The sequence below is a fragment of the Heloderma suspectum genome, chromosome 2 (assembly GCF_057233095.1).
Source record: "Heloderma suspectum isolate Gila_16-S chromosome 2, 16-S_ref, whole genome shotgun sequence".
Lineage (NCBI taxonomy): Eukaryota > Metazoa > Chordata > Lepidosauria > Squamata > Helodermatidae > Heloderma > Heloderma suspectum.
In genome coordinates this window covers 381,782,403-381,854,066 of record NC_139459.1, presented here as the reverse complement: position 1 = coordinate 381,854,066, position 71,664 = coordinate 381,782,403, and the positions used below count along the sequence as shown (strand labels likewise).

Sequence of the window (71,664 nt, the reverse complement as noted above, 5' to 3'; positions counted from 1 at the left end):
GGGATCCGCGGGGGGGTGGGGGGCAGGCCATTCTGCCACGGAATTCGGGGGGGCAAATGCACTGGCATTCAGCCTCACTGAGATCCGTGGAGGAATTCTCTGACATCCCTATAAATAAATAAATACTTCTTAACAATCACTTCATTGTCAAGGATAAGACTTACCATCCCCTGAGTAGTGATCAACATTGGCACAGTGAGTACTGGTCCACTGTAATGGCCCCAGGCCTGTAACCAAGTCACCAGTAGTTTTAGAGGGGCCTAGAGATCCATAATGCTTTCTGCTTTGGTGCAATTCTCTTGCTAGTGGGCCTCCTGGATGGTAAGATGAATCAAAGGCCGATATTGCAGCCTCAGCATATTCCATGCTGACAAGCTCTGTATCTTATCAGGGCCTAGGATGTGTCTGAGAAGTGAGGCTATGTTTATGCTAAGCTACAAGTGTCTGTGCTGGGAAAGTTCTGATTGTTTTCCTTCTGAACAAGCACTGTTAGTCTATGCTGGGAAAGTTGCAGATGAATGCTCATTAATGCTTGCTTCTGACATGCTGCCTCACTGCTAACATGTATGGTATAAAACCCATTTGACCCCTTGGCTCTGCGTTCAGAGAAGCTGTCTGATCCAACCATTGTGTATGCCTGTGCACTGTAAGTACCCAATAAAGTCTCCTTGTAAGCAAACCTGGATCTTGCTTATCACTATCTCGGCACCTCCAAACCTTAGCAGCCCGCAGCCGGGGCAATATATCCACTACCCTGAAGATGAAACTGAACTTCAATCCACCCATCAAGGAATAGGAGTAGAAGTACCATTAGCAGCTGGAAGCCTTGCCCTTGCCCATTTAATTCATTCAGCTCCTTTAAAGAAATCTCAGGAAGGTGGGCTTTCACCCATTGCCTTGCCGCTATGCACACCTGTGCCCCAGTGTCCCATAAAGCCTTCACCATTACACCTTTCAAAAAACACCAAAAAGCTCCTATTCTCTACTGTCTTGGTTAACGTAACATGTTGTGCTGGTGTCAATGAACACTGTCTTATCATGCACTCCTGGATACTCTTATACTTGGCCTCATTTTTACCATAATCATATTTGTTATAATTTAATTTAACACTGTCCTAATCAAATGGAACATACCTGATCGTTTCTCTTGAGTAAAATACGGTGTTTTACTTAATAAAGAATGAGCTCACAATGTAACCATAACAGTTTCAACCTTCAGGTGATTTTCCCAACTGCCACCTTTCCCTTTTATTCAGCCCCCAGACCATTCCATTTCAACCATCACAGTAGAGTTGATAATGGAACATACCATTCCATGGCTCTCAGTCTACACTGGCTTGGCTCAGCTTCCATTAAAGCAAAGCCAAACAGGAGGGACTGGGAGTGTTAGGGGATGGGCCCTTCTATGATGGGGAGTTTAACTGTTAGATTGTGTCCAAACCGAAGCAGTCAGCTATGCTGCTGTTCTAGATTGTTCTTGGCAATGCAGTTGTTGTTCTGTAAGGCAACTACTTTGGCCTGGTTTCTTCACTGAAGGAACCTGACACCTTCTAAGCCAGTGGGCTCCTGACAACTGCCCGATGTTGCTGACCCCTGATGCTGGCCCTCATTATGCCATTTCTCCAGACTTATGTTTTTATGTCCTGGCTCTAATTCCAAAGCACCACCACTGCCATTATTCACCTCCAGTGCACAAACTTCCCCAGTGCTGAGCCAGTTCTCAGCTCCCGTTTCTATGCAGCTGGCATCCTCTCTACTCCCAATTCATACCTGTGGGATTTTGTAGATCCCTGACATGGCTGAAATATGGATGGAGAGGTCAGATTCAGAGCCTTCAAAAACAGCCAGCAGATTATTATTTCTCCCACAGTTGTAATTTGGAAGATTACTTTCCTCACCAGCCAGCAAGTCTAGCATGGCATAGGAAGTGGTTCTTCCATAAAAATGGCTCTCATAGATGTTGTAGCCCAGGGAAATGTTGGGTAAGAGCCTGGGATTCTGGTTGATCTCCTGAATGGCAAACAAGAAAGACAACATGTGCCAGTACCTTGGAGGTAGCAAACTGCAAAACAATAAATACAGTTAGAAATAGATGTGTCACACAACGTCATCCTCCATTCAATGAAAATGAGAATCTCACTTTCATTTACAAATCTGAAGCCCTTTTCAGGGAATATAAATCTCATAAGAGGTGAGCCTCACATAGTGGTTTGTAGGGTAGAGTGAACAAATACTTGTTGCAAAGGAAATACATAATGTTTGGCTGCTTAAAAACTAAGTTGGAGAGATTATGCCTGACTTATTCCTCAGCCTTTAGTCAATAAACACCACATTCAGCAGTTCAGCCATGGACTGCAAGAAACCATCAGGATGCCACCACTCCCTTTTCCTGCCCCTCGCTCGTGCAAGTGAAATCAGCTGAGGTGTACAGTAGTCTGAAAGTCTTAGGGATGTGGAATGATCATCTGGTAGACATTATTTACTTGGGCTTCCAAAATGCTCTTGACAAAGCCCCTCACTAAAGACTCCTGAGCAAACTTGGCATTTGTGGAATAAGAAGAGAGGTTCTCTTATGGATCAGTAATTAAAGAACAGAAAGCAAAGAGTAGGAATTTCATTTCATTCATTCATTTCTATACCACCCAGTAGCCAAAGTTCTCTGGGCAGTTTACAAAGATTGAAAACCTTTAAAATACAATATTGCACTTAATTAATTTTATTTATTTATTATTAAATTTATTAATCGCCCATCTGGCTGGTCACCCAGCCACTCTGGGCGATGTACAACATACAATAAAACAGTTTAAAACAATAAAATTCTACAATAAAAACATTTTCTAAAATACCCTAACCCACCCCAAATGCCTGCCTGAACAGCCATGTTTTTAATGCATGACAGAAGCTCATTAAAGAGGGGGCATGACGGAGTTCCCTAGGGAGGGAGTTCCACAGAGTGGGGGCCACCACAGAAAAGGCCCTCTCCCTCATCCCCACCAGTCTAGCTGTCCTGGCTGATGGGACAGAGAGAAGGCCATCCAAGGCTGATCTTGTTAAGCAGCCTGTCTGGTGTTGCTGGAGGCGCTCCTTAAGACAGGCTGGGCTGGAACCATATAGGGTTTTAAAGGTCAAAACCAACACCTTGAATTTGGCCCAGAAAACAACTGGTAACCAGTGCAACTCCTTCAGCACTGGAGTGATGTGATCTCGCCGGCGGCTGCCTTTAATCAGGCGAGCTGCCATGTTCTGTACCAGCTGCAGTTTCTGAACCGTCTTCAAGGGTAACCCCACGTAGAGCGCATTACAGTAGTCTAAATGAGAGGAGACCAGGGCATGTACTACCGATGGGAGCAGATGGTCGGGAAGGAAGGGGCGCAGCCGCCGTATCAGATGGAGTTGATACAGCGCTGTCTGGCTCACAGCTGACACCTGAGCCTCCATGGACAGCTGAGAGTCCAAAATGACCCCCAGGCTGCAGACCTGGTCTTTCAAGGGTAGCCGTACCCCATTCAACACCAGGTCAACATCCCCCAGCCTCCTCTTGTCTCCCTCGGTCTTGTCAGGGTTCAGCTTCAGCCTATTCCTCCCCATCCAGCCACTCACCGTCTCCAGACATTTGGACAGGGATTCTACAGCCAACCTTGGTGAAGATTTAAACGAGAGGTAGAGCTGCGTGTCATCCGCATATTGATGACACTGCACCCCAAACCTCCTGATGATAGCCCCCAGCAGCTTCACATAGATGTTAAATAGCATCGGGGAGAGGATGGAACCCTGTGGCACCCCACAATTAAAAACAAAACAAAACATTTACACACACATATAAAGAGACAACACACACGCGCACGCACACGCACATGCATACACACAGCTAAACATTTTTAACAATCAACAATAAGAAATCCCAGGACACATTTAAAACTTTATCATATGCTGCCAAATGCCTGAGAGGAAGGTTTTAACCTGGCACTGAAAAGATAACCATGTTGGCACCAGGCAAGCTTCATTGGGGAGATTGTTCCATAATCAGGGGGCCATTACTGAGAAGGCCTTGTTGCCACCTTCCGAGCCTCCCTCAGAGGAAGCACTCAGAGGAAGGCTTCAGATATTGATCATAGTAGGTTCATGCCAGAATAAATGGTCGATTCTTGCAATGAACAGCTGTAAACAGCGTGCACCCACAAGGATCTGTATAGGGACCAGTGCTTTTTAATGTGATTATAAATGATCTGAAATTAGGAGTAAGCAATGAGGTGGACAAGTTTGCTGATGACACTAAATTGTTTGCAGACAAAACAAAAAGGAATTGCAAAATATCTATGCACATTGGAAGAATGGGCATTTAAATGGCAAATGCGGTTCATCATCAGATTTATTAGTTAATTGACCATAGTAAAAAAACAGAACAAACAAAAAGAGCCACATTCAGAGTGTGATTACAGCTCAATTTGCCACCAATTGAGGTCTGATATTAATAGCCATGTTCAAAAATTTAACAGGCATTAAAGTTAGTTTACGATTAGTCACCAAAACAGAAAGCAAGCAGAAATCCATCAGTCTAGGAAATAACACTAGCTTTTGTTCCCTAGTTCCTTTACAGAAACTATTGTAGAACAACGTATGAGAAATAGTCTTAGTTGAGTTGCAGGCAGCAGCATAATCTTAGTCTGCATGGGATTGATTAATCTGATTAGTCTAAGAACTGGCCTTCCAATATACTACAGAATGTAGAGCATTGAACCTTGCCTGAAAAAAGCATTTTCTATGGTTTGGGACCACTAAAAGCCCCCAGATACGGAGTACATTCACTCAAGCAAGGGATACTCAGCCCTTGAGTGAACAGACATACAAAGATGGAAGCTATCAAGCTTTCTACATCTTGGATCCTTTGCTTAATTAGCATTTTGGCACCATCCAAATACAGCATTAGTAACTGGACAGGAGAGAAAGCCAGGAGATTCAATGTAAGCAACTGTAAACACAAATGTGATTCAATTTAACCAACTCTAAAGTGATGCACAATGGAGCAAGAAACCCAACTTCATGAATACACTGATGGAATCTGAGCTAGCAGGGACTGACCAAGAAAGAAATCTTGGAATTGTGGTGGACAGATTGATGAAAATGTAGACTTTCCATGCGGCTGCTGCGAAAGGCAAATACAATGTGGATTACCACTGGAGACTACCAGGGGTCAATCACTGAAGGTGAACAGTAGGGGAGTCAGGACAGATAAAAGGAAGGAGTTCTTCACACAACATATACGTAGTTAAATTATGGGATTTGCTTCCACAAGATGCAGTGATGGCCACCAATTTGCATGGCTTTAAAAAGCAGATGAAACAAATTTATGGAGGATAAGGCTCTCAGTGGCTGTGGTAATGGCTATGCCTACCTGTAGTATCAGAGGCAGTATGCCTGTGTATAACAGTTGCTGGGGAACATGAACAGGATAGTGCTATTTCACTCATGCAAAATGGATTTCATTCTACCTAGTATTGAGCAGCGGCAACTCAGATATATCCAACTACATTTGCTACCTTATAATAGGCAGTTATGCTGAGATGGAGGGGGAAGTTGCACAATGGCATTTGTGTTTAGACCACCACCAATTTATTTATTTATTTATTTATTTATTTATTGCATTTATATCCCGCCTTTTTTCCTCTTGAAAGGAACCCAACGCGGCTTACATTATCCTCCTCCTCTCCATTTTATCCTCACAACAACAACCCTGTGAGGTAGGTTGGGCTGAGAGTGTGTGACTGGCCCATGGAACAGTGAGCTTCCATGACCGAGTGGGGACTAGAACCCGGATCTCCCAGCTCCCAGGCCAGCTCTCTAGCCACTACACCACACTGCCTCTCTGTGTCCTGGGATTAACTAGCACTACACCACCAAGAAAGAACCACCCTGGCTCCAAATCTCTGTCTTATCAAATTGATTAAAAATCAAGAGGGTGGTTGTTCTTTTGGTGCAAACTAGGAAACCCTTATTATCCAATCATATGCAATACCAAACTAAGCATTCTCCTTCAAAAAGTGTGTGTGTGGGGTTGATATGGAGTGTGATTTACCAGGGATGGCCAGAGGTACCAGAAAATATGGATGGTGTCCAATGAATGGGGATAATTGGAGCACTGGTCAGAAAGCATTAAATTAACATTACTTACCGAACAACTCTGGTTAAGGGGGACTCAGAAAACACATATGGCTCTTGAACCCTAAAAAATTGTGAAGCTAGGACTCCACTCATGAGGTAGTCTCCTGGCCTGTAATAATTTGATGCTGCAGTTTGATCTCTGATGAGATCCACGGGACATTTTGTCTTCTGCATATCACAGGCTGCCTGGGGTAGCAGCAGCAGTAGCAGTAGCAATGGTGATGTCATTGATTCTGGGTCTGCCGGCTTTCTAAACCTCCCTTATGACTGCACCTTCTCCATGACCAGCTAATCAGAGGAAGCCAGACAAATATTGCAAGACTGAGGCTATGAATGCTGAACCTCTCTCTCTCTCTCTCTCTCTCTTTCTCTGTGGGGGAGGGGCTATTACACTTCACACAAAAATAGTCCCCCTAGCTGACTGCTATAAATCTCCTCCCAAGCTCTTGATAGCACAGGAGCTTTTATATCCACCAATCACATTTCAGGCATGGTGCAAGAGGTTGCCTCATGTTGCTATTGATTCTGAGGTTGATTTTATTGGTCTCAAAGGCAAACTCTGCAGAAATCTCTTGAGCTTTGGCAAGAATCAGAATACATCATAATGTTTTTGATAGATATAGTGGGGACTGGGGAAGAGTCACATCTGCAACTTCCATTTGGCTCAAAGCGCAAGTGCATTGCTGGAGAAAAACTTATTTGGGAGAACTCACAGACACAGCTCCATCTTCTGTCATGGGTGGGTGAGGGGGGAAACATGAGCTTGGCCTGACCGTTATTAGGGAATGACCAACAAAAGAGCCTGGATCAAGAAAACCATTTAGAATGTATACCAGAGGTGGGAACATGCTGTTATCCAGCTATGGTTGGACAGCAACTCCCATCAGCCCAAGCCAGCTTAGTCAATGGTGAAGGATGATGGGAGTTCAAGTCCAATGTCAGCTGGAAGGCCACATCTTCCCCATCCCTGATGTACACAAAAGTGCATAGAACTTGAGGTAGTTTCCTGACCCTGCTCCCTTTGCTGACCCTCCCAGGTATGAATGTTGGATGTTGGTAATGAGTGGACAAAAGAACAAAAGGCACGTTACAATCTGCAAAATGCAGACAGAACAGGTTTTACAAAATCCATTAATCCTCTTTTCTTTCCTCCATGTTCTCTGACACTCACCTTACATGCTTTCCTTTCTCTCCCAAGAGTGTTAGGGACCCCCATTTTTTAATTAATTAATTAATTATTCCATTCATTCATTACATTTATATCTTGCCTTTTTTCCTCCTTAAGGAACCCAAGCTGGAATACATAGTCTTCCTCCTCCTCTTCCATTTTATCCTCCCAACAACAACCCTGTGAGGTCGGTTGGGCTGAGAGTCTGTGACTGGCCCAAAGTCACCCAGTGAGTTTCCATGGCCGAGTGGGGACTAGAGCTGGGGGTGGACGAAAGTCACTTACCTGTCCTCAAAGGACGTTCGCGGTGGGGGGGAGGCGCTTCGCTGGTCCCCCCGCGAAGTTCAGGCTGGGGGGGGAGGCTTCTTGCCTCGCCCCAGCCGAAATTCAGGCTGGGGAGGAGGCGCCTCGCCTCGCCCGGCCGCGAACGTGAAAGTTAAAAAAAAAAAAAAACGCCCCCTGATAGGCTACGTGACGATTCACGTAGCCTATCACGGCTAGATCTGCAAAGTCAGCCGTGATAGGCTACATCAATCGTCACGTAGCCTGTCATGGGTGACTTTAAAAAAAAGAAAAAGAAAAGCGCGTACGCTAATGGCGGCTAGGGGTGGACAAAAGTCACTTACCTGTCGTCGAAGGCTGTTCGCGGTGGGGGGGAGTGCTTCGCTGCTCCCCCTGCGAAGTTCAGGCCAGGGGGGGAGGCTTCCCACCTCGCCCGGCTGAAATTCAGGCCGGGGGGGAGGCTTCCCGCCTCGCCCGGCCGAAATTCAGGCCGGGGAGGAGGCGCCTCGCCTCGCCCGGCCGCAAACGTGAAAGTAAAAAAAAAAAAAAAAAACTTCCCCTGATAGGCTACGTGACGATTCACGTAGCCTATCACGGCTAGATTTGCAAAGTCAGCCATGATAGGCTACGTGAATCGTCACGTAGCCTATCACGGGTGACTTCAAAAAAAAAGCGCGTACGCGAATGGCAGCCCCCATAGGGAGCCGCCATTCCCGTTCCTTATTTGGTGGCTGTAGTCTACGTAAATGTTTACGTAGACTACGGCGAAAATAAGGGCAACGCAAATAGCGTTGCCCTTATTTTCGCCGTAGTCTACGTAAACATTTACGTAGACTACAGCCACCAAATAAGGAACGGGAATGGCGGCTCCCTATGGGGGCCGCCATTATCCGTACACACTTTTTTTTTTTTTGAAGTCACCCGTGATAGGCTACGTGACGATTCACGTAGCCTATCACGGCTGACTTTGCAAATCTAGCCGTGATAGGCTACGTGAATCGTCACGTAGCCTATCAGGGGAAGTTTTTTTTTTCTTTTATTGCAATGGCGGCGGCGGCAGCCGGTCGAAAGACCGGCTGCCGCTCCCGCCCCACTCGAACACCCGACGAACCGCCAGCCGGACCCGCCGCTGGGAGGGACATTCAGGGAAGGTAAGTCCCATCCCAGGGGGGGCGGGGGGCGGGGGGGCGGAGGATTTCTCCCCGAAACTTGTTCGGGGGGCCGAACACGTTGCCGCTCGGCCCCCCGGAGTTTCGGGGAGAAATTCTCCGCCATCCCTACTGGAGCATGGGAGTTGCCCAGGGTCAACTCTGCTTTTGAGCGTGAGCTCCTTTGTCGAACTGTTTGCAAACAATAAAATCGAGTTGGACCCAGCCTGAAGTTGACTCTCCTCTTTGGGGCAAATTGCACTCACCTCCAGGGGTTGAAACTAGCATTTTGTGCAACAATCTGGCAAGTAGTCAGTAGTCCCCTTGGACCAGCCCGGGGTTGGATGACAGAACCAGCAAAGGTGCCTGTGGGGCATGCCAGACCGCCTTTGAGGTCTGCCACGGCACCAGAGAATGTGAAGTCGGGACACCCAGGAGGTTAAAGGCATGGACTCCATTGATTGAGTCAACCAGTCTGAACTAGGGATGTCAGAGAATTTCTCCATGAATCTCGGGGATGCCGAATGCCAGCACATTCGGCCCCCCGAAATTGGTGGCAAAATGGTCTGCCCCCCCCGGGACAGGACTTACCTTGGGTGAATCCTCCTGGCGGTGGCTTCGGCGGCGGCTTCGGCTGCGGCAGCGGCAGCGGCAGCGGTTCGGTGGCAGTTCGGCAGCAGCGGCCGGTCTTCCAACTGGCCGCCACCACCGCTGCCATTTCCAGTAAAAACAAACAAACAAACAAAAAACCTGATAGGCTACGTAAAGATTTACGTAGCCTATCATGGCTAGATTTTAAAAAAATACTGTGATAGGCTATGTAAATGTTTACGTAGCCTATCATGGCTGAGTAAAAAACAAAAAAAACAAAAACCGCACGTACTCAAATGGCGGCGCCCATGGGTGCTGCCATTTGTATTCCTTATTTTGGCATGTCTAGTCTACGTAAACATTTACATAGACTACAGCGAAAATAAGGGGAACGCAAATAGCGTAGCGACTACGCTATTTGCGTTCCCCTTATTTTCGCCGTATTCTACGTAAATGTTTACGTAGACTAGACATGCCAAAATAAGGAACGCAAATTGCGGAGCCCATGGGTGCCATCATTTGCGTCCCTGCAGTCTGCCGTGATAGGCTACGTAAACATTTATGTAGCCTATCACGGCTGACTGCAAGGACAGTCAGCCTCCACCCCCGGCCGGCCAGGATTCGGGGGTGGAGGGACGGAGCATCTCCCCCCATCCAGAATTTGGGGGGGGGAGGGACGGAGCACCTCCCCTGCCAGAATTTCAGGGGGAGGGATGGAGTGCCTCCCCCCACTGCAAATTAAATTTCGTTTAAGGTAAGTGACTTTCGTACATCCCTAGTCTGAACGGGTCCGAAGGGACAGCACCAGGTTGCTGGGCAGAGTAAGTATTTGATTTCCCTTGTGTCTTTCTGTTTGAGTTGCCTTCAGAGCATCTGAGGTTTGTCAGGCTCTGTGTATGGTTTTGAATAGAGGTAGGCACAATGGGGGTGGGTAGCTACCATTCAGAAAGCCCTGCCACTCCCTTGGGATGCATGCTAAAGAACTTCAGTAAATTCAAAGATAATTATGGCACTTAGATGTCGAAAGGCAAGCTTTCTTTACATTCTGTCAATTGAAATGGCCATTGTTTGGAGTCAACTGGCCAGATATTGGCTCCTTTAATGAGGCCACAATTAGAAAAGTGCACGTTATTGTTGTAAATGATGGGCACTGGGATCAGTATCCCTACATAAACTCATGGCTGAGTTGTGCTTTGAGCAACCCCTCCTGGGTGAAACAATGTAAAGGAGAGATGTGTAAACAAATGCTGGCTGCACACCCTCAGAGAGAGAAAGGGGGGAAGGGAAGGTCAATCTTAGAGGGAGAAGATGAGATAGACTTGGCACAAGGCTTTAGCAGGGAGGATCGTGGTCATGCAGCCCCACCTCAGCCTCCAGTAGACAGCACCCCAATGGTAGCCACAACCTCCCAACCCCGGCCATCCGGGTCCACACCACAGAGTCTCTCTCAGCCACTGCCCTATAATGAAGAATACAACGGGACTCCCTCATGCCCTGCCGACTCCTCCTCTGACCAAGTCCCAAGCCAAGTGGCCCAACCCAACTCACCAAGACCCCTGTGGGATACATCCCAGTTAGCAATACATTTTTCTCCTCCGGCTGAGCCTAGGGCCACCCAAAATCCACACCCCCAATACCAGTGCCTGATGCAAGAGGTGATGACGGGGCAAGGACAGACTGCATTTGTATATGTGCCCTTCAGTACTGCTGATTTGTTCAATTGGAAAAATCAAAATCCTTCCTTTAGGGAAGATCCTGATAAGATGCAAAACTTGTTTTGATCTGTGGGGCAGACGCATCGACCCACATGGGCAGATGTGCAGATGATGTCACAAACCCTGTTAACGTCTGAGGAAAATGCCTAGTGAAAGTCACAGCCGATAGGGTTGCTGAAGAGCAAGTAGCGGGAACTACTAGGGATCCCCATGAATTATGCCCCCAAGTAGACCCTGAATGGCATCCCAATGACCCCAGAGACCTAAAGCAGAGTCAAGAGTATTTGGGAATAATAGTGGAGGCGTTGGGGAAGGCTGTGCCACATTTGACTAACTTTTCCAAACTGTATGAAGTCCGTCAAGAGAAGGATGAAAATCCCTCTTTGTTCCTAGTACGGTTGTTTGATGCATTTAGGAAGTTTAGTGACCTAGATCCTGAGGCCCCAGAAAACCAGCGCATGGTAAATATGATGTTCACAGGGCAGGCAACTCCAGAATAGGGGTGTACAAAAGTCACTTACCTTTTTGAAGGGTGACAATCATGGGGGGGGGGAGGCACGCCGTCCCTCCCCCCGAAATTCTCTCCAGCCGGCTCCACTCCATGGAAATTCTGTGGAGCCGCTGGCCGGTGTTGGCCGCAGCTGGACATCCGGCCTCTGGGCAGCCTGCAGGGACAGAAATGGTGGCTGCTGTAGACACCACCATTTGCATCCCTGTATTTTGCTGTGATAGGCTACATAAATATTAACCTAGCCTATCACAGCAAAACAAAAAACAAAACAGCAAACGCAAATGGCGGCAGCTACAGCGGTCGCCATTTGCGTTCCTTTTTTTTTTGCCATATTAGCCTACTTAAATATACGTAATAGCCTATGTAAAACTGCAAAAAAAAAGAATGCAAATGGCGGCCGCCGTAGCTGCCGCCATTTGTGTTCCCTTAGTTAAGCCGTGATAGGCTACGTAAATATTTATGTAGCCTATCACAGCTTCCACAGGGATGCAAATGGCATCCCTACATTAGCAGTGATAGGCTACATAAGTATTTACGTAGCCTATCACAGCTATATGGAAGAAGCGAATGGCTGCCACAGACGCGGCTGCCATTCGCAAGTCAGCATGGATGGCTGCAGGTAGGTGCTCTGTTCTGGGCCCATTTCATGGGGTGGAGGGACTTCGTTCCACCATGGATTTTAGGGGGAAGAATGCACTGGCATTCGGCCTCACTGAGATCCATGGCAGAATTCTCTGACATCCCTACTCCAGATAGAAAAAAGAAACTACAGAAAGCTGAAGGAGCCATGGGCAAACTACTCTCTGAGCTGGTAGAGATTGCATAGAAAGTGTATGGCAACCAAGAGCAAGAAGCAGAAAAAAGGGGACAAAACACAGTGAAAAGCAGTTGGCAATGCTAGCAGCTGCCTTGAGTGGCAGCGCAGGTCATGTAGTGCCTCAGCAGAGACCAGAGGGGCGGCAGAAGAAGGGAAGAGCCATCCTAAGTTTGATGAGTGTGCATATTGCCGAGAGATGGGACACTGGAAAAAAGACTGCCCACTGGAAAGGCAGAAGGAGAAAAGGCAGTGGGAGGGATGCCAATTGAGAGCAGACTCCTCCGAGGAATGTAGCTGAAGGGGACCGGGATCTAAGGCCATCACCCCTGAGTAAGTGCTCGGCAAGATCCCATGGTGAAGATAAGGGTTGGTGGCAGAGACTATGAGGCTCTGGTAGATACTGAAGCCACCTTTTCCATGATCCCCACAAAAACCTCCCTCACTAAAGAAAGTGGACGGCACGTGACGATAGAAGGAATTGAAGGAAGAAAGGCTAGATTGCCTGTATGTGAGCCCCTCCTCACAAAGATTGGAGATAATAGACTAGAACAAGCCTTTGTGGTTTCGCCCACATGTTTGGTTGCCCTTTTGGGGCTGGACTTGCTAACGAAGCTGCAAGCTGAGATTTTCTTTCGTGAGGAACAGATTGTAGTACAGCTACCAGTAAAACAGAGCTCAAATTACCAGATGGTCCTCCAGGCAACTGAAACTGTGTCAAAGGCCAAGGGGATTGAGCTCTCAGAGAATGTTGACCCGTGTGTATGGGCAGACAAAATCTCAGCCCAGGCAAAGTATGTAACGCCAATCAAAATTCCCCTAAAGGAGGGAGAGCTGCCTGTTTGTGTGAAACAGTATCCTTTGAAGAGAGCTGCTCGTGCAGGCTTAAAACCACTTATTGAAAAGTTTAAGAAGTATGGTTGGCTAGTAGAGGGCTCATCCCCCTTTAACATGCCAATTTTCGGTTGCCCAAGGCAAATAGCGCCTTCTTCAGGCTGGTGCAAGACCTGAGAGCCATAAACAAGAAGGTTTTAGTGGATCATCTCCTGGTTCCGAACCCCCACACCATTTTGACCCAAGTCCCAGCAAATGCAAGAGTGTTTTCCGTCCTAGATTTAAAAGATGCTTTCTTCTCTATCCCACTGCATAAAGACAGCCAGAAGATATTTGCATTTGAATGGGAAGACCCAGATACTTATCATAAAACTCAATTGTTATGGGCCATGTTGCCCCAAGGGCTCGTTTCAGCCCCCAACATTTTTGGATTGGCAATGCAAAAGGATTCGGAGCAGTGAGAGAAAAGCACCATGAGGTGGTGCTGTTGCAATATGTTGATGACCTGTTGAAAGTGAGCCCTAGCATGCAAATGGGGAAGAGGGCAATGGAGTCCTTGCTGAAAACCTTGGGAGAAAGGGGGTATAAAGTATCATGAGAAAAGGCTCAGATATGCCAGCCAAAGGTCACCTTCTTAGGCTATGAGATTGAAATGGGAACAAGAGCCCTGAGCAAAGATGGAATTCAAGCTATACAAAATATGCCTGCTCCTAAAAGCCCAAAGGAGGTACGAGCCTTTCTGGATCTGATGGGGTTTTGCAGAATAATCAGGATCCCTGATTATGGGGGAAAGGCTAAGCCCCTATATGAGTGTCTTATCAAAGAGGGACTTGCAAGTTGGAAATGGACCAAAGAAAACCAGCATGCATTTGAACTATTGAAAACTGCCCTCTCACAACCTCCAGCACTCATGATTCCAAATGGGCACAAGCCCTATAGACTGTACATGCATGAGAACAAGGGAGTTGCCTCAGGAGTCTTAACTCAGTCACTAGGCCCAACATGGAGGCCTGTGGGCTACTACTCCAAGGTCCTGGACCCTGTAGCAAAAGGGTGGCCAGCATGCCTAAGAGCTGTTGCGGCCACTGCCACCCTTGTAGAGTGCTCAAAAGATTGTCATGGGAGCCAACATGGAGATACACACCCCATATGGAGTGCCCAAAATCCTTGGAGCAGAGGGAGGAAAGTTCTTAAACCCTTCCAGACAATCTAGATATGAAATCTTTTTGTTATCCAATCCAGGCCTCACCTACAAGCACACCACTACCCTAAATCCAGCCACCCTTCTGCCAAAACTGGGACCCCCATGTCATGATTGTCTAGAAGTGTTAACTCAAACAGTATTGATTCGACCCAAATTGACAGACGACCTGCTTGAAAATCCAGAAGAAGAGGTCTTCGTAGATGGCTCAAGCAATGTAATCCATGGCACATGACATACAGGATGCACTGTGGTAATGCTGACTATGTGGAAAGAGAAACTAGGGATGTATGAAAGTGACTTATCTTTTGCGGATTATGTTAATGTTGGGGGGAGGTGTTCCATCCCTCCCCCCGGAATAATGGCTGGGGGGGAGGCACTCTGTTCCTCCCCCCGGAATCCTTGAATGGCCGGCTGTGCTCCGTGGCAGCAACGCGGAGCAGCAGGCCCGGCCCGGCACGGCCAGGCCAGAGCCATCCGCAGCCGGATTTCCAGCCGCAGAGGGCTCTGAGTAAAAAAATCAAAACAAAAACACCCGCGTATGCAAATGGCAGCGGCTATGGCCGCCGCCATTTGCGTTCCTTCTTTTTGGCCGTCTTAACCTACGTAAATATTTATGTAGACTATGACGGCAAAAATCAAGGGGGAAGCAAATAGCGTAGCGGGCGCTATTTGCGTCCCTTTTCATTCACCGTTTTAGCCTATGTAAATCTTTACGTAGGCTAAAATGGTGAATCAAAAGGGGATGCAAATAGCGCCCGCTATGCTATTTGCGTTCCCCTTGATTTTTGCCATCATAGTCTACGTAAATATTTACGTAGATTAAGATGGTAAAAAGAAGGAACACAAATGGTGGCAGCTGTAGCTGCCGCCATTTGCGTACACATTTCTTTTTAAAAAAAACCCACCCCCAACCATGATAGGCTACATAAAGATTTACATAGCCTATCACGACTTTTTTTTTTTAACCTGGTCATGATAGGCTACGTAAATCTTTACATAGCTTATCACGTCTTTTTTTTTTTTTCACAAGCCTGGAAATGGTGGCGGTGGCAGCCGGTCGGAAGACTGGCCGCCACTGCTGGAGCTGCCGCTGGAGCCACCGCCAGAGCCGCCACCGGAGCTGCCGCCGCCACCCAGAAGATCCACCCCAGGTAAGTCTTGTCCCAGGGGGGAACCACAGGAGGCGGGGGGTGGCAGGCCGTTCTGCCACAGATTTTGGGGGGCCAAATGCACTGGCATTCAGCCTCACCAAGATCTGTGGTGGAATTCTCTGACATCCCTAAGAGAAACTCCAAGCAAGTTGGTCAGCGCAAGCAGCAGAGCTCACTTCGTTGACACGTGCACTAGAATTGGGGAAAGATAAAAGAGTGAACATCTTTACAGACTCACGCTATTCCTTTGCCATTGTACATGCCCATGGACTACTGTGAAAGAACGTGGGTTCATCATGGCCTCTGAACAGAAGATTGCAAATGGGCCACAAATTGTGGCACTACTGGAAGCTCTTCTACTGCCAAAGAAGGTAGCCGTGGTGCACATAAATGTGCGCCGCAAAGCCACAGACAAGCACCAGAGAAGGGGAAATGCGAAGGCCAACATGGAAGCCAAAGAAGCAGTGCAGATGGGAGGAGAAGCAGTGTTTCAAGGCTCAGCCCATGAGATACCCCTCCACCTGGAAGATTACAAAGCAAAGTATACCCAGGCTGATGACAAAGCTGCCGAAGAAAATAAGACCACTAAACCCTCCCAAGGGTGGTGGATAGTCCCAGGAGGAAAAGTCATGCTACCCCAATGGCTGACAGAAAAAGTAGTAAAACAACTTCATGAGAAGAGCCACATGGGAGGCACGCAATGGGAGACTTACTTGTTCAGCAGGTTGTAGCACCAGGACTGTATGTAGAAGCCCAATGCGTCGCAGCAAGATGCCCCACCTGCCAGAAGGTAAATCCAAAAGGGGCCCGAGCACCACCGCCAATGGGAGGATGACAGTGGGCGCACTACCCTGGACAGGCCTGGCAGATTGACTTTGCAGAACTTCCAAGGTCAGGCCAACACCAATATTTATTGGTACTGGTGGACCAACTAACATGCTGGATAGAGGCCTACCCTGCAAGGACAGCTACAGCATCAACAGTGGCACGCTTCCTGCTTCAGGAACTGATACCCCAGTTCCTGTTGCCTGAGTCTATTGAATCGGATCAGGGGAGCCACTTTGTGGGAAAGATAGTGCAAGAAGTGTCCAAAGCTTTAGGCATTGAATAGAGACTCCATACCCCATGGAGGCCTCAGAGTTCAGGTCAGGTGGAGCACATGAATAGGATGTTAAAGGCAATGATAACAAAAATTTGCATGGAGACCCATTTAAAATGGCCCCAGGTGTTCCCACTGGCTTTAACTCGCATCCGTAGCATTCCACGTAGAGGGATAAAATTGTCACCTTTTGAATTAATGTTTGGGATGTTTCCCAGGGTTCTGCCAGCAGGGTGGAGGGAACAAGTCACTGTCAATTTAGAAAAAACTGAAATTAGAGAACATGCTTTTGCCTTGCAGTCTGTTTTGTCATCCCTTCACAGGTTTGCTGCACCATTCCAGAGCCTACCGTTGGATGCCCTGATCCATAACTTCTAGCTGGGGGACCAGATGCTGCTCCAAAAGTGGAAAAAGGGCCCCCTAACCGAGAAGTGGGAGGGATCATACCAGGTGTTGCTGGTAACCCATACGGCTGTCAAGCTCAGTGGCAATGAAAGGTGGACTCATTGTTCCAGAATAAAAAGGTACAACCAAAGTGAGGACATCAGCTCCCAGGGCATGGTCACTTCAGAATAGGGATGGACGAAAGTCACTTACCTGATCCTGAAGCTTGCTTGGTGGTGGGGGGAAGGCGCTCCATCCCTCCCCCCAAAATTCTGGCTGGGGGGGAGGCGCCCTGTACCTCTGGCCACGAATCCTCTAGTCCTGCCAGGACGCAAACGTTTGCGTCCCTGCAGTCAGCCATGATAGGCTACGTAAATCTTTACATAGCCTATCACGGCTGACTTAAAAAAACAAACGTGTACACAAATGGCGGCGCCCATCCCTAGTCAAACTCCATCATGGGAAGTGCAGCCCCAATTAGGAGAATGGTGTTTCATGCAAAACAGGTCTGACACACATATACACTTTGTAGGAAATAGCAGCTGCAGGAATTATATAGTAAAGGGAGGTGCATGGCATAAAAATCACACCTCAAAGATAACTTTTTGTGCAGGATATGCGGACTTCATCACCGTTCGACCCAAGGTTTCAAAGGTGATAGGTGGCCACAAATGTGTGTTGTGGTCAATCCCTCATAGTAGCTCACAATCCTTGTTCTATTGCATTTGAAACCAGACAAAAGATCAAAATGCTAGAGCTTGTTATATGAATGGAACTCTCAGCTCACGTGGAGATTCAACCCTGTACTTGGGATATTATAATCAGTATTTGGATCCCCAAAAATATGGCCTAGCAGGCAAGTCTTGGCCTATTTTGACCAGCCATTATTGGATCTGTGGGACTCACGCATATACCCAGTTGCCGGCTAACTTGACTGGCGTGTGCTATCCTGGGATATTAAGGCCCCCATTCATGCTGTTGCCTCAAAAGGCCTCAGTGCTGCATTGACTATATGGAGTAGATAAAAGTTCCCTGAGCATGAAAGACTTGTCTGCTACAGAAAGATGGGGAAATGATGAGTGGCCGGCAGAAAGGATAATAAGGTATTATGGGTCTGCCACTTGGGAACCCAACGTGGTGGGGAGAGAACCCACATACCTCACTAACCGCATAATCCAGCTTCAGGCAATAGTGGAAATCTTTGCAAATGAGACTGCAAGGGCCATAGATTTGGCAGCCACACTGCTAACCCAACTCCACAATGCTGTCACCCAAAATCAGATGGGGCTTGATTACGTGTTGGGAGCAGAGGGTGGCCTTTATCAAAAGTTCAATTGGACAGATGGTTGTTTACAGATTGATGACAATAGCGATATCCTCAGAGATATCGCAACCAAAATTAGAAAAGTAACTCACGTCCCAGTGCAAACCTGGAATGGGCGGAGTACTGACTGGCAGACTTCGTGGCTGCCAAACTTTTTCTGGTTAAAGACTGGATTTATGATATTCTGCTTAGTTATGCTAATTTTGTGTTTATTACCCTGCATACTACCCTGCATTATAACCCTAGTTAGAAGCACGATACAATCTGTAGTCAGCAGGGAAATGTTTGTACATTATCAGAGATTAGCAATGGCTGAAATAGATTAAGTGTTATAAGAAGAAAGCATCTTGACTCTTGAGGGGGGAATTGTGGTAACAAAATGTAACCTAATGCCCCTGTATGTGCCTTAAGCAGGCACAGCATTGTAAGAGCTGCGCATGCCTGGAATGAGCAGACAGTAACCCTAAGATAAGGTTGCTAAGCAAACCGCTGGCAACCAATCAAAAGTAACATGCTGGCTGAGGAATGCAAGCTAAGTGATAAAACTAGAGCATGGGAGTTGCCCAAGGTCGACTCTGCTTTTGAGCGTGAGCTCCTTTGTCGAACTGTTTGCAAACAATAAAATCGAGTTGGACCCAGCCTGAAGTTGACTCTCCTCTTTGGGGCAAATTGGACTCACCTCCAGGGGGCGAAACTCGCATTTTGTGCAACACCCTTACATCAATATTGTCTGTTATGAGAGGCAAGAGCTCCCCAAAAGCTCCGGTTGAGAAACGATACTAAATTTGGTTACAAGTTCCCAGTTGCTTATTTGTACAAAACTTCAAAGGAGCTCAAAACTTCAAAAGGCCATTTAAAGTTTAGGTCCTTATTCAGTTTACTGAGCTCTGTTTAAGGATGTATGAAAGTCACTTACCTTTTCACCGATGTGATTCACGGGGGGGGAGGCACTACGTAAATACTTACATAGCCTATCATGGCCTCTGCAGGGACACAAAAGGCATCCCTGCATTAGCCATGATAAGCTACATAAGTAGTGATGTCAGAGACTTCCGCCACGGATCTCAGGGAGGCCAAATGCCAGCGCATTCGGCCCCCCAAAATCAGTGGTGGAACGGTCTGCCCCCCACCCCTCCGGAATGGGAATTACCTTGGGCAGATCTTCCTGGCGGCGGCGGTGGCGGCTCCGGCGGCAGTTCGGCGGCTGCCGCTGCCACCATTTCCAGTTAAAAAAAAAAAAAGTGATAGGCTACGTAAAGATTTACGTAGCCTATCATGGCTAGATTTTTAAAAAACACCGTGATAGGCTACGTAAATGTTTACGTAGCCTATCACAGCTGATTTAAAAAAAAAATGCGCGTACGCAAATGGCGGTGCCCGTGGGTGCCGCTATTTTTGTAAGCACATTTTTTTCTTTTAAATCAGCCGTGATAGGCTACGTAAACATTTATGTAGCCTATCACGGCTGACTGCAGAGATGCAAACGGCAGCGGCTATGGCCGCCGCCATTTGCGTCCTTGCTAGCCAGCGGCCGGATGTCCAGCTGCTGGCAGAGCCATCTGGCGGTTCCGCAGAATCCCTGCGGAGCTGAGCCGGCTGGCCAGGATTTGGGGGGAGGGACGGAGCGCCTCCCCCCCAGCCAGAATTTTGGGGGGAGGGATGGAGCGCCTCCCCCCCACCACGAATGTCACCCTTCAAAAAGGTAAGTGACTTTCGTACATCCCTATGTAAGTATTTATGTAGCCTATCAAGGCTATGATGAAGGAGTGAATGGCGGCCGCAGGGCAGCTGCCATTTGCAAGTCAGCGTGGATGGCAGCAGGTAAGTGCTCCATTTTGTGCGTCTTTCATGGGTTGGGGGGGTGGGGGCTTCGTTCCACCATGGACTTCGGGGGGCCGAATGCACTGGCATTCGGCCTCACTGAGATCTGTGGCAGAATTCTCTGACATCCCTAGCTCTGTTTCAAAGCTAGCAACTGAGAACTAGGAAGCATCTTCAGCATCATGGTAGAGAAGCATCTTTCCCAGCCCTGCTCCCTATCTTTACCCGCCCAATTGAATCTCTGTTGCTAGATAGTCTAGTGTTACCAGTCAACCACAAAGCGCGCGCGAGTGGGGCGGGTGCAATGTAACTCACTTCCCTCCTTAGCAGAACTACCAGTGACCTATACATATTCTTGTGGGCAATGCCACAAATTGTGCTTGCTTACAACTTACCTTCCATCCACCAACCTGGATGTCCCATGTTGTCCTTATCCTGTATTGCCTTATGAAGCATCTGAGCTAGAATCTGAGCATCTGTTTGGCTAGAAGAATCTTAGCTGTGAGCTGGCCCATGCCAGTTTGTTGCTTACATCAGTAGTTGTTTGGTTTGATCAAGCAGTGAGAGGAAGACCCCTTATAGCAGTAAGGGTAGATGCTTCATAAGGCAATACAGGACTAGGACAATGTTGGGCATCTTTCCTAAAGAAGGAGAAATGTGGCTGCATGGAGGGTAAGTTGTAAGCCAGCACAATTTATGACATTGCACAACGTATTTAGTGATGTTGGGGCACGTTTGTTAAGGCATCAGCCTTAGTTTCCAATTTCCTGGCTTTGTGGAGCTTAAGCCAACATGAGATAGACTTAACTGGTCTTAAAAATGCAGACTGAGGTGCCATTGATATGCCAGTGCATCCAGCTGTACCTCTCCTTTTCATCAAAACCAAGTGAGGCAGTGGATGTCCTGAAATGGTGACTGAGCAGGGTCATGGACTGGATGAGAGCCAACAAATCAAAGCTCAATCCAGACACGGTGGAGGTGCTGTTAGCAGGTGGTTTGTCTGACCAGTTAAGTAGTGTTGGACCTGACCTGGAGGGGGTTGCACTCCCCCTGAACCATCACGGATGCAACTTGGTGGTGCACCTGGATGAATCCCTGTTGCTTAAGTCCCAGGTGGCCTTGGTGGCCAGGAGCACATTTTATTAGCAGGGATTTAGCAGGTACTTTGCCCAACTGGTTGTACTTTGCCCAACTGGTTGTACTTTGCCCAACTGGTTGTACTTTGCCCAGAGAACATTAGTTATTGGGCAGAATAGAAATGCAATAAATAAATAAATAAGCAAACATTGTATCTCTATCAGAACATGTGATTCTTACTCAGATTGTAGTGGTGGTGGAATTCTTTTCAATCTCTGGCTCTGATAAGATGCCATCTTTAGTTTTCCTCATAAGATGCTCCTTTGTATTCAGATCAGGTCTCAGTACAATAATGTAGCACTTGGGAAGAAAGATGCAGCCAAGTAGCCCAGAACTAGAGGCCAAAATAGAGAAGACCTGCACAGCTACCATGTATTTCCCCTTGGTGCTCAGGTAGGAGGGCACAAAGGACACCCAGACACTGCAAAAGACCAGCATGCTGAAGGTGACCAGCTTGGTTTAATTGAAGGATCCAGGCAGTTTCCTGGCTAGGAAAGCCACTGTGAAGCAGATGGCAGCCAGGAAGCCCATATAGCCAAGGGCAAGATAGAACATGGCAATAGACCCTTCATTGTATTGCAGGGTGATCTGTCCAGGCTAGGAGTGCATGTCAGACTCAGGGAATGGTGGAGAGAACCCTAGGGGTGTCAGAGAATTTCTCGCTGAAACTTCGGGGGGCTGAGTGCCAACGTATTCGGCCCCCCAAAGTAGTTTCGGGGAGAAATTCTCCGCACCCCCCCACCCCCTGCACCCCCCCCGGGATGGGACTTACCTTTCCCGAATGTCGCTCCCAGTGGCGGGTCGCAGCAGCGGTTCAGCAGGGCTTCGACAGAGGCGGGGGCGGCAGCCGGTTTATCGACTGGCTGCCGCTGCCGCCATTCCAAGAAAAGTAAAAAAAAAAAAAAACGCCCCCGGGATAGGCTACGTGATGATTAACGTAGCCTATCATGGCTAGATTTGCAAAGTCAGCCATGATAGGCTACATAAATAGTCACGTAGCCTATCACGGGTGACTTAAAAAAAAAAAAGCGCATACGGCTAATGGCGGCCCCCATAGGGAGCCGCCATTTGCGTTCCTTATTTGGTCGCTGTAGTCTACGTAAAGATTACGTAGACTAGAGCGACCAAATAAGGGCAACGCTATTTGCGTTGCCCTTATTTTTGCCTTAGTCTACGTAAAGATTAACGTAGACTAGAGCAACCAAATAAGGAACGTGAATGGCGGCTCCCTATGGGGGCCGCCATTTGCGTACGCGCTTTTTTTTTTTTAAGTCACCCGTGATAGGCTACGTGATGATTAACGTAGTCTATCATGGCTGAATTTGCCGATCTAGCCGTGATAGGCTACGTAAATCGTCATGTAGCCTATCACGGGGGTGTTTTTTGTTTTTTGTTTACTTTTTATTTTGCGGCTGGGCAAGGCGAGGCGCCTCCTCCCCAGCCTGAATTTCGGCCAGGCGAGGCGAGGCGCCTCCCCCCCGGCCTGAATTTTGGCTGGGAGAGGCGAGGCGCCTCCCCCCCCGGCCTGAACTTTGGGGGGAGAAGCGAAGCGCCTCCCCCCCACCGCGAAGCAAGCTGCGAGATGAGGTAAGTGACTTTCGAGCACTCCTAGAGAACCCTAGCCAGATGGTGCAGATGACAACTTGCACACTGGAACAAGAAATTACAATGGAGTTTTCCAGACTCTTCCCCAGCCATCTCTTCACCTTATTCCCTGGCTTTGTGGCCAGGGAGGCCAGCACCACAGTGATGGTTTTGGCCAACACAGAAGAGACAGCAACAGAGAACATGATGTTGAAGGCTGTTTGTCGGAGAAGGCAAGTCACTTTCCTTGGCCGGCCAATGAACAGGAAGGAGGATGAAAAAGAAAGGAGGAGAGTAACAAGGAGAACGTAGGAGAGGTCTCTATTGTGGGCCTTGACTATTGGAGTTTCAAGATATTTAATGAAGATTCCTAATGCAAAAGCTGTGGTGAGGGACAAGAATAGGGCAAAGGAGGGCAGCATGATCCCCAAAGGTTCTTCATAGGAGAGGAAGGTTATAATATTGGGGACACATTGATCTTGGTCCTTGTTTGGATGCTGGTCTTCTGGACACTTGGTGCAATGGTCTGCATCTGAAAAGTCGGAGAGCGGTGTCAGCTTCAGTCTGTATGGTATTGCATTCATTCACTTTAAAGTGTTCCTAAGTGCTAAAGCTAGTGAAAAGCAGACCAGCAGTGGATTTGGCAGCTCTCACCACACAACTCTCTAGGTGATCAAAATAACCCACTTTGACTACCAGATGACATGTTAACACACAGTGGTTTACATAAACCCTCCTGCAGACCATGGGTTATCAGAGTGGATTATTTTGGCCAAATAAGCCAATGTTAGTTAAAAAAAAAAAAGTCCTGACAGATAGGGATGTCAGAGAATTTCTCCACGAATCTCAGGGATGCCAAATGCCAGCGCATTCAGCCCCCCAAAATTGGTGGAGAAACGGTCTGCCCCCCGGGATGGGACTTACCTTGTTTGAATGTCCCTGGCGGCGGTGGCTTCGGCGGCGGTTCGGCGGCGGTTCAGCGGCGGCAGCTGTGGCGCCCGGTCTTCCGACCGGCTGCCGCTGCCGCCATTTCCAAGTAAAAAACAAAACAAAACAAACAAACATGATAGGCTACATAAATCTTTATGTAGCCTATCATGGCTAGATTTTTAAAAAACACCGTGATAGGCTACGTAAATGTTTACGTAGCTTATCACAGCTGACTATGAAAAAAAAAAAAAGCACGTATGCAAATGGCGGCGCCCATGGGCGCCGCCATTTGCATTCCTTATTTTGGCACGTGTAGTCTACATAAACATTTACGTAGACTACGGTGAAAATAAGGGGAACACAAATAGCGTTCCCCTTATTTTCGCCATAGTCTACGTAAATGTTTACGTAGACTACACGTGCCCAAATAAGGAACGCAAATTGCGGTGCCCATGGGCGCCGCCATTTGCGTATGCACTTTTTTTTTTTTAAGTCAGCCATGATAGGCTATGTAAACATTTACGTAGCCTATCACAGCTGACTGCAGGGATGCAAATGGCGGAGGCTATGGCCGCCGCCATTTGCATCCCGGCAGGAGAGGAGGTTTCGTGGCCGGAGGGACGGGGCGCCTCCCCCCTGGCCAGAATTTCAGCTGGAGGGACGGGGTGCCTCCCCCCCGACCAGAATTTCGGGGGGAGGGATGGAGCGCCTCCCCTCCACCGTGAAGCAAGCTTCGGGATCAGGTAATGGACTTCCATCCATCCCTACCGACAGATGAGATGATAATGCACAATGGGTTAAATGGTGGCTTATTTAACCCTACCTAGCAGTTAGAAAGCACGGAATTGCAATTAGATAAATAGGTACCGCTTCGGTGGGAAAGGTAACACCATTTTGTGCACCTCGGTGTTCAGTCATGCCGGCCACATGACCATGGAAGCATCTTTGGACAGCGTTGCCTCTTCAGCTTAGAAATGGAGATAAGCACCACTCCCTAGAGTCAGACACGACTGGCTGGGGACACCTTTACCTTTACCTTTTTTATTTAACCCATAGTGTGTTATGTTGATGTCTGAAGTCAGTGTGATGAAATGGCTACATTAAGTAGACCCATTGAAATGAATGGGACTTATGTTAGTCATGACTAGAATGATAGATGATCAAATCATAGAATGGTAGGGTTGGAAGGGGCCTACAAGACCATCAAGTCCAACCCCCTGCTCAGTGCAGGAATCAAAGTCAAACGTACCTGACAGATGGCTGTTCATCCTCATCTTGAATGCCTCCAGTGTGGGAGAGCCTACCACCTCCCTCGGTCATCAGTTCCATTGTCCTATTGCTCTAACAAATAGCAATATTGTTTTTCCTGATGTCCAGCTGGAATCTGGCTTCCTGTAACTTGAGCCCATTATTCTGTGTCCTGCATTCTGTGATGATCAAGAAGAGATTGTGGCCTTCTTCTTTGTGACAACCTTTCAAGTACTTGAAGAGCACTATCATATCTCCCCTCAGTCTTCTCTTCTCAAGGCTAAACATGCCCAGTTCTTTCAGTCTCTCTTCATAGGGCTTTGTTCCCAGTCCCCTGATTGTCTTTGTTGCCCTCCTCTGAACCCTCTCCAGTTTGTCTGCATCCTTCTTAAAATGTTGTTCCCAGAACTGGACAGAGTACTCCAGATGAGGCCTAGCCCGTGCTGAGTAGAGGGGAACTAGTACTTACTGGGATTTGGAAGCTATGCTTCTATTAATGCAGCCCAAAATAGCAATGGACATTTTGCAGCTACATCACATAGTTGGCTCATATTCAGCTTGTGATCTACAACAATTCCAAGATCCTTCTCACTTGAAGTGTTGTTGAGTCTGTTTCCCGCCTCCCAGCTGAGCAGAGCAGAGGAAGCTGCTCCAGCTGGTTCACGGACTACAGAATCAAGCAAGCTCCCAGAAAGCGAGCAACCAGAGTGAGCGAACAGGGGGAGCAAACAAGAGTTGGCCAGGGCAGTTCAGTAGGGGAGGTCAAGGGGGGGGCTAACATTTTTTTAAAAATATTTTTCTTGTAACACACACTTCCATACCAGTGGGACTCTGCTTTTAACCTCTAGTGAGTAGAGGAGCAGGCACAGGCTAGTCTAGAACTATCAGAAAGCCAGACACAAAAAGGGAAAAGAGGCTATGGAGGGAGAAGACTTTCCAGCAGGGATGACCTGCAAGGTGTGTGCAATGTTTGTTTTCTTGCCTGAGAACAACATGGCCTACACCTGCAACAAGTGCAAGTTGATCATGCTGCTGGATGAAAAAGTAAGAGGACTGGAGCAGTGACTGTTGACCCTCCAGGGAATAAGAGATCATGAAGAGTTCTTGGACAGAATGGTGGAACTACAGCAGCAAAGTGAAGACCAGAAACTTGAAGAGCAACAGCAAGCTGAGGTAGAAGTGGGAAATGAGGAGATGAGGAAAAATGCAGTAGAGGATAATCCTTGGAAAAGGGTGACAGGAGAAGATGAACTAGACGCCACTCTGCACCAGTGGAAGCAGTGGAGCTGTGGAACCGATTCCAGGTACTTGAGGATGAGACTGGAGGACAGCCTGCAGAGGAAGAATCACAGGGGAACCTGCATGAGAGTGAGTAAGAGGCTGAAGGTCAGTCAAGCAGAGGCAATGAAACCCAGGCCTACAAGAAGAAGAAGAGAAGAGTAGTAGTAGTCGGAGATGCCTTGCTGCTTGGGATTGAGACCCAAGTATGTCGCAAAGACCTGTGAACTTGCCAGGTATGTTGTCTCCTAGGAGGACAGATTAGAGATGTGACTGAAAGGTTGCCTGCACCCATAAAACCCACTGACAGGTATCCCTTTCTTCTCATCCACATGGGAATAAATGATACCACCAAGTGGAGCTACAAAGAAATCGCGTCAGACTTTGAAGCTTAGGGAAGGAAACTTAAGAACTTTGGGGCCCAGATAGTTTTCTCATCCATCCTTCCAGTAGTTAGAAGAGGGATAGAAAGGGAAAGAAATATACTCCGGGTGAATGACTGGCTACAAAGGTGGTGCTGGCATGAGAGATTTGGATTCTGGGACCACGGGCTATACTTCCTGGAAGATGGGCTGTTGGCAAGGGATGGGTTGCACCTCACAAAGGCTGGGAAGAATGTGTTTGGCCACAGCATGAAGAACTTCATCAGGAGGGCTTTAAACTGAATCCTATGGGAAGGGAGATGTGAAGTGGGGGGAACAATGGAGGAAGGCTCGTGCACCGCAATGGAGACAACAGCTCTAATAGTGCCCAATAATAGTCTTCACAAACATGTAAGAAGAAAGCCAGACTTTTGAACCACATGGTCTTCAGTGTCTATATACTATAGGGATGTCAGAGAATTCCACCATGGATCTCAGTGAGGCCGAGTGCCAGTGCATTCGGCTCCCTGAAATCCATGGCAGAACGAAGACCCCCGCCCCACCACCCCACGAAAGGTGCGTGAAACAGGACACTTACCTGGTGTCGTTCGCACTGCTTTGGGAATGTCAGCCACATCTGTGGCCGCCATTTGTGTTCCCCTTTTTTGCCGTGATAGGCTACGTAAATATTTATGTAGCCTATCATGGTGAAAGACAGGGGCGCAAATGGCATAGTGGCTGCCATTTGCGCCCCGTGTTTTTTTGCTGTGATAGGCTACATAAATATTTATGTAGCCTATCACAGCAAAAAAACAGGAACGCAAATGGCGGCCGCCGTAGCCGCTGCCATTTGCGTCTGCAGGCTCCACGTGGCACCTGCGAATGCACTCGGCTGGCAGCTCCATGGAGTTGCCGTGGAGTGGAGCCGACCGGGTTAGGATTTCGGGGGGAGGTGCAGAGCGCCTCCCCCCCACCGTGAATCACCCCATCAAAAAGGTAAGTGACTTTCATACATCCCTAATATACGAATGCCCAGAGTGTGGGAAACAAACAGAACAAACTTGAACTCTTAATACAAGAGGGAAATTATGACTTGATAGGTCTAACTGAGACTTGGTGGGATGACTCTCATGACTGGAATACAGCAATTGAAGGATATAACTTGTTCAAAAAGAACAGGAGGGACAGAAAGGGAGGTGGGGTTGCACTGTATGTGAAAAATACATATCTCTGCACAGAAATACAGGAGGAGGAGCTTGGTGGCCCCATCGAGAGCATCTGGATCAAAATAAATGGAGCAAAGAATAAAAGGAACCTGGTGGTCAGAGTCTACTACCAGCCACCCAATCAAGAAGATGAGGATGAAACTTTTGAAAAGGAAATAGCCAATGTTCCAAGGATGCACAATGTAGTAGTAATGAGGGACTTCAATTCCCCCGATATTTGTTGGGAGACAAATTCTGCAAAACATGGCCCCTCCAGGAAATTCCTGACTTGTGTGTCAGATAATTTCCTCATGCAGACAGTAGAGGAAGGAACTAGAGGATCAGCTATCTTTGACTTGATCCTAACCAACAGAGATGACATTGTGGGTAAAGTAGCAGTTACAGGAACTCTGAGGGAAAGCGAACATGTTATACTTGAGTTCTTGGTTCTAAAGGAAGCAAAAGCCGAGTGTAGCCAAATGCGTACCCTGGATTTTAGGAAAGCTCATTTTAATAAACTCAGAACAATGATCAGTAAGGTCCCATGGCAAGCGACTCTAATGAGAAAAGGAGTCCAAGATGGGTGGGAATTTTTTTAATAAGGAAATTCTCAAGGCACAATTACAAATCAATTGAGGCACAATTCTCAAGGCACAATTACATTTGCGTGGCTGCCTTTACCATGATAGGCTACGTAAATACTTACATAGCCTATCAAGGCTGCCTGCAAGGACGCAAATGGTGGCTGCTATGATGGCCGCCATGTGTGGCCACAGCAGCCCGGCCGTGGCTGGCCAGGAGACCAACCAGAGCTGCCTCCACTGCCACTGCATCAGCCCCAGGTAAGCTCTGTCCCAGGGGGATTCCACGGGGTGGTAGGAGGCCGTTCTGCCATGGATTCCGGGAGGCCGGATGTTGGAGTCTGTGGCGGAATTCTCTGACATCCCTAAGATGAACTGCATCCTAGAGTAATAAAGGAACTGGAAGAAGAACTTTCAGAGCCACTATCTATTCTCTTTGAGCAATCATGGAGGATGGGTGAAGTGCCAGATGACTGGAGGAGGGCTAATGTTTTTAGATTTTAGATTAGAAGATTACCCTATCTTCAAAAAGGGTAAAAAGGAGGAACCTGGGAACTACGGACCAGTCAATATGACATCAGTCCCTAGGAAAATCTGGAGCAGATAATAAAGCAATCCATCTGTAAGCACCTTGAAAACAATGCAGTGATTGCTCGAAGCCGACATGGATTTGTCAAGAACAAATGCTGCCAGACAAATCTGCAAATAGCGCCAATTTTTTTTTTTTTACTCAGCCGTGATAGGCTATGTAAACATTTACGTAGCCTATCACGGTATTTTTTAAAAAATCTAGCCGTGATAGGCTACGTAAATCTTTACTTTTCTTTTTTTTTACTGGAAATGGCAGTGGCGGCAGCCGGTTGGAAGACCGGCCGCTGCAGCCACCGCCGCCGAACCGCCGCCGGAGCCGCTGCCGCCAGGAGGATTCGCCCAAGGTAAGTCCTGTCCTGGGGGGGTGGGGGGGCAGACCATTTTGCCACCAATTTCAGGGGGCCGAATGCGCTGGCATTCAGCCTCCCCAAGATTCATGGCGAAATTCTCTGACATTCATAACCTGGATGTCCAGGTCTCAGCAATAGCCAGGAGAGTGTTTGCACAGCTGAGACTAGAGAGCCAACTGTGGCAATGCCTAGAGACCTCTGATCTGGCTACAGTCACACATGCTTTAGTTTCATCCTGTTTGGACTAATGGAACATGCTTTACATGGGGCTGCATTTGAAAATTGTTCAGAAACTGCAGCTGGTCTAGAATGCCATGGCCAGACAGTGAGCAGTGCTAGAGAGCACACCACTCCCTATTAATAACAGCTTCACTGGCTACCAGTTTTTCTCCAGGCAGAAATCAAAGTGCTAGTTAAGACCTATCAAGACCTATTACAGCTTGGGACCAGGCTACCCGAAAGACCGCCTTCTTCCATATGAGCCTGCCTAGTTCCCAAGATCTTCTGGGGAGGCCCTTCTTTTGAGAAAGCCCCTTCAGATGTGTGTTTGGTGGTGATCCAAGGAAGGGATTTCCTTTGGTGGCCACCCCCAGGCTATGGAACTCCCTCCCAAAGGCAACTACTGTCCTTTCTGGTGTCCTTCCACCAGCAGGCAAAGGCAGCTTTATTTAAGGAGGCTTCATGCCTGCAAAGGAGCTGGTGGGTCGAGTGCTGTTTACAACCATATTTTTCCCTGTAATTGTTATGGCTTTACTGCATTTTAATGTATTGTTTTAGGACATTTCAACCCCAGGCTAAACCCCGCAACTTTACCCGGCCTTTCTGCTTCTGTTTTAAATGCAGGATCATGATGAGCTCCCTTTGCATGTGCTTTCCTTCCTGCCTTTTGCCCCTGATCTGTGTGTTCTATATGTTTCATTACACAGTCACTAGGTGGCACTGTGGTCAAGCTCCTCTTATTATATTGCTTGTCTTTTAAAAAATGGGATGAAGGTCATTTAGCCTTGGAGACCCCCTGGAGGTTGACGACATCATGTAAAGGACCTGCAAACTTCCATGAATAACCAGTCTCAAGAGCAGGATAAAAGCCCCATGCAGATATGGCCTTAGTCAATTTCAAGCTGCTTTGAGGGCCATGTTTTTTTGTAGAAAGGTGGGGTACTAGATAAATAAATAAATAAATAAATAGCAGCAATAAAACTGCAACCTTTAACACCATCAGTGAAAAGCTGCAATAAACTATGTCAGTATATTACTGCTCAGACCAGTTTTTCTTATTCGAAGTAAAAGTTCCCTCTGGCCTTGTTCTTGGCCAGTTTGAGTTGAAGCCTGGAAGGCCTGGATGTGCATTGTCATTTCACCTCATTGACATAGAGGTCCTCTACATGGGGCTTGTATCGTGTGATTAAGATTGGTCACTCATGGAAATTTGAAGTCCTTTATGTAATATCGTCAACTCCAGGGTGTCCCCCGTGCTTTTTGACCTTTATAGAAGATTGAAGATAATGCAATAAGGGACATTAATTCAATCTATCATCTGTGGGTAATTATGGCATTGAGCTATCACAGAACCCTCTGGTGTCTGTAAAATGAAACATATAGAACCTAGGGATGTACGAAGTACTTACCTCCAGGTTCCGGGGGGCGTCTGCTGTGGGGAGGAGGCAATTGATTCCTCCCCCCGGAATCCTCCCCGGCCAGCTCTACTCCGTGGCAAGTCTGCAGAGCTGCCGGCCGGGACTGTCCACAGCCAGACTTCTGGCCACTGCCGGGCTGTGGCTGCAAATGGCGTCTAGCATAGGGGACGCCATTTGCATCCCTGCTTTAGCTGTGATAGGCTACATAAATGTGATAGGCTATGCCATTTGTATCCCTGCTCTTTGCCATGATAGGCTATGTAAACATTTACATAGCCTATCATGGCTAAAGCAGGTATGCAAATGGCATCCGCTATGCTGGATGCCATTCACGGCCACAGAGCGGAGCAGTGGGTGGCAGCAGATGGACCAGAATGGCTGGTGGCAGGCAGGGTTTGTCCGGGGTGGATTTTGGGGGGTTGCTGAGGGGTAGTCTGTTCCGCCACGGACTCGGGTGATTCTTTAGAATCTGGCCTCATTGGAGTCCATGGCGGATTTCTCCACCATCCCTAATAGAACCACATACAATTTCCCGAGAAATGAAGTCCTTGATTCAAAGCACTTGTCCATCCATGTAAAAGAGCCAATCTTAATTCCGAAAAGAATCTGGAGCAGAAAGCCCTGGTAGGGATGTGGGATTTCAGCCTTGTGTGATGAACCCCATAATCTCTTTTAGTTCATTCTTATTCAGCCTTCCATTATTCCTCCTTCTGCATCTAATTATTCAATCCTCTTCATTTATTTGCTGTTGGCTGTTGAAGCCATTGTTAAAAAACGCTGAAAACTGACTTTCATGAAAGATTGGATTGGAATGGGAGTTCAGTGGACTGGGCCGCCTAAGGCAGGGGTGAGGAATGGGTGACCCTCCAGCAAGAATCCCCAGCATAGCCAATAGTAAGACCTGATGGGAGCTGTAGTACAGAACATTTGGAGGGCCACAAGTTGCCTCCCCTTGCCTAATATCTCTTCAGAAGCTAGAACAATGATAATCACTGGGTGGCTTGTAGGAGCTAGCCTTCCAAAGGAAGTGAGGTGGGCGGCCACCAGGAAGAGGGCCTGTTCTGCTGTGGCCCCTGGTTGTGGAAGGAGCTTCCCAGAGAGGTTCTCCTGGCACCTACATTGTGCTCGTTTTGGTGCCAGGTGAAGCTCTTTCTGTTCTCCCAGGCGTTTTAGTTTTTCAGTTTGTTTTTGTCCGGCATTGTATTTTACACTGTTGCACTGCTGCTACATTCTGTTGGTTATTTTTAGTTGTATATTGTAGTTTTAAACTTTTACGTTGCATTTTATCAACTGTGTTGTATTGTCTGGTATTTTATGGTTTTAATTGTTGTGAACTGGCCAGACAGCTTTGGCTATTACACAGTATACACATGTTATAAATTAACACATTAAGGGAGCAATCCTATGGCTGCTAGACGCTGTCTAGAGGCACACAGGATTTTTCAGTTTCTGGGAATGGAGGTTGGAGGTTGGAGCCAGAAACTGTGACCCCCCCCCCCCCGAGTCAGCTCAGATCTGTCTGTGCTGGCTGCTTGTCTGTGCTCACAAATGGAGCATGGAGAGGGCAAAAAGGCTGTGGGCCTGGAGGCGCAAGGGGAGGAAACAGTGGAAGCCACTTTACAAGGCTTCCTACACAGCACGTGGCCTCCCCTCCCCTCCTGCTCTGAAGTCCCCAGGTAGACACGCAGAATTGCATGTCTAGCTGAAAATGCAAGGTGGTGGGAGCATGGAGGCGAGGAGTTTGGAGGCTGATGTGTATCTCCTTAGGATTGCAGCCTAAATAAATAAAATAAACACTCTCCAGCCTGCACTACTATGGGAAGCTTTCTCTTACCATGCAGGTGTTTATTCAACAAGTACCAATATAAATGGGCTTAGATGCATGCACAGAATTGCACTAGACATTGCATATGCATGATTCCATGTATTACTAGACCTTAAGAGATATCACAAGTGAATGGTATGATGCAAATCATTTCTCCTACCCCATTAAAATTCCTGGGCCACACAATGGCTTCTGAGTTAATAGTCAGCTTTATGTCTGGGGATGCCCGTCTCTTTACACTCCCAACCTTCACCCTTCCACGAGAACGGTTGGGAAACAGTACCCAATTCACGATATCAAAATCAGCTTCCAGCTGCCCATCCTCATCCCAGTACAATCCGTCAATGGAAATATTAGATAGCTGGACTTCTCTTAAGGAAGTGTGAAGCTAGAAGGACATTAAAAAAAAAACCATGAGAATTTAGAAAACATGAAAGCATATTCAATATCTCAAGTCCTTCTCATATTGAGCACTAATCCTCCATGAACTGAGGCCAGTGCACATCCCATCTAGACTCAGAGTGGCTGACTTCATTGGTGTTTTTTAGTTGTTGTAGTTGTTGTTTTTACAATTACAACAGAGTTAACTTTTTGAATTTCCTCTTTCTGCTTCAGCATTTTAGGGATAACCAGAGTCACCATCAGTACACATAAAGCTCAGTCTGCACCCTTGATATCACCTCTTCCTCTAGTTTGCTAATCTAGTTTGTTAAAAGACCATCAAACTTCTGTGAGTGAGCAATCTGAATAGCAGGATAAAAGCTCCATGTGAATGAGCCCATTATATCCACAGCATTTCACACTCTACTACAGAAGTTGCTGATTAAAAATGAAATAAGATTGTTCTGGTGGGAACTTGATCTTGACAAATCAATGCTAGTTTCTACTGATCACTGCATTCATGTCAAGGTGCCTACAGATCGAGTACTTTGCAATGTACTCTAGAATCTTTCCAGGTATTGATGTCAGCATAGGTGGTCTATAATTCCCTGGATTCTCCTTTCTGTCCTTTATGAAGATAGGGAAAACATTTACTCTCTTCCAGTACTTCACCCATTCTCCAGGATTTCTCGAAGAGAACAGATGGAGGTTCCAAGAGCCCACCTGCTAGCTCCTTCAACACCCTAGTATGCAATTCATCAGGATGTTGTTGTTGTTGTTGTTGTTCAGTTGTTCAGTCATGTCCGACTCTTCGTGACCCCATAGACCATAGCGCGCCAGGCCTTCCTGTCCTGCGCTCTCTCCCGGAGTGTGCTCAAGTTCATATTCATTGCATCAGTGATGCTATCCAGCCATCTCATCCTCTGCCTTATCATCAGGATGTGGGGATGCATCATCAGGACATATTCCCTGACCATCTCTCTGTCCACCTCATGCTGCACTCCTACCCCTTCAGCCTTTTCTTTTCTCATATGCCGGGTGGTACACAGACTCTCTTTTGGGAGAAGACTGAGCCAAAATAGGAGTGGAATTGTTATGCCTTTTCTTTGTCACCTGCTGCCATTTTGCTATTCAGCTGGTCTGCCTTTGTCCTCCTATTACTTTTACCATATCTGAAGAAGCCCTTACATTCTTCATCACATCCCTTCCCTACCTCAGCTCATTCTGAGCTGTAGCCTTCCTTTCACTTTCTCTGCAATTCCAGGCTATCTGCCTGTACACTTTCTTAGTGGCTAGGGGTGTACAGATTTCCCACCGTCCGTTCCAGTGGGGAATCTGTGGGGGGAAGCAATCCGTTCCTCCACACAGAATCCTCCAGACTGGCTGTGCTCTGCGAGGATTCCAAGGGGGTGAACCAGCTTGGGGGCGCTTACCTTCCCTCCTGCCAGCCAGAGCCATTTTCCTCCTCCCTGTCCCTGCCAATCGCCATGTCTTTTCCTTAAATAAATAAATAAAAAGGCTATCAGCAGGGTGTGCTCATAGACATATACACAAAATAGAGACGTGGCTCTTGCAAAGAAGCCTATGGACACATAGACTTAGACACAAGATTCATGACTCTATTTGCATCTAAGTCTATGGGCACATCCTGCCGATCACCATTTTTTAAAAAAAAAAAAATTGCAAAAAGACAGGGATTGGCAGGGACAGGGAGGAGGCTAACGGCTCTGGCTGTCCAGAAGCAGCCGAGTGCCATTCTGCCTCCAGTCCTCCTGGAGCCAAGGTAAGTTGTCCTGATCTGCTGTGGATTTCTGAGGCCAGATTCCAAAAAATCCTGCCTCATTTGAATCCGCAGCAGATTTCTCTGGCATCCCTAATTGTGGCTTGTTCCACCTTCCATATGCATCATTTTAAACTTTTCAGATCATCACTAAGCTTTTTGTCTAGCCACATTGGCTCCCTTTGTTGTCTTCCATTTCTCCACTCATTGGGATTGTTTCTGTTTGAACCTTTATTATTTCCTTGTTTAGGACCTCCCATCCTTCTTGAACACTCCTTCTTTTTAAGATTTCCTCCCATGGAATCCTACTTACCATCACTCTGCATTTATTAAAATCAACTTCCCTGTAGTCCAAGGTACACATTACACTACACTCAGCTTAAGTTTTCCTTAAAATCAAGAACTCTAACATCACACTGGCACTTTCCCCTGAAGTTCCTGCTACTTTCTGCACATCAAATAACTTTTACCACAACTCATCTTGCATGAATTCCTTTTTAAATTCCCACTTTCCTGTTCCCTCCCCCACCATCTAGAACAGGTAACCACTCCAGCACAGGGTCTTCATTTGTCTTCACCCAGCCCATTTCTCAGTCCAGTCATTGGTGAAGGGTTCGTATAAGTGTCAACAGTGGGGACAAGATTGTATCCTGTGGGGCATCAGAGCTTAACAGCAAAGGGGTTGACGAACAACCATGTAATATTACTATCTGACACAAACCCCACAAGTTAGATGTTGGGGCCACCAACACCTCACAAATGGAGTAGGTCCCAAAGGATACCAGGTCAATGGTATCAAAACCTAATGAGAGATTACATAGAATAGACAGTGCCACACCCTCCCTGTGTCTTTCTTGATAAAGCCCATCCACCAGGTTGACCAAGGCTAATTCAGTCTCATGACCAGGCTGGAAAACCATTTGAAATGGGTCTAGATATTGGGATCCCCCAAGACTGTCTACAATTGGACATCTCCACCCCCTCAAGAACCTCTACCAAAAAGTGTGCACTAGCAAATGGTTAATAGTTTTAAAAAAACAAATGTATCCAAAATGCATTTCTAAAAAAAGATCAGCAGTCACCACTGTCTCCTCATATGTAACGCACTCTGGACCCACCCAGTGACACCATCCCCCTGGCTAGTGATTATTAGCTACTGAGGGCAAGGGTCAAGAGGGCACATGGTTGGGTACATCGCTGAAAGCGCTTTGTCCACTTCATCAGACCACAGCAACTGTAACTGACCCCTCAAAAAGAGGCATGCTGAGGCATAAGGCAGCTCAGATGAATCCATTAAAACATCAGCATCATGTTCATTGGGAAGACAAACAATTCTGTCCTCCAAGTACTTTGCAAAAAGATCACCACAGGTTCTCAAGGGGCCCAGAGATCTATTTGCAGAAGTGTGTGTTAATAACCCTGTGCCAGCACGCTGTAGTGGCGAGAGCATTGGACTAGGAGTCAGGAGACCCAGATTCTAGTCCCCACTCAGCCATGAAGCTGACTGGGTGACTTTGGGCTAGTTGGGACTCTCAGCCCAACCTATCTCACACGGTTGTTGTTGTGAGGATAAAATGAAGAGGTGGAGGATTATGTACACTGCCTTGGGTTCTTTAAGGAGGAAAAAAGGTGGAATTTAAATGTAATACATAAATAATACATCCCTGGATGACTTGGAAAAGCTCCTCCAGGCAGCAAGTTTAGGATGGATGCCATAGAGGCAGCTGTTTGCTGTCTGCACTGCAAGGCAGTAGTCATGATCATGTGCTCTAACACACGTTAGATTGTCTTCACCCTGAGTCTTTCACCATTTGTGATGATGTTGCGAGACCAAAATGGAATGCCTGCCAGGGCTGCAGACTTGGAGATTCCAGCCTGCCTCCTCCACTCACCATCAACATCCTCTTCAGTCGTGATGAATATGCAGCATGTAAGGCATGGGCCACGGCTTGGACAGAGTGGTAAGTACTGTAGCTGTCTTGAGACAGCACTCTCTCAATGTCCTCCTGGGGCAGTGTCTCCGGTTTCTCTTTCTCTGTGCATCTTGTCCAACTTTTCATGGACAATGCATGCTTCGAATACAAACAATGAAAGGCTTTTTGCTGGAACAGTTGCAGAGGAACAGAAACTGGTTCATTGTACTCATGTTTTGTCCTTTGGGGGGTCTTCACTATGAAGGACCAAGAGCCATGGAGGAATTGGAAGTTTTTATTTGTATAAGACAAGTTCAAGTTTATATCCTGAAAAGTTGTTGTGATCCAGATTTTTGCCCCACTTATTTTCATTTCAGGAGAATTTTGTATCAGGATAATTGGAGCACAGCCATAGTGCGAGTCCGGATAGAAAACAACTACATTGACTTGTCCCCACATGACAGATAGTTCACTGGAGTGTATGATTTTCCGTGGTACTATTTTTGAGAAGGCAACACAGATTCCACGGCTGATCGTCAGGGGTGTCAAGACACTCATGAATCGCTCTCCGTTGTCATTGTCTGCAGCAAAGAGACCGATCCAGGTCCATCTGAAAAGCAGGAGCAGCTGGACGATCCCCAGGTACTGGGTTTCTTCCTTGGCGGCCATCCGGTAGACAAAAGGGAACTGAGTTTTATCATTAAGAAAATGAGCAGCAAAGCCGAAACCTATCTAGTGAGGAAAGGAAGAGACTGGTGTTTTGCATTGTTTTCTGTTCAGTATAAAGATCAGATCTGTATTAACCTAAAATTATTAATATATCGCAAAATGCCTGTCCCTATGATAAGTGTGGGGTAAATGTGAAGTTGGAGTGTCAAAATATCCTGAGGATCCTTTGTGGTGCTGCCATTCTTTGGGTGTCCTTGTCAGAGGAGGGCCAGGACACCCAAGCCACCTTACCCAGTGTCAAAACCACAGCATCCCAAACACACTGCTTTTCTCTTCCCCATAGGAGTGAATGCTAATCTTTCACTTATTCGGAGTAGAGAAGCACACTGCAGGACACCACTAGAGGTGGGTGAAGCTGCCTTGAGCCCACCATAAGGGGTAGATGTAGCCCTTCCCCTTTCTGTCCCAGATACTTTTTTCAGGATGCATCACAGCCTTATTCAGGTATGACAGCCATGAAAGGGAAACATGAACTGAAAAGCCAGTGGGGCTGTGTTTTAGATCAGAAGTGTACAACTTTACGGGCTCAGGGCAGAATGCACTGTTCCCTGGAGACCCACCAGGGCCACAACCCACTATTGCCAACAGAATTGCCAATGCAGCCGAAATCCCAGTGCTTCTGCGTAGGGATGGACAAAAGTCCCTTACCTGATCCCGAAGCTTGCTTCGCGGTGGGGGGGAGGCGCTCCGTCCCTCCCCCCAAAATTCTGGCTGGGGGGGAGGCGCCCTGTCCCTCCCCCCAAAAATTCTGGCCGGAGGGGAGGCGCCCCGTCCCTCCGGCCGTGAAATCTCCTCTCCTGCTGGGACGCAAATGGCGGCAGCCGTAGCCGCCGCCGTTTCCGTCCCTACAGTCAGCCGTGATAGGCTACGTAAATGTTTACATAGCCTATCATGGCTGACTTAAAAAAAAAAAATAAGCGCGTACACAAATGGTGGCGCCCATGGGCGCCACCATTTGCGTACACGCTTTTTTTCCCCCCAAAGTCAGCCGTGATAGGCTACGTAAACATTTATGTAGCCTATCACGGTGTTTTTTAAAAATCTAGCTGTGATAGGCTACGTAAATCTTTACATAGCCTATCACGTTTGTTTGTTTTTGTTTTTGTTTTACTTGGAAATGGCGGCAGCGGCAGCCGGTCACAAGACCGGCCGCTGCAGCCGCCGCCACCGAACCGCCGCCGAACCGCCACCCCAGCCGCTGCTGCCAGGGACATTCGAACAAGGTAAGTCCTGTTCCAGGGGGGGGAAGCGGGGCAGACGATTTCTCCACCAATTTCGGGGGGCCGAGTGTGCTGGCATTTGGCCTCCCTGAGATTCGTGGAGAAATTCTCTGACATCCCTACGTTCTGCGAAACAATGTACACTGGGAGTCAAATCTTGTTTCCTGGCAGAATTGAACTCCCCACATCCTTCCAAGCAGCTGCTTACTGAGTTGCGGTGAGCTCAACCATGCAGCAAAAGATACAAAAATGGGAGTGGAATTGTGGTTGTACCTCATGTGGCTCATGGGTCATATATTGCCCAACCCTGTTTTACATTCAACTCTACTGTCACGGGGTGACGGGAACAAGTTCCTTGTGTTCTAATGTAACTTCTGCTGTGGTGATAGTTTTTGACAATTATGCAGCATTGCCAATCAGGAAGAATCCTGGAAGATTGACAAGTGGGTAATCGAACATGGTAGATCACTGCTGCATGTTGAAGGGAAGTCTTGGCTCAGCTGAAGCTGTCTTGGCTCAGCTTCGATGCAATTGCAAACACCAAGAAATGATGAGAAGTAGGAATGGATATTGTTGGAGGATGGGCCCTTCTGAGCCTATGGTCCCTTGTCACCCTTTTCAGGATGCATCACAGCCTTATTCAGGTATGACAGCCATGAAAGGGAAACATGAACTGAAAAGCCAGTGGGGCTGTGCTTTAGCTCAAAAGTGGACAACATTATGGGCTCAGGGATGAACATACTGTTCCCTGGAGACCCACCAAGGCCACAACACACCATTGCCACCAGAATTACCTATGCAGCCCAAATCCCAGTGCTTCTGCTTTACACTGGCAGTCCAATCTTGTTTCCCAGCAGAATTGCTGGGAAACACATCCTTCCAAGCAGCTGCTTACTGAGCTGTGGGGAGCTCAACCCTGCAGCAAATGATACAAAACTGGGAGAGGAATTGTGGTTGTACCTCATGTGGCTCATGGGTCATATGTTGCCCAACCCTGTTTTACGTCCAACTCTACTGTCACGGGATGACGGGAACACGTTCCCAGTCTTCTAGTGTAATTTCTGCTGTGGTGATTTTTGTTTTTGACAATTATGCACCATGGCCGATCAGGAAGAATCCTGGAAGATTGAGAAACATGTAAATGAACAGAATAGGTCAGCGCTGCTTGTCTTAGCCATTTTCTGTCTTGGCTCAGCTTTGATGCAAACACCACCAAATGATGAGAAGTAGGGATGGATATTGTTGGAGGATGGGCCCTTCTGAGCCTATGGTCCCTTGTCAACAACCTGACCATGTCTACCCTTGATGCCACCCCTGATTATAGTCTTCTTCTAGCCTCCATGCTGATGCCCCAGCTCCCACTCCAAGCCTCCATCTCCACTACTATTCACCTTCAACACACCCCAGTGGTCAACTTCCCCAGTGGGAAGAGGCAGTTCAGAGTGAGAACTCAGCGAAAGCAGCACTCACCTCCCATTTCTATGCAGTTGCCCTCCTGTCCCCTCCCACTTCATACCTGTGGGATTTTGTAAACACCCAACATGGTTGAAATAAGGACGGAGAGGTCAGGTTCAATCCCTTCAAGAACAGCCAGCAGGTTATTTTTTCTCCCACAGTTGTAATTCAGGGTATTGCCTTCCCCACCAGCAATCAGGTGTAGCATGGCATAGGAAGTTGTTCTTCCATGAAAATGGCTCTCATAGATGCTGTAGCCCAGGGTGATGTTAGGTAAGAGCCGGGGATTCTGATTGATCTCCTGAACGGCAAGCAAGAAGGACAGGATGTGCCAGTACCTTGCAAAGAGCAACCTGCAAAACAATCAATAACCATGGAAATGCATGTGTCACGCTGTCATCCTCCAGTCAATGCAAATGAAAATCAAATGTCACTTCCTTTCTTTTGTAATCTAAAGCCCTTTCAGACCATTTCAATATCAGAAGTGCCCATCCTCACATAATGGTTTGTACGTTTCAGGGTGCAGTACACCTCCCCTCATTGCAAGGTACATGAATATCTGTTTGCTACTTAACAACAAAGATGGAGAGATTATGCCCCATACTTTAAGAGGGGAAGTTGACAGCCTCTGAAGAACAATGTAGTGCCCCTATGAATTGTCCACCACTACAAGCTCCAAAATTTTTCACCTTCTAAAAATTGACACTTGTTAAGCAAGGATTAAAAAACAAAAACAAAAATGGTACTGTTTTAAGACCAGAGTTCCCCCCTGACCTGAGTTCGATCCCAGCGGAAGCCCGGTCTCGGGTAGCCGGCTCAGGTCGACTCAGCCCTCCATCCTTGTGAGGTCGGTAAAATGAGGACCCAGAATGCTGAGGGAAAGGTAGTCACGACTGGGGAAGGCAATGGCAAACCACCCAGCTATAGTCTGCCATGAAAACGCCAGCGCAAGCTGCGTCCCTCTAGGGGTCAGTAATGACTCGGTGCTTGCACAGGAGGAACCTTTCCTTTTTCCTTTCCATGTTGGCTCATTCTCCGCAAAGCCAAGAAATGGGAAGGTAAGGCCGATGCCTTAACTGACATGCCCTCTGAGCGGTCTTAACGTTGTGCAAAGTCACAAATTGTGCTTGCTTACAACTCACCCTCCTTGCACCCACAACCACTTCTTGGTCCCCAAGGATGCCCTTGTTGTCTTAGTCCTGTATTGCCTCATGAAGCATCTATCCTTACAGCTAGAAGAGGGCTCCCTTTCCCTGTTTAACTCACCCATGCAGCTATTAATGTATGGAACAAACTGGCGCAGGTTAGCTCACAAGAGGATTCCTCTAGCAATACAGTAAGACTCAGATGCTTCATACAGGAGCGGGACACCAAGAGGTATCTTTGCTGACCACAGAAACGCCATCCTCCCAATCTAGATTTGGCCATGAAAGTAGGGGTGGACGAAAGTCCCTTACCTGTCCTCGAAGGACGTTCACGGTGGGGGGGAGGCGCTTCGCTGCTCCCCCCGCAAAGTTCCGGCCGGGGGGGGAGGCTTCCCACCTCGGCCCGGCTGAAATTCAGGCCGGGGAGGAGGCTTCCCGCCTCACCCGGCCGCGAACGCGAAAGTTAAAAAAAAAAAAAAAGCCCCCTGATAGGCTACGTGACGATTCACGTAGCCTATCATGGCTAGATCTGCAAAGTCAGCCGTGATAGGCTACGTCAATCGTCACGTAGCCTATGACGGGTGACTTTTAAAAAAAAAAAGCACGTACGCTAATGGCGGCCCCCATAGGGAGCCACCATTCGCGTTCCTTCTTTAGTCGCTGTAGTCTACGTAAATGTTTACGTAGACTACGGCGAAAATAAGGGCAACGCAAATAGCGTTGCTCTTATTTTCGCTGTAGTCTACGTAAACATTTACATAGACTACAGCGACCAAATAAGGAACGGGAATGGCGGCTCCCTATGGGGGCCGCCATTATCTGTACACACTTTTTTTTTTTTTTAAAGTCACCTGTGATAGGCTACGTGACGATTGACGTAGCCTATCACGGCTGAATTTGCAAATCTAGCCGTGATAGGCTACGTTAATCGTCACGTAGCCTATCAGGGGGCGTTTTTTTTTTTTTTCTTTGATTGCAATGGCGGCTGCCGTTCCTGCCCCGCTCGAACACCCGCCGAACCACCGGCTGGACCCGCCGCCGGGAGGGACATTTGGCGAAGGTAAGTCCCGTCCCGGGGGGGGCGGGGGGCGGGGGGGTTCGGAGGATTTCTCCCCGAAACTTGTTCGGGGGGCCGAACACGTTGGCGCTAGGCCCCCCGAAGTTTCGGGGAGAAATTCTCCGCCAACCCTACATGATAGACCCAGTAAACTGTGGGTCCGTGGAGGCTGAATTGTAAGTGAGAATCATTTTGAACACTGCACAACTTCTTCACTGACCATGGGCACATCAGTGAATGCATCAGTCTTTGCTTCCCATTTCCTGGCTTTGTGGAGCTTGAGCCAACATGAGATAGCCTTAACTTTGATCTTTAAACAGGAAGGCTTTCATCATTGATTTCCCTTGCTTTTCTATGCCATATTTGCTTTTTGATTTGCTGCTCTGGGTGCTCTATGGACCAAAAAGTTAGATCCAAATATGAAATAATAAAAAAGGGGTTTGGTTTTGAGTTCATGGCTCTTTCACTTTGTGTCATTTAGTGGCAATCTAAGGGCCATTAATAATAACCTAGACATGGATGTTTCATCTGTTTCCTTGCAATGGCCCTGGAACGTTTTCCTCTAGATAGCTTCCAGGAGGTCATCAGAGTATGACTGGAGAAGCTAAAACTCACATGCCCTCCAAAATAGCATGGGAAAATACTTGTAACAAACAACCAGTTCTCAAACCAAGGAACACTGCCTGAATTCCCACCCTCCCCTCTCCTCCCCTGTTCCCAAATGTTCTGCTGCTGCACCATGGATTTCATTCTACCTGCTATAAAATAGTTGCAACTGAAATCCATCCAACTCTGTCTGTCTGTCTGTCTCGTTTATATACCACCCAATTGACGTGTTCCTTTGGGGCAGTCTCCAAACAAACAGAACACACAACAGTAACATAACTACCAAAATACAACAATGAAAACATTAAATTATTAACAATATTTAAAATGTTGAAGAGACATCAGTAAAAATAACAGTAAGAGCTACTAATGAAAGATGAAATGCCTGCTGTCCAAGGAAGGTCTTCACCCAGTATTTCACTGTATACTGTTAAGCCTCCAGTTCGGTACCCCTGAGAAGTTACTACAGGGGTCACTACAGAGAAGGGCCTTTCCCTACTAACCACCAGGTGAACCGTTGCAGGCAGTACCACCCAGAGAAGAGCCTCAGAAACGTTTCTTAGCAATCCAGAAGGAACACATGGGAGCTAATAAAGCTGCTACGTTTTCAGCATATAAGAGGAGGATATGCTGGAGAGGGAAGGGGGAACCAAGGGCTATAATTTGCATATAGACCACCCCCAAGAAAGAGCTACCCTAGCCCCAGCCTGGGTCTTATCCCTTGTTCAAAAGCAAAGCGGATGTTTGTTTTTTGGTTGAAACTATGCAAGAAGCTGTAATTATCCCAATTCTCCTTCAAGAAGCACAGAGAGACCAAAGTAGGGAGAGTGAATGACGAGGGATGACCTGGAGTACCAGGAAATATGGGGACACTTGGACTGCAGTTTTGGAGCCAGGAAGTCATTACTACTTACCTATCCTTCCTGGTTGAAGGGGACTTGGAGAAGACATATGGTTCATGGCATTTAAAATATTGGGAGGATACGACTCCGCCAATAAGGTAGTCTCCTGGTCGGTAAAAATTCGATGTCCCTTTTTGATCTTGTATCACGTCCAAGGAGCATTTTGCCTCCTGCATCTCACAGGCTGCATGAGGGAAGAGCAGGAGCAGTGAAATCATTCTGGGCCTGCCTCTTTGTACCCCTCCCTTGTGACTGCTCCTCTCACCTCCACAGCCAGGTCCTCAGAAGAAGCGAGGAAAGACTACGAACACCAAGGCTGCAGGGTCTTTACACATGCAAAGACTTCTCAGCCAAGGGGAAATTCTGTTCACCTGCACCACAGACACTCTCATCCCAACCCAAGTTCTTGGTAGCACAGACACTATTTTATGCACCCAATGTTTCAGGCACCATGCAAGAAAATTCCTCAGGTTGCCCTTGATTCTGAGGTTGAGTTTCTGGTCCCAAAGGCAATCTCCAGAAAACATACATCTCTTGAGGTTTGCCAAGGGTCAGAATAAATCACTACGTTGTTGATAATCACAGGGGGAAGCCTCACTTCTGCAACTTCATGGACTTTCTTCATGGCCCGAGGCACAGATGCAGAGCTGGAGAAAAACATGTTTGTGAGAACTCACAAATGAGACTTCCTTTTCTGGCGTAGGTCAGCAAAGGGGCCAGGTGTGCTTGGCCAGGGCTTTGTTAGAGAAACACCAACAAAAGAAGCCGGATCAAGACATATTTTAGGATGTATACAAAGAACAGGGGGCCCTCCAGATATTATTGGACTGCACATCCCATCAGCCATAGCCAGCATAACCAATGATGTAGAATAATGGGAATTGCAGTCCAGCAACATCTGGAGGGCCACACCTTCCCCATCCCTGAGGTGTACAAATGTGCTTAGGATAGATGCCCAGCCCTTTCTTGACCCTGCCAATTGAATTTCTGTTCCTGGATAAAGCCGGATTACCAGTGATCAAAGAGCAAATGGTGACCACCAATAAAACTCAATTCACTCACCACATTATTATGGCCAGTGAGCTCATCAAAACTGTGAATAATTTGGTCTGTGTTCATTATCTTTCATTTTTAGACATTTCTAGCTATCAGAGGAGCTGCATTCAGGGCTGACATCAGTGCCAGGCACCCATGGGCAGTTGTCAGATCCCCAGCACCCTGTCAGCCCCACTGCTGATGTTTTCCCTGAACCCAGCTGAAATTTGTTTCTTTGTATGGATGTACAAAAGTCACTTACCTTTGGCGAAATTTGCTTCACGGTGGGGGGGAGGCACCCCGTCCCTTCCCCCCCGAAATTCTGGCCGGGGGGGAGGTGCCCCATCCCTCTCCCCAAAAAATTCTGGCCGGGGGGGAGGCGCCCCGTCCCTCCCGCCGCGAATCCCGGCCGGCCGGGAATGCAAATGGCGGCGGCCATAGCCGCCACCATTTGCGTCCCTGCAGTCAGCCGTGATAGGCTACGTAAATGTTTACGTAGCTTATCACAGCTGACTTTGAAAAAAAAAACAACGCACGTACGCAAATGGCGGCGCCCATAGTCGCCGCCATTTGCGTTCCTTATTTTGGCACATGTAGTCTACGTAAACATTTACGTAGACTACGGCAAAAATAAGGGGAACGCAAATATGCTATTTTTTTTTTTCACTCAGCCGTGATAGGCTAAGTAAACATTTACATAGCCTATCATGGTATTTTTTGAAAATCTAGCTGTGATTGGCTACATAAATGTTTACGTAGCCTATCACTTTTTTTTTTTTTTTACTGGAAATGGCAGCAGCGGCAGCCACTCGGAAGACCGGCCGCCGCGGCCGCCGAACCGCTGCCGAACCGCTGCCGGTGCAGCCGCCACCAGGGACATTCACCAAAGGTAAGTCCTGTCCCGGGGTGGGGGGTGGGGGGTGGCAGACCGTTTTGCCACCGATTTCAGGGGGCCGAATGCGCTCGCATTTGGCCTCCCCGAGATTCATGGTGAAATTCTCTGACATCCCTATTTCTTTGTCCTTTCCATCTCTTTTTTGGCCATCCTTTCAATTGGCCACCAGATCCCCCTTATACAATTACCATAGGCCAGGGGATGACACACCTCTTTCAACACAAGGGCCAAATTGAGTTTCAGAGAAGTGCTCAGGGCCCATGTTCCAGTGGTGGGTAGTGCTGAAGAAAAAAGGAGGAGGGCAAAAGGGCGGGAGCAAAAATACCCCCAATGACATCATACTTTAACCTAAAGCTCCTAGTGCCAGTCACGTATGGGAAACATTTTGCCCTTTTATAATGAGGGGAAAATGTCAAAAAATCAGGTGTCTGAGATTCCTCAGACTGTCAGATTGGGACCAGAGTGGACAGGTTTTGGTGCAAAGACATAAGGTTCAACACTGCTCCTCTGAGTTACTGTGGGAAATCATGAGGTAGACAGCCAGGACTGCTCAGAGCATGGCCACCACAGCCAGGTAATGCTGCCAGAGCCCACTGACAGATGAGGGTACAGATGGCATGGGTGCCTGATTCCATCTGGGAATCTGGCGAAACCCCCACCTGCCTGCACTCCTGAGTGCCCCCCCCCCGCCCATAAGTGGTGAGCAGCCCACATTCACCCTGGCGGCCTTGTATTTTATTCACATTTTTGCAAGTGCACATATTTCTGTATATGCAAAATGCATTCTTTGCAAAAATGGGCATTTTGTGATTTCCGTTTTATTTTTCAAAAAATGGAGACCACAGAGCTCTAGAAGACTGCTGGGGTGAGTTCAGGCTGCTCGCCAAGCATGGAAGGGGCTCAAGCGCAGTCTGGGAACTGGCGAGCAGGGGCTAGGTGGGTGCTCAGAGAAGATGGATGGGGGTAGGTTCACACATCCCTAGGTGAAGGGTCCCATCAGGTGAGGGAGGCCCCCTCAAACGTGGAGCCTGAGTATGGCACTAAGTATTGCACTGAATATTGTACTAGTTCCCCTCCACTCAGCACTGGTTAGGCCTCATCTGGAGTACTCTGTCCAGTTCTGGGCACCACACTTTCAGAAGGATGCAGGCAAACTGGAGAGGGTTCAGAGGAAGGCAACAAAGATGATCAGGATACTGGAAACAAAGCCCTCTGGGGAGAGGCTGAAAGAACTGGGCATGTTTAGCCTTGAGAAGAGAAGACTGAGGGGAGAGATGACCGTGCTGTTCAAGTACTTGAGAGGTTGTCACAGAGAGGAAGGCCAGGATCTCTTCTCGATCATCCCAGAGTGCAGGACATGGAATAATGGGCTCAAGTGACAGGAAGCCAGATTCTGGCTTAACATCAGGAAAAACTTCCTGACTGTTAGAGCAATAGGATAATCGAACCCATGACCTTGGGTTCCAGCATTGTGCAGGGGGTTGGACTTGAGGGTCTTTGACATACAAAGCCCTATATAACTTGGGACCAGGACACCTAGCTGACTGTCTTCCTCTGTATCAAAGGTGCATGAAAACGTCACCCCTGAGGGTGTCCACTGTGATGGTGGGAGCTGCGCGTGTGTGTGCGTGTGCAAGTACTTATTCACATGTAGACACACACCTCTCTCTCTCTCTCTCTCTCTCTCTCTCACACACACACACACACACATACTGCTTTGATACAGGGAGGGGTGATTGTTGGGAAATTGCAAGCTCATTAGCAAGTTACAGGAAGGGGGCAGTTTTGCATCCAGCTAGTTAATGCCTGATCATCAGAAACTGGGATTTTTGTAGGGGTGTCAGAGAATTTCTCACCAAAATTTTGGGGGGCTGAGTGCCAACGTATTTGGCTCCCCGAAGTAGTTTTGGGGAGAAATTCTCCACCCCCCTGCCCCCCGCCCCCCTCGGGATGGGACTTACCTTTCCCGAATGTCGCTCCCGGTGGCGGGTCCCAGCAGCGGTTCGGCAGGGCTTCGACAGGGATGGGGGCGGCAGCCGGTCTTTAGACTGTCTGCCGCCGCCGCCATTCCAAGAAAAGTAAAAAAAAAAAAAATGCCCCCATGATAGGCTACATGATGATTAACGTAGCCTATCATGGCTAGATTTGCAAAGTCAGCCGTGATAGGCTACATAAATCGTTACGTAGCCTATCACGGGGCATTTTTTTAAAAAAACTTTTCCTTTGAAGTTCGTGGCCGGGGAGACGGGGCGCTTCTCCCTGGCCTGAATTTCGGCCAGGAGTGAGGCGGGAAGCCTCCCCCCCAGCCTGAATTTCAGCCGGGTGAGGCGGGAAGACACTCCCCACTCGCATGAACTTCGGGGGGAGAAGCGAAGCGCCTCCCACCACCGCGAAAAAAGCTGCGGGACAAGGTAAGTCCCTTTCGTACATCCCTAGATTTTTGATGGAATCTCTAGGAGAGGGTTTGAGAAGTTTTATCTCTGCCCTGGATGGGAGAGCTGGGTTAACTTTTAAAGATGCCATTCCCTGGTTGAGAGAGGAATGCACACAACAGAAGCCCTATGCTAAACCCAGGTATCTGGATCAAATTATCTAGTGAGTGGGAAGAAGAGGGAGAAAGCCCCACCCCAGACCCAATCACAGCGTTGTTTTAACTGTGCTGGCAAATGACATTTTGCAAATGACTGCCCTTCATTTAAAAACAAGGATTCCCACCCCTCACCAATAGTAGCTCCCAAATTCTTAAATGGGAACTGACGAAGCAGGAAAAGCAAGTTTTTTTCAAGTTGGTGGAACAAGAGGGAATCATTTCCTTTTGAATCACAAGAACCTCATGGCCAGAAACAATGAGCCAGAATCAAAGAACTGGATCACAGATACTGGCTGCACTGGGAACACTACGTTTTCCAGTGCATCATGTTTTGATAAACATAGTGAAAGTCATTATGGAAAAGTCTAAACAGCGAATGGGCACACTATGTAGATCCAAGGCAAAGGCCGTGGAGTATTCCAATACCAACTGCCTGATAAAAATGTAGCAAATATAGCAAATCTGGCATTCTTCATTCCTGAGCGGAACTGCAACATGCTACATGTTTTTGCAATACACTGTGAAGACAAAAAGTGCACAATAACCGAAAACATTGTTTCGTATGCAGAGGGATGGACGGACTCACCCTCACCTGATGTTTTGGGTGTTTGCCCAGCTGCTCCCCCACCCGCCCCTGTACAAGCTTTGTTATAACCCAGTGAGCACCCAACAATTCCCTGGGGTCACCCATCCTCCTAGCGAGCCAAGATTGTGCGCCAACAATGGTGGCATGGGTGCTTCTGGGTAGGTAATGTTGCTTAATTGGTGGCCATAAAGGGCCCATTTACACAACATTCGCACCTGAAATGTTGCATAAATGGGCCCTTTATGACCACCAATTACACAACATTACCTACTGGAAGTGCCCGACCCACAATGGTGGCTCTCAGGGAGGATAGGTGGCCCATCCTTTATTAAGGTGACTTCATTTGAACAAACCAACTTCTTAGTCCTCAAGAAATGCACACACTGAGGTAGGGAGGCCACAAGGGGAGAAAAGAAACTAGAATCTAACCAGCCTTTTTCGCAGGGGCAACATTGACTGATGTTTAGCCCTGCTACAGTCCTTAGCAATTTCTTCTCTTTCTCTCCTGGACTGTGTTTGTTCCTTTGGGGCTGAGCTTCTTGCAGTCCTCCTCCACACCCTCTGTTGACATCTCTCCAGAGCCACCAACTCTCTTCATGCACCTCTAACATTGTGCATGCTGCACAGTGTCGAGGTTCGAGTCTAGGGATGTACGAAACACCTACCTCGTTCCACGTCAGGCAATCCACGGTGGGGGGGAGGCGCGCCGTCTGTCCCCCCGGAATCCTGCCCAGCCAGCTCTGCTCCTTGGCCAAGCCGCAGAGCTGCCAGCCGGCTCTGGCTGCTTGCAGCTGGACATCCGGCCGCTGGGCAGCCCTGCAGGGAGGCAAATGGTGGCTGTCATAGCCACCACCATTTGCGTCCCTGTATTGAGCTGTGATAGGCTATGTAAATATTTATGTAGCCTATCACAGCAGGGGGGGGAAAAAAAACCAGTGTACGCAAATGGTGGTAGCTGCCACCATTTGCGTATGCTGGGTCCCCCCCCCCCCGTGATAGGCTTTGTTAATTATTATGTAGCCTATCATGGCCTCTACAGGGACGCTAATGGCATCCCTGCGTTAGCCGTGATACGCTACCTAAGTATTTACATAGCCTATCACTGCTATGAAGAGGAGGAAGCAAATGGTGGCCGCAGGACAGCCGCCATTCGCAAAGCAGTGCAGATGGGAGCAGGTAAGTGCTCCCTTTAGTGTGCCTTTCATGGGGTGGGGGCGGCGGGGACTTCATCCCGTGTGCCTTTCATGGGGTGGGGGGGCAGGGCTTCGTTCCGTGACAGATTTCGGGGGATCCATCACGTTATTCTCTGACAGCCCTAATTGAGTCAGGTGCAGGGTTCCTAGTTTGCACAAACCTTCCTGCAACTGAGGAGTGACATTCTGCCTAGCCATTGGCCTCTAGCCAGCTCTCCCAAGGTGCTCCATGTTTTCACATTTGTCTTATGTGCACGTTCTTCATTCTGCCACCCCCACACTTCTTTAGGATGGATAGTGTAATGTCCCTTGGGGGTGATTAGAGTGGGGGTGAGTTTACCTGCTCAACTTGCGGTCCCCCCCGGAGCTTTGCTCTCTAAGTAGTACACTTCTGACTCTGAAGCTTCCACAACAGCATTCTTTATTGAATAATACACAGAAGAAAACCAACTCCTGAGGAATGACATACCAGTCTACCTGGCTCCAGAGCCTACGCACAGAGAACAGAAAAGGGGCCCTTCCAGGCCTCCAGAAAGGAAAGTGAAACTAACAGCTTCTTAAAGGCTTCTTAAATACATCTACGCATAGACATCACACATAGGGGGCTAGCCTTGTGATGTAGTGGTAAATATGCCCTACCCGTCGCCAGCTCATCTGGCTGAAAGGGGGGGGGGCATTGCGGGCGGATGGGGCGACAAGACGTAGGGGCCCCTGATTGGTGCATCCCAGTGGCACCACCATGAAGGAGGGGCAGGCTGAGTTACCTTAAACTCAGCCCTCCTCCCAATCTCAGTTCTCTGGCTCGACGCAGCTAGAGAGAACTACAAGTTCGCCAAGAAACAACGAAGGACACCTGCCTGCTGGAGACCGGCTTCATCGTCTTCCCAGCTACATGAACTCGGTGTGCAATCTGTGCACCCAAAGCCTCGCTGACATTGAGGCCTAACCAGTGCTGAGTAGAGGGGAACTAGTACTTTGCGGCGGGGCGCGCGTGCTCTGGCGTGGCTCCATCGTGGCCAGCGCCTCCCCTGCCAGCAGAGGTGCCGGCGTTGGTGACGGAGCACGTTGGGGCGCTGCGCCTATGGGCCTCGGTGGTTGAGGCTGCGGCGCGCCCGCCCCCCCCTTCCTCGGCCAGCACTTGCCGCCCCGGTCGGAGCGCCTGCGGCTGTGCCGGCGCGCATCTGTGTGGCGCCGTCGTTCCTCTCTCCTGCAGGGTGCAGGCACTCGTGGAGGCTGAGCACCCGCCCCTCCCTCTCGCCGGTTGCGACATTCCCGTGCCGCCAAGGCCCCTGGGTTGCTGGCCCTCGCAGCCGGGCGCATGTGTGTTGGTGCCGCCCTTCATCAACCGGCGCTTGCCCTCGGCCGGCAGCTGTGCCTTCACGCGCCCATGTGCCACGCCGTCATTTGCCCACCCCTCCCTCTCCCCGGCTGTGGCGTGCCTGTGCCGCTGCGGCCCCAGGGTTGCAGGCCCTTCCTGGCGGGGCGCTTGTGTATAGGTGCCACCACCACTCAACCGGTGCTTGCCGCCTGGGCAGGCGCGCCGGCGACTGTGCAGGTGTGTGCCCGGTTGCTGTGCCGTCTTTCCCTCCCCTGTTAGGAGCGCCGGCAGTTGCGGAGGCTGAGCGCCCGCCCCTCCCTCTCTGGCTGCAGTGTGCCTGCGCCGCCATGGCCCCAGGTTTGCTGGCCCTCGCAGCGGGCCACTTGTGTGTGGGCACCGCCCCCCCCAGCCGGCGCTTGCCGCACCAGCGGGAGCGCGGGCGGAGGTGCCGGCGCGCATTCGGGTGCGACGCCGGCTGGCCTGTTCCCCTGCATGGCACCTGTGATTGCAGCGGCTCGGTGTCCCCTCCCCTCCTTACTGCGGCCCCGAGTCCTCAGCACTCTCGGCGGGGCGTGCATCTTCGTGCGCCGCCCCTCCTGTCTGCAGTTGTGGGGCCGGTGTGAGTGCTGCGCGGCACTTTCCGGCCTTGGGGGGGGGGGTGCTGGCGCTTAGAGCAGCGGCGTGCTCACCCAGCTTCATTTCTCACGAGCACTCGTTGGCCCCCCCACCAAAAAAAAAACATGCGCCCCCCACACAATTAAAATAAAATAATAATAATAAAAAAAGAAAAGAAAAGAATAAATAAATAGTAAAAATAATGATGATGATGATGATGATGATGATAATAAAAATAAAAATAAAAATAAAAATAAAAATAAAAATAAAATAATGATTAGAAAACTCACACAGACATCCCCGGCAGCCGCTGTTCCCCGTTGCATGCCCACCGTGACTCCTGGGTCTCAGGAGCTTTTGGCAGAGGGCGCCTGTGCTCAGGCGCGGCTTCCATGGCCATTGGCCCTGGCCGCGCCTCTTGAGCACCGGGCTTGCAGAGGGCGGCAACCCTTTAAAGCTACTGTGGCCTAGTGGCTGCAGTGTTGAACCGGAGCTTGAGAGACCCTGGTTCTAGTCTCCTTTCCGGGGGTTTAGTTCAGTGCTAGTCCCCTGCTGGACATGCAGAAGGTGCCAGGTCCTGTCCCTGGCATCTCCAAGTAGGGCTAGAAAAACCCCTACCTGAACCCCTGGCAGAGTCATTGGGGGGGCCACAGATTCTTCACCCCTGCCCTATAAACAAATAAAAGTTAAGGGCTAGACACACAGTGTCTTAAATGTAACACACAGAGCCATACAGGAAGAGGATGAATGTTGTGCGCTCACCTATCTAACTGCTGCCGGACACAGAGGGTCCCCCTCCTGTCTAGCAGTAATGGAGGCGCGGCTGCCTGTTGTCCTGGGTGCCCTGCGAGTAGCCCACTGGAACCTTCTGCTGGGTGCTCCGACCCCTGCCACTTTTACTTTTAAGGGTGGTGGTTTGAGTGTTGGACTGGGTCCAGGGACCCGGGCCCTTCCTTCTTCTTGCCAATATCGTGCCAACCTTATCTCACTTTCTACAGCATGCCCCCCAAGAATGGCCAAGGTTGAAAGAATGGGAAGGGTAGGGCTCTGCCTCCCCTCCCCAATAGATTGCGGCCTAAGCCGGAGTCCGAGTCTGATGATGAAACAGTCCCAGTAGTGGCGTCAGTTCTTCTTGTCTGGAAACTGCTGAGCGTTCTCCAGGGATCCCTTCCCCCGACAGGCCTAAGAAACACTCGGTGGTCTAGCTTAAGTGATCGCAACAGCCGACCCAACGCTCGCTACTTATTTCTATTTCAGCTCGTCTGGACCCTCTTGAAGCCTCCATCTCCTCTTCCTCGACTTCCGGATGGCTCACTGCCTTCGGTGAAACTCCTCCATTCTTCGGCCTCCTCTTCCCCAAGTGCACAAGCAACATCCGTTTTCCAGTCGGGGATCAGAGCACGGCCACAATGGATTCAGTCCCGCCTGCTCGGGCATCCACGTAAGTGGCATATCAGATCCCTACGCTAATCTGGTGAGTTGACAGGCCACTGGCGCTACTCCTTCTTGTAATGGCTTTCACCTGAGGAGGTGTGCGGCTGGCTTATGTCAAGGCCTTCCACAGGAGGGCCGCCATTGACCCTTCTCTGTGCAGGGACCTGATGGACCAGGACTTTTTCACTCCACTTTGACTCCTTCCCGGCTGTGTTTTGGCGATGGATCTGACAGTGGCCACATTCCCCAGGCTGTCTCCCGCACTGGCCCTTGGCCTTTGGCAGGTCCGCTGCTTCAGCACCACTGTCTGTAATGGGAATACAGCCCCCGGGCACATACTCCACAGTCATATATATTTGCAGTCAGCACTCGTGCACCTCTTGTCCAATACCTGGGGACTGTAGGGTCCCCCTTGGAAAGGCCGAGGCAGTAGAAAGCCGGGGGGGTGGGCTACAGCTCCCTCCGGTAGGCCCAGGCATGGTTCAGGTTGGCCCCACTACTCCGGCTTTAAGATGCTACCCCAACTAGGAGAACACATTTTAACTTGGAACACGATTTCATTCTAGGTTCAAGGACCCCTCCCCCTTTTTTCTAGGTCAACATAAGCCATCCTTACTTAGTAATAGGAGTGCAGAAAAGCCACTTACCTGGTCTCGCAGCTTGCTTCACGGTGGGGGGGAGGTGCTTCGCTGCTCCCCCCGAAGTTCAGGCCGGGGGGGGGAGGCTTCCCGCCTCGCCCGGCTGAAATTCAGGCCGGGGAGGAGGCGCCTCGCCTCGCCCGGCCGCGAAATAAAAAGTTTTTTTAAAAAAACGCCCCTGTGATAGGCTACGTGACAATAAATGTAGCCTCTCACGGCTAGATCTGCAAAGTCAGCCGTGATAGGCTACGTTAATCGTCACGTAGCCTATCACGGGTGACTTTTTAAAAAAAAAAGCGTGTACGTGAATGGCGGCTCCCTATGGGGGCCGCCATTTGCGTACGCGCTTTTTTTTTTTTTAAAGTCACCCGTGATAGGCTACGTGACGATTTACGTAGCCTATCATGGCTGACTTTGCAAATCTAGCCATGATAGGCTACATTAATCGTCATGTAGCCTATCACGGGGGCGTTTTTTTTTTTTTACTTTTATTGGAATGGCGGTGGTGGCAGCCGGTCGAAAGACCGGCTGCCGCCTCTGCCCCTGTCGAAGACCTGACGAACCGCCGCCGGGACCCGCCGCCAGGAGGGACATTCGGGAAAGGTAGGTCCCGTCCCGGGGGGTGTGCAGGGGGCGGGGGGGTGCGGAGAATTTCTCCCCAAAACTACTTCGGGGGGCCGAACACGTTGGCACTCGGCCCCCCGAAGTTTCGCTGGAGAAATTCTCCCCATCCCTACTTAGTAAGCAACATTTCCCCTCGCCAGGTGTCGACATGTTTGTGAGAGGTTTTAAGGCAATACTGGCAGAAGGGTTATAGCCCCCCCCCCGTTTTTCCACACCCCAATATCTACGCTAGGGATTTCCCTTCTCCAAACGGTGCCCAGGAAATCCTCTAAGGGGTTTATCCTGATTTGTAACCTATCTTCCCTGAGGGCTTGTCTGTTAAGCACAAGATCCCTGATCATCTGTGTTCAGTGCGATACACCTCGTCGATGTGGCAGTTGTCTTGGTTTGGGATCCCGGCCACAGGTTCCTGTTGGCATATGCTACATGGAGTCCAAAGATGGTGGTCAATGTTCTTACCTAATGCAAACATTGCTTCCCCTTGTACCTTGGGGTCCCTTAGCTCACAAAAGGCTGATGGCCCATCTCCCACATCAACATTCAGTGAAGCCAGTCTGATACCCTGAGGCATTATTCTCGCCTCCCTCAAGACAACGTTCAGGTCTTTTGGGCACAGCTCCAAGCAATTATACATCTTCCTAGGGTTTCCCTTGGTGGACCATGAAAGATACGGTTGGGCATCTTCTTTTCACAGTTAGAGTAGCGGCCCCGGGGTGTACCGTCTTGCGCCAGCTCAGTTTGGGCAGTGCAGGGACTGCAGCTGCCGCATCATTGACCCAGGGTCACTTCTGCTGTGCGCACGTATCCATGGGCAGGGATTCAACTTAATAGGGCTTCAATGGCACCTCCTTCCGGAGGCGTGAGCTGCCCCTCACAGCCGGCCTGCAGATTCACAGGATTCCGCCGCTACTCCGGGGGGGGGGGGGTCAGACTCATGGGGCAGGTCCGATCGCTCTGTGGGTATTGCCCTGTAGAGTGGGGGTTGCTACCGCCAAGCACATTCTGATTTGACCTCATAGCCAAATCAGTAACCCCCCCCTTGGTATGACAACGTGGTGACATTATTCATTCCCCATCCTCCTGAAACCAGAGGGTCATGTCAGTCGTCAGTGTGTTCGCACTCCAGCGTCGGTGTTACAACATCTGGTTCTGGGTCCGCCATTTGCTGGGTTAGGCAAACCCAATTGTCGATACTTTGTCACGAAATTAGGTCAGCGACTTCTAGGCCTTAGCCCCGCTGGTGCGTACATTCCCAGATCCCATGCTACAGTACTATGGGAGACTGGGATACAGAAGCCAAGCATGCCATCCTGCATTCCATGGCTCTCAGTACACGAGCCACCTGCGACAGAGCAGGTATGGCGTGCTGTGCAATAGGGAAAGCTTCGGCAACAGGAATCATGGCCCGTACCTATAGAGAATTGGCTACAATTTCGCACCTCCTTAAGGAACAGCAGAATATCTGGGACCATAAGTTGCAAGATGGCCATTTAGCCTTCTGGCCCACAACGCTGGGAATTACTGTCTCCCATGTCAGATTTTAGGGTTCGGAGTGCAATAGGGTTGGGCACAGTTGTCGCTTGTTTTAGTAAATTTAGCCACCCTATCTCCCCGGATACCTCCCTTTTGGGCTACGGGGGTCATGGCCCTCCATTTGTCCTTTTCAGTAAGACATTTCCCTGTTCCACGCAGCAACCTTAATGGCCATCTGCAAGCCCCCCCCCCTTAGGAATTCAGTGTTGGTCTGGGATCTCAAGTCCGTTTTGTTCCGGAGGGCCTTGAGATACTTCACAATCTCAAGTCCGTTTGTTCTGGAGGGCCTTGAGATACTTCATGGTGCAGGTCTGGCCCAATGTAACACACTTACGTATTTGGTGATCAAACTGATTGGTATGGCAAGGGCATGGCAGGGGCCCACGGCCAAACAGAAGTCAATGGGTTATGCCACTGGAGGTTTCTCTCACAGGCACTTTACAGCAGTTTGAAAATGGGGCTTCACAGCATTCTGGCCTGCGTCCGTGAGTTGTCTGCTTCTTCGTGACACTATTCTCACTTTGCTTGCCCTAATGTGTTTACTCCTTAGACCAGCAGACTCGTCGTACGCTGGAACGGGTGCTCTTACATGGGCACGTTATGATGTCTTGAGCTGCATGAAGGGATTGTATGTCATCTTCGGGCTTCAGCTTCTGTCACTCCGACATGGAGATCCAGTGGCTTCACAGACGAGGCATACGGAGGGAGTCCCCTCCTCACTCTGTTCCACCAAAGTTCGTTAAGTCTTCCTCCGCAGGTACAAGTGCTGCACATTGAGAGGAATTACTTCAGCTGTAAGCCAGGCAAGGACCTGATCGAACAGGCCTTGGTTGAGATGCAGGTGGTCCGGCATACCTGGCCGGAAGTAGCCTATTGCAGTCCTCACCGCTCCCATGGATCAATGGGAAGGCATGGAATAACATTGCCAGCAGCAGGGCATGTCCGAAAGTGCACAGAGAAATGGCTTATGGCCTATGCAAATGTGGCGATGGACGCACCACCCGCCAGGGAATTCTATGGACACGGAGGGAGCATTACAGGAAGGACGGTGTCCACCTGTCTCATGTAGTGAATAACATATTTCTGTCTGATCTGCAAAGGGGCCTGCGGGAAGTTCTTCTGCGCAGGTGGGGGGAGTTTCACAAGCTCTAGGCTTGTGACTCCTGTGGCGGCTAGGACGGGCAAAACAGGAAAGTAGGGATGGTGTGCATGCAGAGGCATCTTATGGTGACAGGTGACGCCTGAGGCCCCCCGAACGGGTTGTGGGGCTCGGCGGGGGGATAACTGTTGCCTGGGAGACCAACCCTACTCACTCACCCAGGTGTTGTGCGGCAGCGGGTTGGGGGTGACACCGGAAGGTCTACCTCCCCCAGAAGGGGCAGTCCGGAGGAATGGTGAGATCACTGCCACCCCTCAGGCTGGGTGTGTTTTCTCCCAAGAAGTGCCAGCTAGCTGCTGTCATAGTTAGATGCCTGTCCTAGTTACCCCTTTGCAAGTATTTCAATAAATGTGGCCCAGTTTTCAACCCAAGCTTGTTGTCTGCGTCTTCTTTAACCCATCTCTGCTCGCAATATCAAGCATACTTTCCTAGCCCCCCTCCCATAGTCATAATCACATCTCTCAAGTCATGCCATGCTCCACATGAATCCATGTTTCATGAATCAAATAACTGTGTGCCCAGTAAAATCATGGCTTCTTTGGACCTTGCCAGCATTCACAATGCAAGATGTGGGCTACTGAATTAGACAGAACTCTTCCTCTGTGTGGATTTTTTTTTTAAAGCAATGTTTATTCTAAGAGAGGGTAAAACAAAACCGGAGAACATCCAAAAGGATCCAATGGAATAAAGAGATGAAGTCACAGGGTGCTGAGAAATATGTGGTTTTATTCCAAGAACTAGCCATACACATTACTGTTCATGATTCATCTTGCAGATCTTTTTCAGAGATCTCTGCAGGTGTTTATATATATATATTAAAACAAACCCCTGAAGAAGGCCAATATTCACAGCTTAAATATGTAGGTCTTCGAAGTGAGAGCATGGTGTCACTGTATCAATCTATGGTGTTCTTTGATTCTTGGTGGTGTTAATTCGGTCCTGCTTACCACCATGCTACGTTTCTTAATTTTTGTAATTTTCTTCCATAAAGCATTTAATGGATGTCAATTTATTTCTTAGTCTGTGGTGAAATTTGTCTGTTTGGATTTAGCTTGGTTACACACCAGGGTGTCTAGAACCCAATTGGTGTAGGTTTTGAAGTTAAACAGGACGAAACTAACAGGGAGGTTGTGTTTCTGTTGATGATCTAGTAGTAGGAGAAACAAAATTCTAGTGTGCCGTACATGTTTTTATTGTTTACTTAATAACATTTCAGGTAATTGTCACAGATCTTCAATGGCTACTAGTCCTGATGGCTATGTGCTACCTCCAGGATCAGAGGCAGTATGAACATGGGTGGTGGTGGGGTGTGCTGTTGCACTTGTGTCCTGCTTGTGGGTTCCTGGCCAACAGGTGGTTGACCACAATGTGCAAAGAATGCTGGGTTAGATGGACTCTTAGTCTGATCGAGAGGCCTTTTCTTGTATTCTTAAGTTCTTATCTACAAAACACACCTCAATGGCTTACCACATCATGCAATGAGGGTATGAAGATTGAGGTTGTTGCCTGGTATTTGGTGTTTGAAAGAGCAAGTAATATAGCTTCTCTGTTTTTATCAGGAACAGAATTAAACTAAAGGCTTGTGGGTTTTGAGAAAGTTTTTGATTTATTACAGTAATTTACATGCAGAATTTCAGGATAAACTGCTACGAAGTTTGCGTATAAGTAACAGAACAATCCATTAATAAAAAACCCACTATAAAACAATATTAAAAATAACATGTGTCCATGTTTCATTACCACCCTTGATGGCTTGCAGAACCTGCACATCCAGATGTGGACAACTTATGGTTCTTCAGATGTTTTGGCCAAGAACGTCCACCAGCATGGCCAGCATCATTGTTGGTGATGGATGACAGGAGTTGAAAGCAAAAATATTTGGAAATTCACAAGTTACCCACAAATGTCTTGATCCATAGCTGTTTTATTTAATTTTTTAACCAGTACCCACCAGTCACAATAGTGCTCCTAGCTGTTCCCATCTAACAAAGGTAAGAGACCATGTCCTATAGCCATGTGACACCATGAAGAGAAAGTTTTTAAAAAATTTCCAGGTTTCCCTCTCCTTGCACTGAAGCCCTCCCTCTATTTCTGGATCTACCTGTAACCAATGGGAAAGAAACTGGTGCTGGATATGATCCATAATTCTTTTGCCTCCATCAGAGCATGTGATTCTTATCCAGATTGTGGTGGAGGTGGAATTCGTCTTCATCTTTCAGATATCTTAAGTTTTCCTCATGAGATGCTCCTTTGTGTTCAGATCAGGCCTCAGTATAATAATGTAGCACTTGGGAAGAAAGATACAGCCGAGTAGCCCAGAACTAGAGGCCAAGATAGAGAAGACCTGCACAGCCACCATGTATTTGCCCTTGGTGCTCAGGTAGGTGGGCACAAAGGACACCCAAATGCTGCAAAAGACCAGCATGCTGAAGGTGATCAGCTTGGCTTCATTGAAGGACCCAGGCAGTTTCCTGGCTAGGAAAGCCACCGTGAAGCAGATGGCAGCCAGGAAGCCCATGTAGCCTAGGGCAAGATAGAACATGGCAACTGACCCTTCATTGCATTGCAGGGTGATCTGTCCAGGCTGGGAGTGCATGTCAGACTCAGAGAATGGTGGAGACAACCCTAGCCAGATGGTGCAGATGACAACTTGAACACTGGAACAAGAAATTACAATGGAGTTTGCCAGACTCTTCCCCAGCCATCTCTTCACCTTATTCCCTGGCTTTGTGGCCAGGAAGGCCAGCACCACAGTGATGGTTTTGGCCAGCAGAGAAGAGATGCCAACAGAGAAGATGATGCTGAAAGCTGTTTGTCGGAGAAGGCAAGTCACTTTCCTTGGCCGGCCAATGAACAGGAAGGAGGATGAAAAAGAAAGGAAGAGGGTACCAAGGAGAATGTAGGAGAGGTCTCTATTGTGGGCCTTAACTATAGGAGTTTCAAGATATTTAATGAAGATTCCTAATACAAAAGCTGTGGTGAGGGACAAGAATAGGGCAAAGGAGGGCAGCATGATCCCCAGAGGTTCTTCATAGGAGAGAAAGGTGATAATCTTGGGGACACATTGATTTTGGTCCTTGTTTGGATGCTGATCTTCTGGACACTTGGTGCAATGGTCTGCAGCTGAACAGAAGGAGAGTGACGTCAGCTTCACTCTGTGTTGTATTACATTTGTTCGCTTTAACATGTTCCTATGTGCTAAAGCTAGGGATGTACGAAAGTCACTTACCTGGTCTCGCAGCTTGCTTCGTGGTGGGGGGGAGGCGCTTCGCTTCTCCCCCCGAAATTCAGGCCGGGGGGGAGGCGCCTCGCCTCGCCCCGCCGAAATTCAGGCAGGGAGAAGCGCCCCGTCTCTCCGGCCGCGAAATAAAAAGTTAAAAAAAAAAATGCCCCCGTAATAGGCTACGTAATGATTTACATAGCCTATCACGGCTAGATCTGCAAAGTCAGCCATGATAGGCTACGTTAATCGTCACATAGCCTATCACGGGTGACTTAAAAAAAAAAAAAAGCTCGTACGCAAATTCGCGTTCCTTATTTGGTCCCTGTAGTCTACATAAATCTTTACGTAGACTACGGCGAAAATAAGGGCAACACAAATAGCATTGCCCTTATTTTTGCCGTAGTCTACATAAAGATTTTCGTAGACTACAGGGACCAAATAAAGAACGCGAATGGCGGCTCCCTATGGGGGCTGCCATTAGCGTACACGCTGTTTTTTTTTTTTCCAAAGTCACCCATGATAGGCTACGTGATGATTAACGTAGCCTATCACAGCTGACTTTGCAAATCTAGCCGAGATAGGCTACGTTAATCGTTTCGTAGCCTATCACAGGGACTTTTTGTTTTTTTTACTTTCCTTGTAATGGCGGCAGCGGCAGCCAGTCTAAAGACCGGCTGCCGCCCCTGCCCCTGACGAAGCCCTGCCGAACCGCCGCTGGGACCCACCGCCGGGAGTGACATTCGTGAAAGGTAAGTCCCATCCTGGGGGCGGGGCGGGGGGTGGAGGGGGGGTGGCGGAGAATTTCTCCCCGAAACTTCGGAGGACCAAATGCGTTGGCACTCGGCCCCCCAAAGTTTTGGGGAGAAATTCTCCCCCATCCCTAGCTAAAGCTAGAGAAAAGCAGACCAGCAGCAGATTTGGCAGCTCTTGCCACACAACTCTGTAGGTGATCACAATAACCCACTCTGACTCCCAGATGACACGATAACCCTCAGTGGGTTAAATAAACCCTCCTGCAGACCGAGGGTTATCAGAGTGGGTTAATTTGGCCAAATAAGCCATCATTGGTTAAAAATGTCCTGACAGATGACATGATAACCCACCATGGGGTAAATGGTGGCTTATTTAACCCATTGTGTGTTATCTTGATGTCTGAACTCAGTGTATGGGATGAAATGGCTAGGTTGAGTAGACCCATTGAAATGAATGGGACTTACATTAGTCATGACTAATTTAAGTGCCATTCATTTCCATTGATCTACTCTAAGTAGGACTAAGATTGGATATGATCCATTTTCTGGACACCAGGTCTATGTACTGAGACATGACAGAGGTCTCACAGGGGTGATATATAGTCTGAAAGAATTAGTCGGTGGAGGTGCTGCAGGTATCAAATTACATCCAGCCGTGTATTCTGGAAGGATACACAATCACTGATCTCCATGTCTGAGGACACTAAGGCTGCTGTAACTAATGTTGCCTCTTGCCTTTGGTGAAACACAGGCTCTTGAGGCAGCATAAAGCAGAAGTGCAGAGAAACATGACCTGCCTTATATTAACAAAGCCAGAGAGTTATGTCAGGTGCAAAGTCTCTCTTTCAGTGGTTGAAAATCATCCTCTGGTTCCATCTCTGCCACTGACTAATTCATTCAAATGGCAAATCTTCATTTTGAACGTGGGTCTATCTAAACTGCAGACCTCAAAGCTCTACTAACTTGTAAAGTCTTTGGACTTCATTTCTTCCCCCATCCCCTGCTTTTTTGTGCTACTACTTAGTCTGATGAAGAGTTCTGGAGAACTGGAAAGCTTGCACACTTTTGTGGAATGTTGGCTGGTCCTAGGGAAAGTATTGCCCAATGGTGGATTTCACATATATTCTCTTCATGGACCAGCATGGCTACATTTTTTTTAACATATACAAAATGTACAACCACAAACACAATATGTGGTTCTTGGGGGGGGGGGGTAATTCCGAAATACCTTTCCTGCAGTTCAAATTTCAAGCCATCCAAATGTTGTATTCCGCTGATGTAAAAAATGGCTGAAAAGAATGTGGCAAATAAAGTGAGCAGTCCAGGCTCCCATGGAAGCCTAAATCCTGACCAGGCATTCCCATTTCTCCTGCTGCGGCTGCTAAACATACTCCCCACAGACTTCACTGCTGTTCTCTAGCCCTTCCTCAACCTGGTGCCCTTCAGATGATTTGGACTCCCACCAGCCCCAGGCAGAGAAGTCTGAGAATTTCATTTCAAATCGTGAAGCACTCAGAAATGCCCCGCTCACAACCCTGAATGCAAATGGGAGTACATTTTCTCTGAAAATGTTTGCAAATTCCTGAACCTGTGTTGGGGTTTGCAAAATATGTACTTGAAAAAAAGACATCCTCACCCAGTACTGGAATGACAATAGAGTTGGCAGCAGGTGAGCCTCCTGGGTAGGGCATTACATTTGTAGGGTTCCACAACCAAAAAGGCCCTCATAGAATCATCAAATCGTAGGGTTGGAAGGGGGCCATAAGACCATGAGTTCAATCCCCTGCTCAAGGCAGGTATCAACTACGAACAACTCCCCCCTCTGGTCACCACCCCCCATAATTGCAGAGGCTGGGGGGAGCAAGAAGAAAGATTGCACATGCAGAGTTAAATATTTGTGCTGTTTCCCTTTCCTCTGAGGTCACCCACCTTCCTGCTTTGAGACTGTGCCTTCCTCACATGGAGCACAAGCATAGCAGCAAGGGGGCTCTCCTTCTTGGACCTCCTTGGCGTATCCAGGGCGACAGCTCTCTGTGCACCTGGAACGAGGCACCGTCTAGCAATAAAGAGAAGGAGCATGGAGGAAGAAGCGTTAAGAGTTTGTGTATCTATGGAAATGAGTCATAATGTTTGGAAAGGACCCAATGGGATTTCTAGTCGCAGCAACCTCAAGTGACCCCAGGCCCTTTTTTCAGGGAAGCAGTTTGGATGCATAATGACATGACAAGGAAACCTCTTTGGTGATTGTGTTTGTTTCACGTATATCCTGTTGAAATGAGTCCCCACCCACCTGCCCTGATTCGGCCTGAGCCGAAGCAGCCTATGAGTCAGATCGGGGGGTCCATGCACAGCCCTAGTTAACACACTGGGGCTTGGGGACTCTTCTGTGGTGGGGGCTGATTAAGATGGCTTGCCCCAGGTGACTAAAGGATGTGGACGGATGTTTGATCGCTCTTGGGGATTTTCCTGTCACTTTGGCAGGGAATTCTGTTAATGTCTCGGTTGATCTCTTGAATGGAGAAATGGCCCTGGCGATCACTCCTGAGTGTCCTCTCCTATGGAGTTGAGCCAAATTAGCTCCCTGGTTTTCCAGGGTGCATCAGGAGATGAAATGAGTGAGACATTGTCTAGAGCGATGCGGGTGGAAAACTCAGAGTGAGTCCGATTGAATACTGGCAACAGCTCAGTGAGGCTGAATGCCAGTGCATTCGATCCCCCGGAATCCGTGGTGGAATGAAGCCCCCAACCCCCCAACCCATGAAAGGCACGTGAAACGGAGCACTTACCTGCTGCCGTCTGCACTGACTTGCGAATGGCGGCCGCCATTCGCTTCTTCATCATAGCCATGATAGTAGCCTATCATCATAGCCATGATAAGTATTTACGTAGCCTATCATGGCTAACGCAGGGACGTCTTTTGCATCCCTGCGGAGGCCGTGATAGGCTATGTAAGTATTTATCATGTAGCCTATCACAGCAAGCCATAAAAAAGAAAAAGTGTACACAGAAAAGAAAAAGTGCTACAGCAACCGCCATTTGTATTCCCTATTTTTAGCCATTTTAGCCTACGTAAATATTTACGTAGGCTATTACGGTGAAAAAAAGGGGAATGCAAATAGCGTAGTGGGCACTATTTGTGTTCCTTTTCTTTTTGCCATAATAGCCTCCGTAAATATTTACGTAGGCTAAAATGCCTAAAAATAGGGAATGCAAATTAGTGTAGCAGCCGCCATTTGAGTATGCTTTTTTTTTTTGCTTGCCGTAATAGGCTACGTAAATACTTACGTAGCCTATCATGGCTAATGCAGGGACATCTTTTGCGTCTTTTGCCATTTGCGTATGCTTTTTGGGGGGGCTTGCCATGATAGGCTACGAAAATACTTATGTAGCCTATCACGGCCTCCACAGGGACGCAAAAGATGTCCCTGAGTTAGCCATGATAGGCTATGTAAGTATTTACGTAGCCTATCATGGCTATGATTTTTGCGTCCGCAGTAGCCCATCCGCGGCCGGAAGTCCAGCTGAGGACGGCCCTGGCTGGAGGCTCCACAGAGCCGCCGTGGAGTGGAGCTGGACCAGGGAGGATTCTGGGTGGAGGGACAGAGCACCTCCCCCCCCCCACGAATCCAAGCTGTGAAAAGGTAAGTGACTTTCATACATCCCTAGTGTCTGGGCTGACTGAGTGGGTAAGGGTGGGTAAGCCTCTTCATGGCAAGATGAGATTCCACCTTTGTTTTAAAAAACCCTCCCCACTGTATTGGATCATGCCTCTGATCTGGCTACAGTAACACATGCCTTAGTTTCATCCTGTTTGGACTAATGTAACATGCTTTACTTGGGGCTGTTATTGAAAATTGTTCAGAAACCGCAGCTGGTCTAGAATGCTGCGGCCAGACAGTTGACCAGGGCTGGTTACAGAGAGCACACCACTCCCCAGAAACAACAGTTTCACTGGCTACCAGTCTTTCTCCAGGCAGAAATCAAAGTGCTAGTTATGACCTATAAAGACCTATAAAGACCTATTACAACTTGGGACCAGGCTACCCGAAAGACCACCTTCTCCCATATGAACCTGCCTGGTTCCTAAGATCTTCTGGGTAGGCCCTTGTTTTGAGAAAGCCCCTTCAGAGGTGTGTTTGGTGGCGATCCAAGAGAGGGATTTCCTTTGGTGGCCACCCCCAGGCTATGGAACTCCCTCCCAAAGGAAACTACTGTCCTCTCTGGTGTCCTTCCACCACCAGGCAAAGGCAGCTTTATTTAAAAAGGCTTTACACCTGTAAATGGGCCTGGTGCTGTTTACAATAATATTTTTCCCTGTAATTGTTATGGTTTTACTGCATTTTAATGTATTGTTTTAGAACTTTTCTACCCTAGGCTAAACCCCCACAACATTACCAGGGCTTTCTGCTTCTGTTTTAAATGCAGGATCATGACAAGCTCCCTTTGCATGTGCTTCCCTTCCTGCCTTTCGCACCTGATCTGCGTGTTCTATATGTTTCATTATACATTCACTAGATGGCACTGTGGTCTGCCTCCTCTTATTTTGGAATTTCCTCTTTGCAGGAGGAAACTCAACACACTGTAATTCGATAGCTCATTACTGCTTGTCTTTTAAAAAAATGGGATGAAGGTCATTTAGCGTGGAAGACACCCTGGAGATTGACGATGTCATGTAAAGGACCTGCAGACTTCCATGAGTAACCAATCTAAACAGCAGGATAAAAGCCCTGTGTGGATACAGACTTAATCAATTTGAAGCTGCATTGAGTGCCATTGGGGGGGAAGGTGGGGTAATAAATACATAAATAAATACATAAATAAATAGATAGCAATAAAACTGCAACCTGTAACACCATCAGTGAAAAGCAGCAATAAAATATGTCAGTATATTACTGCTCAGACCAGTTTTTCTTATTAGAAAAAAAGCTTCCCTCTAGCCTTGTTCTTGGCAGTTGAGTTGAAGCCTGGAAGGCCTGGCCGTGCATTGCCATTTCACCTCACTAACATAGACCTCCTCTACATGGGGCTTATATCGTGTGATTAAGATTGGTCACTCATGGAGATTTGCGACACTTTACATAATGCCGTCAACTCCAGGGTGTCCCCCGCACATTTGGACCTTTATCCCACTTTATAAAAGACTGGAGATAATGCAATAAGGGACATTAATTCAATCTATCTTCTGTGGGTAATTATGGCATTGCGCTATAACCACAGCACCATCTGGTGGCTGTAAAATGAAATACATAGAACCACATAAAAGTTCCCGAGAAAGGAAGTCCTCAATTCAAAGCACATGTCCATCCATGTAAAAGAGCCAATCTTAATTCTGAAAAGAATCTGGAAGAAGAAAGCCCAGGTATGTGTGTGGGATTTCAGCCTCATGTGATGAACCCCATAATCTCTTTTTGTTGTTGCTGTTCAGTCGCTCAGTCGTGTCCGACTCTTCGTGACCCCATGGACCATAGCACGCCAGGCCTTCCTGTCCTGCCCACTCTCCCGGAGTGTACTCAGGTTCATATTCATTGCATCGGTGATGCTATCTAGCCATCTCATCCTCTGCCGTCCCCTTCTCCTTTTGCCTTCAGTCTTTCCCAGCATCAGGGTCTTTTCCAGAGAGTTTTCTCTTCGCATTAGGTGGCCAAAATATTTGAGCTTCAGCTTCAATATCTGTCCTTCCAATGAGCACTCAGGGTTGATTTCCTTTAGGATGGACTGATTTGACCTCCTTGCAGTCCAGGGGACTCGTAAGCGTCTTCTCCAGCACCACAGTTCGAAAGCATCAATTCTTCGGCGCTCAGCCTTCCTTACAGTCCAGCTCTCACAGCCATACATTACTACTGGGAAAACCATAGCTTTGATTAGACGGACCTTTGTCGGCAAGGTGATGTCTCTGCTTCTTACTATGCTGTCTAGGTTTGCCATAGCTTTCCTGCCAAGGAGCAAGCGTCTTTTAATTTCATGGCTACAGTCACCGTCTGCAGGGACCTTGGAGCCCAAGAAAGTAAAATCTGTCACTGCTTCCAATTCTTCCCCTTCTATATGCCAGGAAGTGATGGGGCCAGATGCCATGATCTTCGTTTTTTTAATGTTGAGTTTCAAACCAGCTTTTGCACTCTCCTCTTTCACCCTCAACAAGAGGCTCTTTAGGTCCTCTTCACTTTCTGCTATTAGGGTGGTATCGTCTGCATATCGGAGGTTGTTGATAATTCTCCCAGCAATCTTAATTCCGACCTCTGATTCATCCAACCCGGCATTTCTCATGATGTACTCTGCATATAAGTTAAAGAAGCAGGGCGACAATATGCAGCCTTGTAGTAATCCTTTCCCAATTTTGAACCACTCGGTTGTTCCATGTCCGGTTCTTACTCTTGCTTCTTGACCCTCGTACAGGTTTCTCAGGAGACAGGTAAGGTGGTCTGGTACTCCCATCACTTTAAGAATTTGCCACAGTTTGTTGTGATCCACACAATCAAAGGCTTTAGCGTAGTCAATGAAGAAGAAAGAGATGTTTTTCTGGAATTCTCTTGCTTTCTCCATGATGCAGCGAATGTTGGCGATTTGATCTCTAGTTCCTCTGCCTCTTCGAAACCCAGCTTGTACTTCGGGTAGTTCTCGGTTCACATACTGCTGAAGCCTAGCTTGTAGGATTTTGAGCATCACCTTGTTGGCATGTGAAATGAGCGCAATTGTGCGGTAGTTTGAACAATCTTTGGCATTGCCCTTCTTTGGAATTGGAATGTAAACTGACCTTTTCCAGTCTTGCGGCCATTGCTGAGTGTTCCAAATTTGTTGGCATATTGAATGCAGCACTTTAACAGCATCATCTTTTAGGATTTGAAATAGCTCGGCTGGAAGACTGTCATCTCCGCTAGCTTTGTTGTTACTAATGCTTCCTAAGGCCCACTTGACTTCACTCTTGAGGATGTCCGGCTCAAGTTCAGTGACTGCACTATCATGGCTATCAGGGACATTCAGATCTTTCCTGTATAGTTCTTCTGTGTATTCTTGCCACCTCTTCTTAATCTCATCTGCTTCTGTGAGGTCCCTGCCTTCTTTGTCCTTTATCATGCCCGTCTTTTCACGAAATGTTCCCTTGAGATCTCCAATTTTTTTGAAGAGATCTCTAGTCTTTCCCATTCTGTTGTTTTCCTCAATTTCTTTGCATTGTTCATTTAAGAAGGCCTTCTTGTCTCTCCTTGCTATTCTCTGGAACTCTGGATTCAGTTGGAAATATCTTCCCCTTTCTCCCTTGCTTTTCGCTTCCCTTCTTTCCTCAGCTACTTGTAAAGCCTCATCAGACAGCCACTTGGCTTTCTTGCATTTCTTTTTCTTTGGGATGGATTTAGTTGCTGCCTCCTGAACAATGTTATGGACCTCCGTCCATAGTTCCTCAGGCACTCTGTCTATCAGGTCTAATCCCTGAAATCTATTCCTCACCTCCACTGTATATTCATAAGGGATATTATTTAGGTCATACATGAATGGTTTAGTGGTTTTCCCTACGTTCTTCAATTTCAGCCAAAATTTTGCAAGAAGCAGCTCATGATCTGAGCCACAGTCAGCTCCAGGTCTTGTTTTTACTGACTGTATGGAGCTTCTCCATCTTTGGCTGCAAAGGACATAATCTGATTTCGATATTGACCATCTGGTGATGTCCATGTGTAGAGTCGTCTCTTGTGCTGTTGGAAAAGAGTGTTTGCTATGATCAGTGTGTTCTCTTGGCAAAACTCTATTAGCTTTTGTCCTGCTTCATTTTGTACACCAAGGCCATGCCTGCCTGTTATCCCGGTGATTTCTTGACTTCCTAATTTAGCATTCCAGTCCCCTATGATGAAGAGGACTTTTTTTTGGTGTTAGTTCTAGAAGGTGTTGGACGCTTCATAGAACCGATCAACCTCAGCTTCTTCGGCATCAGTGGTTGGGGCATAGACTTGAATTACCGTGATGTTGAATGGTTTGCCTTGCATTCGTACTGAGATCATTCTATCATTTTTAAGATTGTACCCCTGTACTGCTTTTCCCACCCTTTTGTTGACTATGAGTGCTACTCCATTTCTTCTAAGGGATTCTTGCCCACAATAGTAGATATGATGGTCACCTGAATTAAATTCACCCATTCCTGTCCATTTTAGTTCACTGATTCCCAAGATGTCGATGTTCAATCTTGCCATCTCATGTTTGACCACCTCCAGCTTATCTTGATTCATTGATCTAACATTCCAGGTTCCTAAACAATATTGTTCTTTACAGCATCGGATTTTCTTTTCACCACCAGACACATCCACAGCTGAGTGTCCTTTCGGGTTTGGCCCAGCCGCTTCACTCTTTCTGGCGCTACTTGGAAATACCCTCTGCTCTTCCCCAGTAGTATATTGGACACCTTCCGACCTGATGGGCTCTTCTTCCGGCGTCATCTCTTTTAGCCTTGTGATACGTTCCATGGGGTTTTCTTGGCAAGAATACTGGAGTGTGTTGCCATTTCCTTCTCCAGTGGACCACATTTTGTCAGAACTCTCTGCCATGACCTGTCCGTCTTGGGTGGCCCTGCACGGCATAGCTTATGACTTCACTGAGTTACGCAAGCCCCTTTGCCACAACAAGGCAGTGATCCACGAAGGGGATAATCTCTTTTACTTCAGTCTTATTCAGCCTTCCATTATTCCTCCTTCTGCAGCTAATTATTCAATCCTCTTCATTTATTTGTTGTTGGCTGTTGAAGCCATTGTTAACAAAGCTGAAAACTGACTTTCATGAAAGATTGGATTGGAATGGGTGTTGAGCTGACTGGGTAGCCTAATGCAGGGGTGAGGAATGGGTTGCCCTCCAGCAGGACTCCCCAACATAGCCAATAGTAAGACCAGATGGGAGCTGTAGTGTACAGAACATTTGGAGGGCCGCAAGTTGCTTCCCCCTTGCCTAGTATCTGTTCAGAAGCTAGAACAATGATTATAACACTGGGTGGCTTGGAGGAGCTAGCCTTCCAAAGGAAGTGAGGGGGGCGGCCACCTGGAAGAGGGCCAGTTCTGCTGTGACCCCCTAGTTGCAGAAGGAGCTTCCCAGAGACGTTCTCCTGGCACCCACAGTGTGCTCATTTTGGTGCCAGGTGAAGCTCTTTTTATTCTCCCAGGCATTTTACTTTTCAGTTTGTTTTCATCTGGCATTGTATTTTCCACTGTTGTCCTGCACCTACATTCTGTTGGTTATTTTTAGTTATATATTGTAGTTTTAAACTTTTATGTTGCATTTTATCAACTGTGTTTTATTGTCTTGTTTTTTATGGTTTTAATTGTTGTGAACTGGCCAGAGTGCTTTGGCTATTACACAATATACTCTGGTAAGAAATTCACAAATTAAGGCAGAAATCCTACGGCTGCTAGACACTGTCTAGAGGCCCACAGGATTTTTTGGTGTCTTGGAATGGAGGTTGGAGCCAGAAACTGTGCTCCCCACCCCCACCCCCTCAGAATCACCTCAGATCTGTCTGCAATGGCTGCTTGTCCATGCTCAAAAAAGAAGCATGGAGAGGGCAAAAAGGCTGTGGGCCTGGAGGCACGGAGGGGAGGAGACAGTGGAAGCCGCTTTACAGGGCTTCCTATGCACCACATGGCCTCCTCTCCCCTCCTGCTCCGAAGTCCCCAGGTCTAGCTGAAAATGCAGGATGGCGGGAGCATGGAGGCGAGGAGTTTGAAGGCTGATGTGTATCTCCATAGGACTGAAGCCTAAATAAATAAAATAAATAAACACTCCCCAGCCTGCACTGCTATGGGAAGGTTTCTCTTACCATGAAATCCTGCAGGTGTTTATTCAAGAAGTACCACTATGCCCAATGGGCTAAGATGCATGCATAGATTGCACTAGAGGTCTCATTTGCATGATTCGATGTATCACTAGAGCTTAAAAGATATCACAAGCCTATAATATGACTCAAATAATTTCCCCTACCCC

General features: G+C 48.1%; 1 protein-coding gene and 1 long non-coding RNA gene across 2 annotated transcripts; one reads left to right on the top strand and one right to left on the bottom strand.

The window, feature by feature from the left end:
- Positions 1 to 16,553: 16,553 nt before the first annotated feature.
- Positions 16,554 to 45,548, bottom strand: LOC146356372 (vomeronasal type-2 receptor 26-like). Its single transcript, XM_084830075.1, has 7 exons — positions 45,419 to 45,548; positions 44,134 to 44,305; positions 40,473 to 40,764; positions 36,987 to 37,664; positions 33,217 to 33,321; positions 17,026 to 17,096; positions 16,554 to 16,671 (listed from the first exon to the last, which is right to left on the bottom strand). The coding sequence occupies exons 2-7, from the start codon at positions 44,295 to 44,297 to the stop codon at positions 16,554 to 16,556; spliced, it is 1,428 nt and encodes a 475-aa protein (XP_084686201.1). The 5' UTR covers positions 44,298 to 44,305; positions 45,419 to 45,548.
- Positions 45,549 to 48,270: 2,722 nt separating this feature from the next.
- LOC146356371 (uncharacterized) lies at positions 48,271 to 58,110 on the top strand. The gene is made up of 3 exons (XR_014787456.1): positions 48,271 to 48,462; positions 53,611 to 53,827; positions 57,133 to 58,110. It is a non-coding gene; the product is annotated as an uncharacterized LOC146356371 (long non-coding RNA).
- The last annotated feature ends 13,554 nt before the right edge of the window (positions 58,111 to 71,664 follow it).

Coding starts and splice junctions, on each gene's coding strand:
- LOC146356372 (XM_084830075.1), bottom strand. CDS start 44,297: ATGCAGGAGGCAAAATGCTCCTTGGACGTGATACAAGATCAAAAAGGG. Junction 40,765..44,133: donor CCTTCAACCAGGAAGGATAG/GTAAGTAGTAAT, acceptor ATTGTTTTGCAG/GTTGCTCTTTGCAAGGTACT. Junction 33,322..36,986: donor GACTGAAGAGGATGTTGATG/GTGAGTGGAGGA, acceptor ATGTCCTTCTAG/CTTCACACTTCCTTAAGAGA.